The following is a 71,623-nucleotide window of genomic DNA, read 5'->3' as shown; positions in this document are numbered from 1 at the left end:
ACACAATATCCCAAATCCCATGCTGACACTGCCATTTCAGCAAAAAGCCTAATTATCTGTTCATTATCTCATTTGCTCCCAGGTGGTATCTAACAACACTGCTTCCCAAATCCCTGTTTGATTAAGCACTTGCAGTTTCCTTTAGACATACTAGCTGCATTTTTCTAACCTGAATCATGTTTGTTTTCTTCTTATTATAGCACCGATCTCTTGAGGCTTCTTTTGTACAAGTGGATGGAAAGATTTCTTTTTTCCCCTTATTATTGCACAAGAGGGTTTCGTGTCTTTGGATGTGTCATAATAAAATGGTTTTGGTAGCAGCAAACCTAATTCCTGTTGTTATTAAACCATAACACAGTTCAGGAGAACTTAGTCATTGTGGAACAGCAGTGAGCAGCACATCTACCTGCAGGAAGTGCTGAACTCAGAGGAAGTGGGCTGGAGGAGACGAGGAGGAAGGCTTTACAGGCTGAGTAAGACATTAAATTCAGCTTCTTTTAATGAATTAGTTGAGAAAATAAATAAACCACTAATCACTAACAGCTAAGTTTTTTTCTGTTACTCAAAACATTTTGCAGTGATTCCCTTTTCTGGGAAAGACGGCAAAAAGCATGGGATTCTTAGTTATATATCTAAATTTTTGCTGAAAAATATAATCTAAGCTCAGGATGGGGGCAGGATTGGCCCTGCAGAACCGCTGGGGCACTTGGCCCATAAAGATGTTGCTCTTTTCTTGGCTTAGTTGTGGTCAATGTGTTTTGTGTGTAAAGCTGTGCTTTGAAGGGTTCACAGCCAGTTAAGGACCATTTTGTATTTTCTCCACAACCAAAGCTCACCTTCCCTGCCAGGCTCTCGTTCCTCTGCTGTTTCAATTAGCTGCTGGTGTAATTGGGGCTCGCTGTGGTGGGAGTGGTGCCCTTGGCCAGGGCAGGGGGCAGCTCCAGGGCTGGGCAGGTCCCACACCTGCCTGGAATCAAAATGCTCTGTCTGAGGACAACCCCAGACCAAATGAGCCCCTCTGGTGCCCTCCAGAGCACACTGGCAGCTGCGAGCAGAAGGGAGAAGATGAAGATGAACCCACAGCTTTTCCAGAGAATGGAAGGTTGGGTTCATGGCAAATCCAGCCCCTCTGACAGAGCTGAAAGAGGAGAGAGGGCAGAATGCAAATTCCATGGGCAAGAGCCTTTTGGTGGGGGTTCAGCCCAGATCCTTTCCACCTCCCTGGTTCCAGAGCCTGGGTCAGATCCCACAGCTTCACTGGGGAAGCTGGCAATGCGTATTCCTCAGTTCCTGTGGATTCACAGGATCTCCTGGCAGCTGGATGTGCTCATGCACAGAACCCAGCGGGCATCCTCAGGTTCTCTGGGCACCCTGTGACAGCTCCTCACACTCCCACAGCCAAGGATTTCATCCCAATCCATGGTCCCACACCCTGAGCAGGGAGAGAGAGCAGGGAAGTGCCAGGAAAGGAGGAGCAGGGGGGAGGAGGAAGTGGGAGGAAGGGTGGGAGGAATTAACTGGGCCCAGGGAAGTGAAGTGGATCAGGAGCAAAGAAAGTCAATAAACTGAGGAAGGAATCAAAGGGGAGAGGGAGACAAAGATCCTCCCCTCACAGTTTATAGCAACAAGTCCTGGGAGGGCTGTCAGAGCCTGCACCCCTTGGAAATGAAGCCATGGACAGTGCAGACCTGGAAAAGCATCCCCACTGCTGGGCTTGGACAGTATGGGTCCAGGAAATATTAAATCCATCTGCTGTGGAGAGAACGTTTTATCAACAACAAAAAACCCATTTGATTTATTCTCTAGACACTGGGCCCAGCCCCAGGCACTGAGCTGTGCTATCTAATGTGGTCAGACAACTTCTAGGGAACCAGCCTTGTGTTGCCATTACTCACAGTGTTTGCTTTTCCCCTATTGCCTTACTCATCTGATTCCTCCCTTCTTATTATGGCTCTGGTTGGGTTGATAGCTCATAATTCATCCTCCAGGCTGAGGCTTTCATGCCTTTGTCAGTAACTTGAGCCAGGGAAGTGAGTTATTCTTGCCTTTCTGTGTTTCTCTGTCTCAGTCCTGCTCTGGCTGGGAGTTCACCTGGCCATGGAACACACGAACTCTGCAGCACTGCCCATCAGGAGGGATTTCCCTCCAGTTCCAGTCACCCTGGGTGCCTGGGCATGGCTCTGGGGGAGGATTTTGTTGGATGCCAGGTGATCAATAGGAGCCTGCAGTGATCCAGCACCATTAGTCCCCAGGTGCTTCCCAAGGCAGAAATTCCCCCACTCCAGCTGTGCTAATTCACCTGCAAACAGAGGCACTGCTGGGCAGAGCAGGCACACAGGAGCTCTTCCCTGCTCGGTGGCTTTGGTACTTCAGAAAGCACTTGCCCACCTCTGGTGCCAAAGAGCTGCTCCTGAAAGCCCAGAGCATGGGTTCCACTCATTTCACACAGAGGACACAGGCTGAGCACCCTCCTGCCAGGAACCCCAATTGTTTTCCCTCACACAGGTTCCCACAGCATGGCTCTTCTCCATCCTTGGGCAGGAATCCCAAGGAATCCACCTTTCCTGCTGCCAGGCACGGGGACAGGGCTCTGCTCCGCTGCAGCTGCACTCAGGCTCCCCCTCACAGTGGGGAACAGCTCTCAGGAAACTGCCAATAACTCCAACATCCCATCCCGTCCCATCCCATCATCCCATCCCATCCCATCCCATCCCATCCCATCCCATCATCCCATCCCATCCCATCATCCCATCCCATCCCATCCCATCCCATCCCATCCCATCCCATCCCATCATCCCATCGCATCATCCCATCCCATCCCATCCCATCCCATCCCATCCCATCCCATCCCATCCCATCCCATCCCATCCCATCCCATCCCATCATCCCATCCCATCATCCCATCCCATCATCCCATCCCATCCCATCCCATCCCATCCCATCCCATCCCATCCCATCCCATCCCATCCCATCCCATCCCATCCCATCATCCCATCCCATCATCCCATCCCATCCCATCCCATCATCCCATCCCATCCCATCCCATCCCATCCCATCCCATCCCATCCCATCCCATCCCATCCCATCCCATCATCCCATCCCATCCCATCCCATCCCATCCCATCCCATCCCATCCCATCCCATCCCATCCCATCCCATCCCATCCCATCCCATCCCATCCCATCCCATCCCATCATCCCATCCCATCCCATCATCCCATCCCATCCCATCCCATCCCATCATCCCATCCCATCCCATCATCCCATCCCATCCCATCCCATCCCATCATCCCATCCCATCCCATCCCATCCCATCCCATCCCATCCCATCCCATCCTTTTCCCCTTCAAGGAAGAGCTTCCCATGACAGATGTGGGTAAACATTTTCTTACTAGAATTTAGGGTATTCTCTTCACCTCCCTCTATCAGGAGTTCAGGATGTTCATTACCTGCCAGTTCTGTCCCAGGTGACATCAGGAGAAAAACCCAAGGATTTGTTTGGGGAAGGAACCCTCAGGTGGCCACTTGAGATACATTAAATTTCCTCTCAGTAACTGTTAAAAATTTGGGCTCACCTGCCAGCTTTTCAATGACCAAAGCTTTAAAATACAAACTCCAAGCCCCAGGCTGTGGACATGATTTTCTGAACCTGAGAGAATTTCAAGCTCTCAGGAGCTGATTGTTCCCAAAGGAAAGTCTTTTGGGAACTATTCTCTCTCAAGGAGTCGTGTGTAAAAACAAAGTTTGGTTTCCCAAAACAAGGCACAGATGTTCTGGGAGTGTTTTCTCTCTTGTCCCTCCAATGGGATGAGGGAAGTGTTGTTCCTTCAAACAATCAAGATAACCTGTATAGGAACAGCTTATAGAAAGGGTTGAAAACCCCTAAATAAAGGCTTTTTTTGCCCCATGAAAGAACCTCTGACCACCTGTGATATCAGAACCCTCACTGTATACTTGGTGTCCCCTAGCGACAGCAGGCAGCCTCCCCTTGGAGAAGGAGAAGGAGAAGGAGAAGGAGAAGGAGAAGGAGAAGGAGAAGGAGAAGGAGAAGGAGAAGGAGAAGGAGAAGGAGAAGGAGAAGGAGAAGGAGAAGGAGAAGGAGAAGGAGAAGGAGAAGGAGAAGGAGGAGAAGGAGAAGGAGAAGGAGAAGGAGAAGGAGGAGAAGGAGAAGGAGAGGGAGAAGGAGAAGGAGAAGGAGAAGGAGAAGGAGAAGGAGAAGGAGAAGGAGAAGGAGGAGAAGGAGAAGGAGAAGGAGAAGGAGAAGGAGAAGGAGAAGGAGAAGGAGAAGGAGAAGGAGAAGGAGAAGGAGAAGGAGAAGGAGAAGGAGAAGGAGAAGGAGAAGGAAGGAGAAGGAGAAGCCTGAGCCCCAGCACTGAGGGCAGACCAGGAGCTGGCCCATGGGCAGGTGCCTCCCCTGCTGCCCAAGAACCCTGCTGGAGATGGATGGGGATGGGGATGGGGATGGGGATGGGGATGGGGATGGGGATGGGGATGGGGATGGGGATGGGGATGGGGATGGGGATGGGGATGGGGATGGGGATGGGGATGGGGATGGGGATGGGGATGGGATGGGGATGGGGATGGGATGGGGATGGGGATGGGGATGGGATGGGGATGGGGATGGGGATGGGATGGGGATGGGACAGCCCTTCCCAGGGCAGCTCCAGTGGCTGCTGAGGGCAGGGATGGCCAGGAAAGACACATTAATACATTAATACAATATTATTGCTGCTATTCCTGTAACCCCACTGGCCCTTTGCCTCCCTCTCTGCTGAGGAACAGGAATAATCTTGACCATCTCCAGCCCTGCCTTTAGTCAAGCTTCATCTTTAGCGTTGCAGACCTTCAGATATAATTTTTTCCCATCGTCTCAGTTCACAGAGCCACAGACCACGTTTCTTTTCTTGGTATTAACTTCAAAGTATTCCTCCTTTTTAAAATACAAATCAATGTTATTTGTGAAATGAGTGTTTTGAACTTGGATCCAATATTTTTAGTGAAATAAAAAAGAAAAGGAAAAAAAGTTTTGTTTTGTTTTTTAACTGGAAGAAATCCAAACTATCCACAGCTTTTATAAACCAACTTCCTTATGAGTCAGGACATTTATTGCCAGAAAAATATTATTTTTACTTCATTAGTGCAATATAGCAGTGACATCTAGTGGCTTTCATCAGTGTCATGATGAGCGAGGGGAAGGTGAGGATGTGGGAATGGATCCAGCTCAGGGGTTGTTATTCCACTGTTGAGAGTCAGTGGAAGCTGGACAAGCTCTTCCACAGAGCTTAGCAGAATTAGAAAATTCCGATAATTGAATGAAAATAAACTCAAAGGTTGGAAAATCCAATCAGGTAACACCCATGGGTGATTTCTTCAGCTCACACTGAAAGGTGAAATTCCTGACTTTCTTTATCCTGTTGGAAATACTGTTCACACTGGGGAGCTCCTGCACCAGGAACCACAGGAACACTTATTCCCAACTTTCTATATCAAAATTCAATCTGAGGCTGTTTCCAGCCCACGTCACCCAAACATCCCTGGATCCCTGGAAGTGTCCCAGGCCAGGCTGGACAGGGCTTGGAGCAGCCTGAGACAGTGGGAGGTGTCCCTGCCATGGCAGGGGTGGGCTTTAAGGTCCCTTCCAACCCAAACCATTCCATGATTCCACTCTTAACTTTCCATGTAGAAGGCCTGTCTGAAAATAACTAAATAACTAAATAACTAAATAGATAATTTAAAAAAAAAAATAAAATTAATAATTATTTTGTTTAGCTTTGGACACTCCAGCTACACACAGAAAAGAAGATGAAATTTAGGGAAAACTCATTTTGTAGAAGCACATCAGCCCATGCTTAGCTAAAGCCCCGGGTTGCTGCACAGTGGACAGAAAGCGTGCAGGAGCCTGGTGGGGAAGGCTGTGCTGGGTTCTGGCTGTGCAGGTGTGTGCATGTGTTTTATTAGGGAAGGATTTACTTTTCCATCTGCAGCAGGGACAGCACCCAGAGGAAGGCAGGGCTGGGGAGTGGTGACAGGATATTTGTGCTGCATCTGCCCTGCGTGTCCCGTGCCAGCACTGCTCCCTCTGCTCAGGATGGCTGGGGCTTGTAACAATAAGTGCAACCCCTGGCTTAGAACTGAGCTGGATTTTCCACGTGGGCAGAGAAGCTGCAGCCTCCTTCCATGGGTGCCAGGCCAAAGAAACAAATGCTCAGCCCCACACCTGCCTGCAGCACCTCCAGGGAGCCACCCCCAACCCAGCCCAGGGCAGCTTCACCCAGCCCTGCAGGAGGGCAGAGCTGGGCTGTCCTGGGCACCATCCCCCTGTCCAGGCTGTCCTGGGCACTGTCCCCCTGTCCTGGGCACCATCCCCCTGTCCAGGCTGTCCTGGGCACTGTCCCCCTGTCCTGGGCTGTCCTGGGCACCATCCCCCTGTCCAGGGCTGTCCTGGGCACTGTCCCCCTGTCCAGGGCACTGTCCCTCTGTCCTGGGTACTGTCCCCCTGTCCTGGGCTGTCCTGGGCACTGTCCCTCTGTCCAGGGCTGTCCAGGGCACTGTCCCCCTGTCCAGGGCACTGTCCCCCTGTCCTGGGCTGTCCTGGGCACCATCCCCCTGTCCAGGGCTGTCCTGGGCACTGTCCCTCTGTCCAGGGCACTGTCCCCCTGTCCAGGGCACTGTCCCTCTGTCCAGGGCTGGCCAGGGCTGCCAGAGGTGCCAGCTCCAGGCTGGCAGAGCAGCTCTGCTCAGGGCAGCATTCCCTGGGAAGGGGTGAGTCAGAGCAGCGGCTTCAGGGAGACTTCAAACACTGCAGCAGGTCTGGCAGGAATATTTACACACCTGCATGTTCAAATGTGCTCCACTTTCTCACTTTATAAATACACAGGAGCCCGCTGAAGGCCGGCCCGGCAGAGCCCAGCGTGCCCCCGGGCTTTGATGAACCAGCTGCTTTTCTGGCCCCTTCTCATAAACATATTTGTGTCTGTTGGTTTTGCAGTTTACTGGGGAAAAGGAGCAGATGCCAGATCGTGTGTGCATTTTTGTTCTGTGTAGAGCTGCCACGAGAACAGTCCCAGCCCAGTTCCTGTTTGTTTTGCAGGAAGGGAAGCAGCAGAGAAGGCTCAGGAGGGGCACTGCCGATGGTTTTTAACCAAACAGGTGCAGAATCGGCTCACTTGGCTGAGATGTTGCAGATCCAAGTCTCCACCTGGGACCAGGGATGCAGCCTGGACTGCAGCATCCCCCACATCCATTCCTTTGTGTCTGGCCTCCACAGCCCCATTCCCATGTGCAACCTGGCTCTGCCATTCCAGGTGCAGCCCAGGCTGTTCACAGGAGCTGTGGCAGCCCTTTGTGGCAGCAAAATGCCGTTTTTGTGGCTGTGTGACCCACGGCCCCACTCTGTGCGTGAGCAGCAGACACAGCTCAGTTCCCTCCTGCCTGGGGCTGGGACAGGAGCTGGTGCCACTCCACACCTGCCCCAGCCCCGACAGCACCACGGGATGGCACAGAACTCACTGCCAGGCCTGGAAAAGGAACACATTTCCCTCTCCCTGTGAGGGCTTTAAGTGGCTGTGCTGGCCACTGCCTCACCTCTGACTGGGGCTTGGGGCCACGTTCTTCCATCCCAGTTCAAATCCACCCCAGAGGTGCCCGGCCCTTCCCTGGGCACGGCTGGGCCAGAGCAGCAGCAGCAGCAGCTCCCTGTGCCTGAGGGCTCAGCTGGGGAGGAACGGGGCTGGGTTCGTGCCCAGCTCCCCTCAGGGTGGAGAAGCAAAGCCCCGGTGTGGCACCGGTGACCATGAAGTGCCCCAGAATAAACTGAATTAAAGCTTGTCCTCGGCCTCTGGGCCTGTGGCTCCCAGGAATTCGGCCCTCCCCTCACACCTCAGCCCTGGCTGAGGAAAAGGACGCACGTCCAGTCCAGCAGGCTCCTGAAGATGTTGATTTTCCTTAAACAGGAAGATGCTGTGGATGCCTGCTGTGCCTGCAGGGGCTGGGAAGGAGCAGTGTGTTTGGGTTGTGCCACAGGGGACAGGTTAAACACTCAGCAATGGCCTGAGGAGCTGCCAGCAGGTCACAGAGCCTCGCCAGCTCTCACATCGGTGTGTGCTGGCTCTGGAATTCCTGCTGGAAGTCCAAGTGGCAACTTGGATTTCCTCATTTCACTGCTCCTGTTTCAGTGCTCTGGTCATGGAGAGAGAAAGCAAAACAAGAGAAGAGCACCCAAGGTACATCATTAATCACCCTCAGAAAATAGCCAAGGGCAAGTTGTGGCAAATAATTCAGCAGCACTCTGAGAGGGAGGCTGGCTGGGCTGGGGTGTGCAGCCAGCTCTGACCAGCAGGCTCCTAGAAATGAGTGTTTGCAGGAAATCATCCACAGAAAAACTCAGGATTTGTTGCTGCCGTCTTTTCCAGTTCTGTTATTTGCCTAACACAGCAAAAGGTGCTCAGGATGAAGCAGGAGGTGAGAACAAAGCATGCAGTGCTCACCAAAAACCCAGCTGGGTGTGAGGACTGGAAACAGGAAGGTTGTGTGGAGACCTCACAGCCCTGCCAGGGTCTGAAGGGGCTGCAGGGAACCTGGAGAGGGACAATTCATCAGGAACTGCAGGGACAGAACAAGGGGGAATGGGTTCAGACTGGAAAGGAGTAGGTTGAGATTGCTGAGGAAGAAATTCCACCATGAGGGAGGAAGCCCTGGCACAGGAGCCCGGAGCAGCTGTGGCTGCCCCTGGATCCCTGGGAGTTGTCCAGGCTGGACACTGGAGCTGGGAGCTGCGCTGGCACGGGCACTCCTGCCCTGGCAGTGAGGGTGATGCTGGAGAAAACACAGAGCTTTGTGCAGGGTGAGGGGCACAGGCACACCCAGACTGTGCCAGGGGGCCAGGGGCAGGGCAGGGAAGCAGGAACCCCCAGCAGGACACTCCAGCTGCTCTCCCTTTTGCTCACCAACAATCACAGAGACCCCTCAGCCCCAGGGTCCAGCATCCTGCTTAACCACAGGCTTGCCTGGAAAAAAAATTCTCCCATGGGAACACAACCACTTCCACAAGAACTTTTTCCAAATCCTGCTTGTAATTCATTTCCTGGATGTGACATCAGTGAGTTCTGGGGTCCCTTCCCAGCCTGGCAGGCCAGGAGCTGCTGCCAGGAGCTTGGCAGAGGCTGCAGCTGGCCCAGCTGGGAGAGCTCTGGGGCTGTGCCCGGCTCTGGCAGCTGCTCCCTGGCTCCCTGAGCCCTCCCAAGGCTTGGGAAGATGCACCAGGGCTGTGGCAGATCCCCGAGGATCTGAACCCTGATCCCAGATCTCCTGCTCCATCCTCTCCATTTATCTCCCCCCCAGATCCAGGCAGCTTTCCCTTCCTCAGCTGATTTAAAATATTCTGTTGGTAAAAGGTCAGGGACCAGGAGCTTTTCTCTCCACACACCTGCCCAGGCTTCCCCTACAGTTTTCATTTGCATTTCCTCGGTGAATTTGTAGAATGTTGCCAGGTTTTGACAGCAGCAGCACAAAGGGACCAACCCAGATGGAGGCAACGTGGGGGTACTTGCAGAAAGCATCAGATTTGCTTTAAATCTGCAGCTGAAAGCCCCAATAATTCCAGCCTGGGCTGGTTCCTCGGAAGGAAAACCTTGAGCAGTAACTCAGGGCATGGATGAGCTTTAATGTCCCTTCCAACCCAAACCATTCTGGATTCTGTGATGGTGCCTCCTCTCTGCTTTGGCCTTACCTGTTCAGGAAAATCCACTCATTCAGGTACAAACATTTATTTCTTTTAAGCTCTGTTTCTCCAGCAGATGCAGACTTAGCACTTGTTACACTTTCAAGACACCACATATCAAGTTTTTCTGAAACAAAAGATTTGGAATCCACAGCTTGACTGAGATAAACCAAAAAAATCAAGCTAACCCCAGGCTGGAATGACCTCACCACCTGAAGCCACGTAAACCAACATGGCAACACACCAGGAAGCCTTGGGAGGGTGGTAAAATTAAATTTTTCCCCAAGCAAAACATTTTTATTTGATAACCACCAGCATTTTATGTTGACATCAAGATCCCAGCATAGATAATGGGAAATGGCAGCTTTCTCTTAAAACCCCCTTTTTTATTTTTTTTTTTAGAGCACCATTCAAAGGGCTTAGAAGCATTTGCTCCATTTCTGTTGGAGAAGTTCACCTACAAGCAGCCCTATATGTTATGTGTTTTAAAAAATATTTCCATATGCTAAAGGAATGCAACTGGTTGCCAAGGAAAGTGGCTGTTACAGCAGCAGGCTGGGGCTCTTTTTCAAGGAAAAGCTGCTGCAGAAACGAGGTATCCACAGAGGTGCACTAAAGCAACACTAACTGCAGTGACCTTGAGATGACCTGGACCTCCTCATATTACAAAAATGAAAAGGGAGTTAGAAAATCTGAGGCCAATTAGGCCTTTTTTTTTTTTTTTTTTTTTTCCTGGAGACATGATGAAATTTCCTGAAACAAAAACTTTAGCAAATTCTATAAAATACTTCTAGCTTTGGTGGAAAAATAAATTATTGCCTTTTTATCTCCTCATTCCTGAGGCACAGAACTGGCCCACTTCTGTTTGTGCAGATGGATTGGAGGGAAAACACCCAGAGAAGGGCCAAGTGGTGAGATTCTTGGCACGAGCAATTAAGTGTGAAGTTATTCTCAGGGCTGCCTATTTGTTATTGCAGCAGGAATCATTAAGATTATATGGAAAGATATTGTCTGGGAAAAAGTGTGAAGTCAGGATTATGTGTCCCGAGATGTGATTTAGGGGCAGAGCATCGCCCGAGGGGCTCTGGGAGCAGCACCCGGGGCTGGGAGCTCGGGTGGCTCCGGGGCTTTGGGCTGAGCTTCCCCTCCGAGGGACATCCAGGAGGAGCCGGGGCAGGGAAGGGACTGTCCTCGCTCCGGGTCCCTGCGGTCACCTGGAGCCACCCTGGCAGGAACCAGCCAGGAGCTCCCGAGGGGCCGCGGAGCCTCGGGGAGGAGCTGGGCCAGGCAGGGCTGGAGCCCAGCACAGATCCCTGGGCAGGGTTTGGGATCAGCAGATCCCTGGGCAGGGTTTGAGATCAGCAGATCCCTGGGCAGGGTTTGGGATCAGCAGATCCCAGGACAGGGTTTGGGATCAGCAGATCCCTGGGCAGGGTTTGAGATCAGCAGATCCCAGGGCAGGGTTTGGGATCAGCAGATCCCTGGGCAGGGTTTGAGATCAGCAGATCCCTGGGCAGGGTTTGGGATCAGCAGATCCCTGGGCAGGGTTTGAGATCAGCAGATCCCTGGGCAGGGTTTGAGTTCAGCAGATCCCAGGACAGGGTTTGGGATCAGCAGATCCCTGGGCAGGGTTTGAGATCAGCAGATCCCTGGGCAGGGTTTGAGTTCAGCAGATCCCAGAACAGGGTTTGTGCCCAGCAGATCCCTGGGCAGGGTTTGAGATCAGCAGATCCCGGGGCAGGGTTTGGGATCAGCAGATCCCAGGACAGGGTTTGTGCCCAGCAGATCCCTGGGCAGGGTTTGAGATCAGCAGATCCCAGGGCAGGGTTTGGGATCAGCAGATCCCTGGGCAGGGTTTGAGTTCAGCAGATCCCAGGACAGGGTTTGGGATCAGCAGATCCCGGGGCAGGGTTTGAGTTCAGCAGATCCCAGGACAGGGTTTGTGCCCAGCAGATCCCTGGGCAGGGTTTGGGATCAGCAGATCCCAGGACAGGGTTTGAGTTCAGCAGATCCCAGGACAGGGTTTGGGATCAGCAGATCCCGGGGCAGGGTTTGAGTTCAGCAGATCCCTGGGCAGGGTTTGGGATCAGCAGATCCCGGGGCAGGGTTTGTGCCCTGGGTGTGGGGCTGGCTCAGCAGCCCAGGCCGGGCTGTCCCATCACTGTCCCATCACTGTCCCCTCCTCGGGAGGTGCTGAGCGAAAGCCACGAAATTGGTGCGATCAGGACAGAGGAGAGACCTTCCCTCCAGCCCAGGGGCTGCTGCTCCCATCCCTCCAGCCCTGCCCGGAGCCCCGGAGCCCCGGAGCGAGAGGGCACACAGGGATGAAGGGGTGCCCTGCAGAGCAGGGAGAGGGCACACAGGGATGAAGGGGTGCCCTGCAGAGCAGGGAGAGGGCACACAGGGATGAAGGGGTGCCCTGCAGAGCAGGGAGAGGGCACACAGGGATGAAGGGGTGCCCTGCAGAGCAGGGAGAGGGCACACAGGGATGAAGGGGTGCCCTGCAGAGCAGGGAGAGGGCACACAGGGATGAAGGGGTACCCTGGCGAGGAGCAGGGGATGGGGACTGGAGAGTGCGAAGGGCTGGACAGAGCAGGCGCTTGCCCATTTCTGCCTCCCCCTCTCTCTAAAACCAAGGCTCCACACGCGGTGCCCGAAGCGATTTCCTCTCCCACCCAAGGGAAAGGAAAAGTCTGGGACAACCCTGGCCACTCCCTGCGCCTCCCTCCTCTTCCTCACTCCGAGCAGCCCCGGTCTGGAGGGACAGCTTTGTGTCCAAAGCACATCCCGGTGCTTCGGACCTTCCCCTGCGCAGCTCCAGCCCCGCGGCAGCTGCTGGGACTGGGACGGGCTGGGAGCCGACCAGGTCCAGGGGGGCCCCGGGGCGCTGGGAACGAGCCTGAGGGATGTCCCTGAGGGATGTCCCTGAAGGATGGCACTGAGAGATGTCCCTGAGGGATGGCACTGAGAGATGTCCCTGAGGGATGGCACTGAGAGATGGCACTGCAGGATGTCACTGAGAGATGGCACTGAGGGATGTCACTGAGGGATGGCACTGTGGGAGGTCACTGTGGGATGTCACTGAGAGATGTCACTGTGGGATGTCACTGCGGGATGTCACTGAGGGATGTCTCTGAGGGATGGCACTGAGGGATGGCACTGAGGGATGGCACTGAGGGATGGCACTGAGGGATGGCACTGTGGGATGTCCCTGAGGGATGTCCCTGAGAGATGTCACTGAGGGATGTCACTGTGGGAGGTCACTGAGGGATGGCACTTTGGGATGTCCCTGAGAGATGTCACTGAGGGATGTCCCTGCCTGCTGCCAAAGCAGCCCTGGCACTGGGAGTCCCCGAGGTGTCTGCAGAGCACTCCCAGTGCCGTTTCCCCCTCCATGCAGCCCCGAGGAGCTGCAGGGTGGGGAGTGCAGGACCTGCAGAGCTCATGAGGGCGAGAGAGACCTGCGAGAGCGGGGGGTCCTGGAGCCAGCCCCTGGCGGTACCGAGGTCGGGCAGAGCATCCCTGAGCTCCTCTGCCCCGCCCGGGGGCCGCAGACGCTGGAAAGGCGAGACTGGAGGGAGGCTGGTCCCTGCAGACCTTCCACAGGCCAATTAGCGCTCCCAATTAGCGCTCCCAATTAGCGCTCCCGCAGCGCTGCTGGTGCTCGGGGAAAGCAGCGGGGCTGTTCCTAGGGGAACACGAAAGGTGAAGACGCATCTCTGGTGCTGGATACACCCAGCCCCTGTGCACAGCTGTACAAAGCACAAGGAAAATTCTGCGGGATCTCTTTTGGTTCAGTTGTGGTTTTGATTTGTTAAATTACTATTTACGATATTTTTTTTAAAAGTTATCTCAATACTAGAACAAAACAAAAATCTACTGAGGATAAAAGTGACCTGTTGCAGTCAGTGCTCACAGATTTTGGTGGGCACGTGCCACGGGTTCAGTGATGACAGAAACACCCGGGGACACTGAGCCAGCTCAGGCAGCTGAAACCACAGAGGCCCCGGCTCGCTGCAGTCCCTCATCCTGCTGGAGCCATCCCCAGAGGATGTTACCTACAGGCTTGGATAATCCCCGCTGATTTTTGCCATCTCCTGCCCTGAATTCTGCCCTAGGGCAGAACAAAAAGCCTTTCTGCTCTGCAGGGAGCCCCTGCTGCCCGTTTGGTTCTGGTGTGTGGGTGATGAACACCTGACTCGAGTCCTGTTTCTGCACAGAGCATTGCACAGAGGCGTTTCAAGTACCTGGGGAAAAGCTGGAGCTTGGAGAAGCCAGTGCTGGCTCCACACCCCTCCCTGGTGAGCAGCAGAAGCCGGGGCTGTGGGGCAGGGCAGCCCCAAATCCTGTCCCTGTCCCAGAGCAGGGCACGGTGGCACTGGGACAGCCCGTCAGACAGCCCAGGGAGGGCACAGTGCTCCTGGAGACTGTGCCTGGGACTCCCAAAATTGCTGGGATGAGGAGCAGAGAAGGGTCTTTTCCAAAGGTCTTTTTTCCCCTTCTTCCCCCCCAGCGTGGGCAGCAGGGGAGGGGGATTCTGCCCCTGTGCTCAGGTGAGACCCCACCTGCAGAGCTGCCCCAGCCCCAGGCCCAGCACAGGGAGCACCTGGAGCTGCTGGAGCCAGGCCAGAGGAGGCTCCAGGATGAGCAGAGGGATGGAGCAGCTCTGCTGGGGGGAAAGGCTGCCACAGCTGGGAATGTTCACCTGCAGAGGAGAAGCTTTGGGGTGAGCTCAGTGTGGCCTTGCAGGGCCTGCAGGAAACATGGAGAGATAATTCCCAAGGGATGGAGGGACAGGACCCAGGGAATGGCAGAGTTGTATGGGATATTGGGCAGGAATTGTTCCCTGGCAGGGTGGGCAGGCCCTGGCACAGGGTGCCCAGAGCAGCTGGGGCTGCCCCTGGATCCCTGGCAGTGCCCAAGGCCAGGCTGGAAGGAGTTTTCTGGAGCTGTGCTGCACTAACCCCACCCACAGGCAGCCCCAGGAGTCTGGGAAGGGCTTGGCAGGAGATGTTGGGTCTGAGTGACACTCCAGTCCTTGTGGAGGCCCCTGGAGCCCAGCCCTACCTGGGCACTGCCCAGCCCCATGGGCACTCAGGACAGCTGTGGCTCCCAGCCTCTGCTGCCAGGGGAGAGTCCAAAGGGGCCCCAAATCCCTCCAGGATGGGTGGGAGCACCCAGGGGAGCAGGGCCTCCACGACTTCTCTGGAGGGAATGAACAGCCAAGCTGCCAAGGCTGCAACTGCACGGGAAAACCCACAGAAAACCAAACCCAGAGGCCACCCAGGTGAGCTGGAACATTCGAGCCTGACCTCAAGGTTTACACTGCAGATCCATCCCAGAGCTCTCGTGGCTTATTTGGATAATGATACCCAGCAAGGCCTTCAGAAGCCATCCCAGCTCATCCAGGCTGCATTCACTCACAGTGCACTCACACTGCCCACACTGCACTCATGCTGTGCTCACCCTGCTGTGCTCACCCTGCTGTGCTCCCCCTGCTCACCCTGCTGTGTTCACCCTCCTGTGCTCACCCTGCTCTGTTCACCCTGCTGTGCTCACCATGCTCACCCTGCTGTGCTCCCCCTGCTCCCCCTGCACTCGTGGCAGCAGGCAGGGCACAGGACTCAGCTCCTGGCAGCCTCAGCCCGAGGGCAGCACCGCTGCTGCCAGCTCAGCTCCCCTGCCCAGAGCTGAGCGGGGTGAGGAGAAGGCCCTGCCCTGCGGTCGGTCCCGAGGCCTGGCCTTGCCAAAGCTGAGACAAAGCTGTATTTTCAGCAGAGTTTATGGCACCTCCAAAACAATTCCCGGTCAGTGCTTCCCATGGACACCCACCAAAGCCAACGCTGCACAAGTCACTGCAGAGCAGCTGAGGAAAGCCCAAGGCAAAGCTTTTCCTGGCTCAGAGCAAGCCCTGGAAGATTCTGCTCAGCTCAAGGCATGGAGGTTGCTTCAACAAGCCAAGAGATGGGTAGCAGTTTAAAAATTCTATCTGCATTCTTGGTAAAGTAAGAATCCTGGGGATGATCCTGCAGAGGCAGTGGGGTTCAGACCTCTGTGATGGGTGAATGGGCTCCAGTTCCCTCTGCTCCTCCCAGTTTGCCCCCAAGAAAGGAAAGGGTGGCCCAGCAGCTGCCACTCCCCGTGCCAGAGCAGGAGCTGGGCTGCAGCAGACGGGTTTGGGCTCCACGCACCCCGTGCCTCCCACTGGGGTTGGGCTGGAAGGGCATTCCTTGGGCAGGGACTCCCCAGCCAGGCTGCTCCAACCCATCCTTAACTCACACCCACACTGCTGAGGTGACCTCACTCACCCATTCATGTGACAAATTAAGTTCAAACGTTTTTTTATTAAGCACATTCCACAGTACAAAGCTTTAGATCATGAACGATATCTGTACAATTTAACAGTTTCAAGAAGCTGTTCATACACCAACTTTCCAAACAGATAATTGGCAAACATAATTACAAGTTAGAATTAGACTATCCCAGTGCTTTGAAACATTAATATCGCAGTAATGTACAGTTGCTCAATTATGGTTAGCAAAACAAAGTCCAGAGTGCAGCCAGGATCACTACCATGAATCCCAGGAGTCGAGTTCCTTGGGTGCCAATCACAAAAGTCCACTGCTATGTTACACGAAGCACAAAGAAGTTTTGACTGCATGTTCAAATACCATTATCTCCCAAGGAAAAACAGGAATTTAAATCTTACACATGCATTTTTAAAAAAGGACTCCGCTCCTCAGAAACAAAGAACCTTTTTCTTCAGGGCTGCGACAGATCTCTTTTAAACAGTTTAATATTAAAGCTATTAGATGAGAAGGGTAAAGTAAGACACTTGCACGAACTACTGTCAAGCTTACCAAAAAGTGACCTCATGGACGCTCAGGAGCGAGTTTGCTCTTCTGGACTTCACCACATTCGCTCATCTGGAGGAATAAATAGCTGGGGCAAGACGGGGAGGGGAGGGGAGCCCTGCAGGGCCCCCGGGAGGGGCCGGGCTGGTGACACCTCGCGCTGCCCCTCGGCACCGCACAGGGAAAGGCAGCGAGCCAGCAGAGCCACGAGCTGCTGGCAGCACAGAAAGACAGACAGACAGCCAGACAGCAGTGACAGCACAGCCGGGCCAGCCCTGCCCGCCCCACACACGGAGCCCACGCCCAGGGACAATTCACTTTGCAGCGCTCCAGGTGTGCTCCTGCCCCAGGACAGGGCTGTGTGAGCACAGTGCCAGGGACACGGGAACTGCAGCTGTGGAGGCTCCCGACACAAGCCTGGAGGAGCCAGGACACGGCAGCCCATCCTCCGGGATCACACAGGGATGCACAGGAAGCAGAGCGGGGGCTGGAACGGGCTCCTCTCACCATCAGCGACTGTCACAAACCAAACATAAATAATGGAACTTTGGCCCATGGTATCTTCTCCACTGAGCAGCCAAACTAATGCTACCGAGGACATCAGCGCGGGCTGCGAGGCCCCACTGGTGTTAGAGACACAGCTGCAAATCCCGCGGCACAAAAATATAAGATACAGAACATAAATTAAACAGTTTTTAATTTTTAAAAAGTTTAGAAATTACATTTTAAAATATGTAGTTCCCATTAAAAAAAAAAAAACCAAAAAACAAAAAAACCAAACAACCAAAAATGAAACGAAAACAAAAACCCAACTAATGAATACTGAAAACCTCCTTTTGCAGAGACAATGTCTAGGTAATCATGTCACCGCCAGTGCCAGGGGTCAGGACATCCTGCTGCCAAGTGCCACCACGCTGAGTGTTAGTGTGTAGTGTCAGGACAGCCCGAGGCTGGCACCAGAGGCTCTGCTGTATGTACAAGGTATCTACATGCTTACACAGTATCCGAGATGAGGGGAGCACACGGGGAAGGACGGGGACTACAGCAAACATCAGGAAGCGCAGGACGGCGAGTACAGAGCACAGGGCAAAGGAAAAGACAGTGCTATACAACTAGTTCAGATAACCTAGCCTGAATTACAGGGAATCTTTAATTTAAAAGAAATTATTGGTGCAGAAACAAGTAAACTGTAATCCAAAAATATTACTGAGAAACTCAGAAATATTTCTAAGAGTCCAACGTACACCTATGGAACAGAACGGGCTCTGAACCTGCCATGGGGAACGCCTAAAGGACAGTGGTGACTGGAAAGCAAAGCTCTGTACATTCTGGGCATGTGTTTGGCACCCAAATTTCACTGGAGAATGTTTGTTGTTTTTTTTTCTTTAAAGTCAGACAAAAGTGCAAAGCAATATAAATTAGGCCAAGTCCTTTCTTGACTTCTGATTTATATCTGAAAAACAAGCCATCAGAGTTCAGTTTCTACGGACAATTTACATGTGAAGCTTTGGATTTCTCACAGCAGGGAAGGATAGGCTTCTGAAATTCATCTACTCCGAGTCAGTGAATTTGTAGCAAATTCAAAGACGACCACTGAGAGCAGGAAAGATTAAGAAATTTAGATATAGAATTGTGCTGCTTTGCATCTACACAGCATCTAGAACCAATTCTGACTTTAGCTGTCAATCATCTTCAGGCATGTAGTAGCCAAAAATCCAGTAGTTCAAGACCGTGGAACCCTGCAAAAGACAAAAGACAAGTGAACTGAGATGAGGCTCTCAGCAAGCAGCATCCCCAGGTGCTCAGCAGCAGCCTTTTAGCCAGGCTGGGAGGGGCAGGGCAGGGCACGAGCAGGAGGGGACACTGGTGCAGGACAGCCAGGAGCTCCCCCCTGCAGCCCCTCCTGCAGGGGAGCTGCCCCAGGGACTCTGGGGTGGGCTCTGAGCCCCACTGCAGCAGGAGCCAGGCTCTGCTCCTCGGCAGAGAGCCACAGGCAGTTTCCTCACACAGAGCCACAGGCCCAGCCCTGGTGGGCACAGCCAGGGACCCTCCAGCTCAGCCCCCCAAACCCAGCCCAAAATGGCCAGGGCATTTCTTCCTCACACTGCACAGGAAGAGTTCTGCACAGAAGGCAAGGGCAGCTGCTTTAATACATGAGCAGCTTCTAGGAAAACAGATAAAAACCTCAAGTACTTTGATATTCCCATTTCCAGTCTGATGGCTCTGCTATCAGCTTGGAGGCAGTGTAAGGTCTGAGTGTAATTAAATCTGAGCTTTGATTTTACCTGCCACTTCCCAAAACCATCCTCAGTGGACATCCTTCTTCTGATATGACATTCCATTGAAAGGTTAAAACATCCTTAGGCACTTCCCCTTGACTTCCCTTCCCTCAGCCCAAGGCCTAATGCTTAATATCAGAATATTAGACTATCATATGGTAACAATTTCTATCATGTTACAATAAACAACAGGAATTCAAGAGAAAGCAATGAAACTCTCACAGCCAACTGCCAGGACTGTCAAAACTGATCCACTTTGAAGAGCCTCACATTGCAAAGCCTGTAAAAACGTGTGCAGGGCTGCTTCAAAACTCACAAGACTGTGATGTTTGAAAGCTTATAAAACTGTTTCATTAAATGTCATAATGAAATATTAGCTGTTTGACCATAATTTTATGTAGATTTAGGGGTCTTGGATTCTGAAGTCAGACAAACCTGTCAAAAAGTGACATCACAGCATCTCTGCAGCAGAGGAAATCACTGTTAAGGGACTGTTACCAACAGCAGGACCTGGGGGCTGTGTGGTCCCAGCTGTGCCTCTGGGCCAGGCAGAGCGAGCTGTGCACAAGAGCCAAGAGTGCAGGATGAGAGCAGCAGAAGCCCCTGGCAGAGGGAACCTTACCTTCTGAGGGCAGTAAAGTGCAGACTGTTATCTGGAGATGTAGGTGTATGTTCTAGATGGAGAGCGGGTCTCGTTCTGGGCACTCGGTGGCACATTTAAGAAATCCCAAATCAGAATTGTATCGTCATGGGAACTACTAATGATCTGAAATTCATCAAACTGGAGCCTAAAGACACGTCCTGAATGTTCCTGTGGGCAAGAGGCAAGCAGTCAGCAAGGCAAGAGGGAAACACTGCAGTGCACTGGTATCACACAGGGGTCTGGACACACAAGGTGTGCTCAAACCCTGCTGTGCTGAAAAACCTTCATAATTACACACAGATTGAAGAAAAGCTGCTTTTGTATGTAAATTAATTACAGAAAACACACGGCTCCCAAATCCAGTGCTCCACCCTGAGCCTCCCTCAGTGGGGCCAGCCCAGCCACAGGCTGAGATTATTCCAGACAGAAGCTGTCTGTCCACCAAGGAGCAGCAATTTTGGCCCCTGGCTGGCACTGATGCTCTGCCAGGGCTCCTTCTCCTGCAGAATTCTCTGCTAATTCCATTTTTGTGCAACTCCAAACCAGCCCATCACAGCTGCACCCTGCTGAGAGGATCCTCAGGGCTCACATACCAGCAGCCAGGAATTCAAACACTGCCATAGGAAGAGGAGCACATGCTCCAGCAGCTTGTCCAACAAATCCCCAAGTGGCACAAGAAGTCCAGAAAAGGCTCTTCCCTTAGTCCTGTTTATCCACTTCCATTAAACTTTAAGTGAGGACTCTGCCTTTATTGGAGAACTAGTCCAAGCTAGCAGAGTGATCCCAAACTTCAACCTGAGCTACAGGATACCCACAGAACACAGAAACAAACAACTCTTTCACTAAAACTGAATAAAAGAATAGTTAAATCTCATCTCTATATCAAGAGTACTGAAGAAAAAGACAAAGGAGAAGCATTTCCAGCCACATAAGCCCTTCTCTGGAAGGGCCAAGCACATGCATCACCTACAGACTGAGATGCTATGAGCTTGTCAAACTGACTCCTGAAGTAAAGCTCCACATGCATTTGGGTGAAAAGAACAAGGAATTCATTCCCCCATCTATTTTTAATTAAGTCTGCTGTCACAAGCCAAACCCCTCATTACAAAGAAAAATGTAACTTGGGCAACTTAAGCTTAAATATGACAGTCCTCTGAAGGGCTGAGAGTTCCTGTGGCAATCTGTTGGACTCAGCCTCCCTTCTCCCTTCCCAGCTCTTCCTTCCAAAGTGAAGGGTTGGGAGAAAAGTTTGGGAAAGGCTCACAAGATTCTTGCCCCTTTTTTAATAAGAGGAAATTTAAAACCAGTCCTACAGCGATATTAGGGAAATATACCAATAACCAGAGTGATGTGACACAGTATCATGATGATTTCTTTTTCTTTTAAGAGTATCTGAGAATCTCAAATCAAAAAAACGTGATCTTTCATTTAAGCCCCGATACAAATCATTCAAGATAGGATAATAAATTTTTCTTCATTCTTAAGCCCTTTAGACTTCATAAACCATCCTGGCATTCCCACCTATCCCACAATAATGCACTAAAACACCCCAGACAACCCCAAATTAATTAAATTTTTACTTACCACTAACGTACGCAAGCATAACGTACTTGCTGGGGCACGAGGGTCAAGAGCAGCTTGCAAGTCCCAAACTTTAATTTTCCTAAAAGTAAGAGAAGAAAATCATTATGAAAACACAGAAAACAACATCCAAAGCCCCGGAAAGCTTGCCAGGTTTTCCCTACAGCTACTCCCTCAGGACCAAGCACATTGTGAGGAATACTTGTAAAGCCAGGTGGCTTTGTGTTTCTTTGCAGCAGCAGTGATGGCTCTGTGATGGCTGTGACAGACAAGCTGACCATGCTGACAATGACAGCCCCTTCTGCCACATGGGAATGAAGCTGGGCCCACCAACCCTAGGCAGACACTGAGCCCAAACAAAAGGCTGCAGCCAAATTCAGCTCCAGAATTGTTTTCAGTAACTCTCCAGGCATAGAAAGAAATGGAGAACTTGGGTATGGATGCAAGTGCCATGAATCCATGATGCACTGCAGACACTGAGCAAGCCAGGGGTGCTCTGGAGAGGAGTCCTGCCCTCAGCCCCACAGGAATGGTCTGCAGACTCCTGAGAGCCCCACAAGAGCAAGGCAAAATTCTGGGAACTGCTTTCAGACCTACCCATCATAGGCTCCACTAACAATCCTCTTGTTGTCGAACCTGATGCACCGAACCAGCTCTTCATGGCCTTCTAATACTCTTAAACAGGCACCACATTCAATGTCCCAGAGCCTGGGGAGAACACAGGAGAAAGGCTGATTCCCACACCCAGGGTTAAGCAGCTACTGCCTGGTTTGCTGTGGGAGGTATGTAATTTGTTTAAAAAGGTGTCACTCAGAGCAGCTGCAGTACACATATCAAAATTCATGTAATCACTCAAAATCACATCCAAGTAAAGCTCAGATGTGTGCTCTTCTGAGAAATCCTAACAGAGTTTTTTCTATTTTCTGTAAATCATTGATGAGAAGTTCAGAAAATAAGAAAACCAGGCAGCAATGTCTTCCCCATCTCTCCCAGCAGATGACAAGGTGACAGGGCAGTAGATAAGAGGTTTTGTTCACTCTGAAACCTCAGTGTCCCACTCTTTCACAGGGTTGTGAAATGTTTACTCCTACACTGAGGTAAGCCCCATTCATAAACCATCTGCTCCAATGGCAAGCCATGCCAAGGAGGTTTTGCAGCATGAGTTGAGGGAAATCCTGTTTCCAGGACAGCAGGCCCGTCACACAGGGCCAGCAGCTGCTGGCACCCACCTGATGGTGTTGTCCGAGGAGCCACTGACCACCAGGCGGTCCCGGTACTGCAGGCAGGCGATGCCGCGCTTGTGCCCGTTCAGGGTCCGCACGAATTCACATGTGCTGGTGCTCCACACCTGGACACAGACAAACTCCTGAGAGCTGCACCAAACAGGCCTTCTGCACTGCATGACAGGCCACTAGAAATTCACACACACTGACAGGCTTGAGGCTGACAGAGGAGTGAAAACCTGCAGAGCATCCTCAGGGGCAAAGAGCAGGGCCCAGGCACCAGCGGGGACGCAGCAGGGACAGAGCCACGGGCACTGCCATGGCACTGACAGAACTGGGGGTTGTATATAAAATATTTTCAGGTGGCAGAGATTGCCCCAAATGATTTCAAAACCTCAATTACATTCCTGAAGTTAAGAACACTTTTTAAAACTGGAGTTATCAAACACAAAACCCTCACATTTTTTTAACCAAAGAAATTACTAGGAAGCTCTTAGAAGACCCTAATGGCCTTTAAGCTTGGTCTTAACATTAAAGGACTCAATCAACTTTGCCCATTTTTAATGAACTGTAATTGAAATTGTAATGCAGAGTATCAAGTGGCTCATTTTCCAACACAGAGTGCAGCAGGATCTCTTGGCAGGGATTTGGACATGGAACTGCCAAGAACTTCTTGGCCCAGGCTAAGGCAGTTCTGGTTCAGAGAGGGCAGGGTGGAAATGCCTTTGTTATATTAGTGCACTCTGGGTAACTCAAATCTTCTGGTATGTAACAGCCTTCAAATCCAGCCTCTGAATCTTCCAGACATGGCACAGCCTGGCTGAGCCGCTGGGAAGGCGTGGTAAGGAAAGGCACTGCTGAGGAATTTCATGTCTGGACAGAACTGCCAAGTGAAATTAAAAATACCACTGGAAAAAGGCACAGGGCGTGCCACATTTAACAAAGCAACCATCTCGAGACAAAGAGCTCAAACAGCAAATGAGCTTTGCTTTCCTGCACTTGTACAGCAGAAGCCATGAAAATATTCCAGTGCAGTTGTGTGCCCAAAGTCACCGAGAGCCAGCAAGAGGACGCTGCTCACCGAGAGCCAGCAGGAAGGCCCTGGGGCAGAGCTGTGCCACTCACTCACCTTGATGGTCCTGTCCCCCGAGGCAGACACGATGTACTTGTCGTCGAAGTCCACCACGTTGACGGCGGCGCGGTGTCCCACCAGGACGCGGCGCAGGGTGATGTCCGTGGGGGAGGCCATGTCCCACACGGCGATGGACCTGTCCTTGGAGCACGTCACCATCAGCCCATTGCTGAACCTCAGATGCAGCACGGCCTCGTTGTGGTGGATGAGCGTGTTCAGAACCTCGCCGGTATTTACATCCCAGACTCTGCGGGACACAACGGGGTTATCCCAGGCACCAGCCTGGCCCAGGCCCCACGGGACAGGGCTTGGGCAAGGCAGGAGATGGGTGCTGGAGGTGTCCTCACTGCCAGCAGAACTGCAGTCAGGCAGTGAACACCCTCTCAGTAACAAGCACAACTACAACGCATCAGAGGGCACTACAAGAAACCCTAACTGAAGAAATTATTGTATAGCTGGCCATCAACCACTCCAAAACTTCAGGATATGCCTTGAATCCCTCAGGTCATATTCCTTCAAAATTCCTAATGCTAAAAGAACAAAACAGATTTGGAAAAAAATTTATTTAATATGATCTTTTGCCAAGTATGAGTATCTTGCTTCTGGAATACAAATATCACATTCATTTTAGGGATGTTTTCTGATATTTAGAGATTATTGAAAATATTCCCAGCTCTGATACTCAAATTATTTTTGTGCAAGAACTTAACACTCACCTCACTGTAGAATCTGAAGATCCAGTTACAATAACTCTTTCATCATATTGCAGACAAAGAACTGAGCCAGTATGTCCCGTTAATACTTTCAAACATTCCAAGCTTGTTTTGTCCCAAATCTGTTAGAAACAAGAAGGGTAAACAGTTTATCAACATCAAGAACACAGATCCAAGACATGGATATTTTAACAGCTTCAAAGAAAGGAGGAAAAGCAGAGACTCCATGAGGGGTGAGTCTGTCCCATCTGTGGGCCTGGTCCTTCCCTTCAGCTTAAGGAAGTCTTGGTGTAAGTTTTTGAGAGAACAGTGAAATAACCAAGCACCATGAGGAGATCAAATCCTGACTGGCTGAAAAAAGTGCCTGGGAAGATGAGCAAGGAAGTAAAGTCCTGGCAGTGAAACAGCCACAAGGCCAGTGGCAGACAGAGATCTCCCCTCCTGGGGGAACAGATTTCACATCTTTGGAGTCAATGAAGTGATCCCTGGCAGTGCCCCAAGCTTCCAGAGTGCAGCTGGGGGCTTTGCCCTGGCCAACCACACACAGACACTGGCCCACCAAGAGCCACCAAGGAAGCACAGGCAGCTTGCAGGGCAGAGCCCCAGCCACGGCCAGGGAAGGACAAAGGGAAGTGCTCACCTTAATGGAGTTATCTCGTAGGCCACTGATGATCTTCTCATCATCATACTGTAAACAGTAGACCCCCTTGCTGTTCTCAGAGCGGCACTGGATCCTTTGCAAGTTGTGCCTCCCACACCTCCAGTTGGATTCTATAGTCTGAGCAGAGGGCAAAAACAGGAGATGGGCCTCAGGCTGCAGCAGGACTGTCCCACACCCCCCCAGCTTCCCACTTTTACACACACCATCCTTGAATCTGAAGGACAAAAAACAAACCTCTTCTCCTGCTTCCAGTAAATACACACAAACCACAATGAAATTACCATTAGCACTTCTGTAATTTGTCATGACAAAGGCTGTGTTTATGAAGGAAATCGTGGTCAACCAGCCTTAATGCCAATTTCCCAAGGAGCCATGACAGAGATAAGATTCTGGAATGTTTCTCCTCATATTTATGTAACTAACAACAACAAAAGCTGCAAAGATGAGACCAGGAGCTCATGTGGTGCCTTGTCCAGCCTCACCTGGGTGACCAACATCACAGAACTGCTGAGTCCAACACGTGGGTGAAGGGATTTCCTGAGCCTTCCCTTGCCCTACCCTGAATATCAACCATTAATTGTACTTATACACCTTGGAAAGAAGTTTTCAGATATGAAACCCTCCTGAAAGTACCTAAAACCCTGATTAAAAATAAAGCTCAACAGGAACTGTAAGGTTTTGAATAACCCAAACTTGCTTTCCTCCCCCCACCTGAAATCTGTGGAAGAGTAATTCTCAACATTTTCATTCTGAGAGGTATTTTTAAGGAGAGAGACCTGACATGCCTTAAAAAGTTGCAAACTATTTCACATCAGAACCAGCATGATTTTCAGGTCTTAATCAGCTTTATTCCTTGTTGAAAAATCGATGGTGGATTCAAAGAAATGTGGGGGTTTGGACAGGAAGATCCTAACACAACTGTGAGAGAACATGTGCCCAGAACTCCAGGCCAACACCTGCAGCACCTGGGCAGGCTGGGATGCTTTCACCAGAACTGGCCATCTGTTTAGCTATTTCCCCTGGATTCTCCTCAAATGGAGAAAGCATGGAAAGCTGGGGAGAAGCTGGCAGACTGGCAGTTTGTTTGGAAAAGCCTATTCCATACTAGGATTATGTAATCCTAATTTCCAAAGCAGTAGCAGGCACCTCTGCAGCTCCTCCAAGATTAAAACTGACTGAACCCTCAGTAAAGAGAGAAGTGGAGTGTGACTGTGACATCCCAATTCTAGGAAAACGTGTCTGCTTCAAGGGAAAACTGACTTTCCATTTTGTTTTCCACGTATTTGCTCCTTCAATTGTCTCCCATTATGCAATTTGGAGAGAATTATACCTAGCCCTAATACAAACCTGATGTGCCCCAGGAATTTGTCTAAATCACAAATATGAGAAATGCTTCTAGAGGAGCAGCTGACAGATCACTCATCCCCCCCTCATTCCCTTAAAATTTGGTGGGGAAGCCAATGAGATGAGGATAGTGAGGGTGTCAGTGTGGGAGCAGCGCTCCTGGCCAGCAGTGCCCTGCTGAGTGCCACACTGGGAACTGGCCCCAGAGCTGGCACTGCCCTGGGGAGATCAGCCCAGCTCATCTCCTTGCTCAGCATGGAATGCAGGCTTGGAGGGGGAAGGACAGGCAGTTCCCAGGCTTCATCTCATCTGGGCCAGGAGGGCATGACTGCAGCTCATCAGCTCCTCTGACCCCCAGAACCAGGAGAGGATTGCAGGCATTAACAGCAGAAACCAATATAATTATAGATCTGAAGGCAGCAGATTTAAACATGCAACAGTAACGCTGGAAGCACGGGAGATAAGGCATCAGAAATCCCAGTCAGCCAATTCAAATAGTTTTAGAAACTATTTATGTTCAGATACTCAGTTCTGAGCAAGCCTTAAGGGAGAACTTCCCCAAAGCCCTGTTCTTGGAAAGGTCTGCACTAAGCTTGCACCAAGCATGTGCCAGAGGAGCTGTGGATGCTCTGTGAGCACTTCCATGCTTCAGCTTCATGTGGCAGCCACTCCCAAGAGCTCCAGAACACACTGGGAACCCCCAAAGCAGAAATGCTGCTGGTCACTGCTCCCCAAACAGAGCAGCAGTGCAAGTTTGCTCAGCAGGCACTGGGGACACGAGCTGGCTCCATTCTCACAGGCTCACTACAGGAAGCCACTTCAGCTGCTCCACATAAGAAAATGCTGGCTTCAGATAAAGGAAACTAAAATCCTGTGTATCTCAGAGGGCAGTAAGGCACTACAGGTGCACATTTCAGTTCTGTGAGGAGATGTCATTCCACGTAGCCCTTATGTGCTGTGGCTACTGTGGGAAAACAGAGCCTGTTTTTGGAGAACTTGTAAAATCCCCTCAAGCTGCCTTAATTCTTGGGATGCTGGGAAAGCAGCCACGACACACAGAATGTACAGCAGCACTTCCCTGGGCAGCAGAGTGAAACCAGATGTGCACATCCAGAGAAATAACATTTGGGATGACTGAACAGACTGAGTGGGTGGGCAAGTGGAGGACCCTCCGAGAGGAACCTGGTTCATGAAGAACTGGCAACCACATGAAAGCTTCTGCTGCAGGGAATTTCTGGTCATTGCTCCATGGTGCTGGGAGGGAAAGTCTTCATCTGCACCCCCCTGCCAGGAGACATCCTAACTGGATACACGGTGCAGGGAGGAGAGCAGCTATGAGGGGTGAGGAGAACAGTCTGTGGATTCTCGGGAGTCAGGGCTGAAGAATCCCACAGTAGATTTGTGTATTTATGGTTCCAAACCAACACCAAGATATCCAAAACCCACTACTGTATTTTCCACAGATGCCCTCGGAAGTCTCCTCTACCTTTCCCAGTAAAAGGCAGAATGGTTTCCTGAGCTCACACCCCGCATTTCTCACCCTCTCCTAAAAGCTCACCAGAGCAACAGCAGCGAGGAGCTCACAAATGCTGCACAACCAACAAAATCTGGACATACAAGGGATAAAGACCAAGCATTTGCCAAAGCATTTGCCACAGCAGGAGAGCCATTTGGCAGCTGAAGTGGTGCACAAATGGATTGAAAGAAAAAAAGGCATTTAGTGAGAAAAGTACAAACAGAAAATAGTGCAAGATGTAGGGGTATAGCCAAGCCTTGACCATGCCAGAATATATCCACTGGTGCAAAGAGGCACAGTGAAAAAAATGCAATTCATCTGCATTTACAGCTGGAACATTAACTATACATTGGAAAAGTTAAGGATAATCTACCAGGAACAGAGGGGTTTTTTTACCATTGGATAATGTACACTGTGTTCAGCTCCTGGCTAACAACTGCATTTTTATCCTTGTGAATGTTATTGCAGAGTAAGTGGGTTTATCTTAATCCCATAAACCAAGGAGGTTCTGTTCCCTCTGAATACACAATTCTCCTGCAGGACAAGCAGGACAGGAAAAAGCAAAAGGAACATCCACATTTGTTACGTATGTAGGGATTTCTCCTGACGCATTAGGCCATGAAAATCCAACCCTTTGTTCTTCCCATGCTTTCTTCAAAGGGAAAAAGGAAAATCCCTCCTGACCATGGCAGAGGGAAGGCACAAGTAAATGAAGTTGTGTCACCAGGGTAGAGAGGGCTTAATAATTCATTCATGGTGAAGTTCAGTGGGTCTGACAAGCAAAGACTGCCAGGTGCCCTTCCAGGGCTGCTCCCCAGCACCCTTGAGTTAAAAAGCAGGAGTGAGGAGGGGCAAAAGGAACCAGCAGCTGAAGGGGGAGTTCTGCCCTGCTCGGAGGGGAGAGCTGCAATCTGTGCCCTGCACCACAAGAACTTGTGGTCCCTCCTTCTCCAAAGCCTGCCCTTTCCTTGGCCAGCTTCATTTATAAGAAATGCTTTTTGGAAAGTGCCTGTGGAACAGAGATTTCAAAGGCTGTCTGAAAAAATTTCTGAAAAATTTCATATAATGCTGACCAGATTCTCCCCACACATGAACATAAAATTTCTCCAGCATTATAATTAGAGCAGTACTAAACAAACCAGTTTCCCTCAGAAATTATACCCTGCAACCTTCATAAATAACCATCTCCCAATGCTGGCATGGAACTTAGGGCAAGAACTGACTTTTTCCCCTTTTCAAACTGTCCCAAGGCTTTAAAATTTCAGTTCCAGTCCTAAAACCTGAACTTTTTCAGAAATCAGAAGAACACAGAGTTTATCTGATGGCCTGGCACCATATTTTCCTAAAGTCTTTGGAAAAAACCACATTTTTATTCTCATCTTAATTAGGTGGACCCAAGTCTCCATGGAGATGAACTGAGGGCACTCATCGTGTGCCTCAAGATAAGGAGAACATTTATGAAATAAAGTCTTCTCAACTCATCACCAGAAATAGATACTTGTGCTAATCCTGAGGGGACAACACAATAGTTGGCCAAGCTTCACAAATAATATGGAAAAATTCCAGGGACTTGGGGTTCTGGAAGCAGCAGGATTAAAGCTCCTAGGCTGGCACTGTGCCCAAAGCCAGGGCCCATCAGAACGGCTGACAGGACACCCCGCTCCAGCCAGGGGCTCTCCCAAACAAGGGCTCACACAAAATCCAGTTTTCTAGGATAAACCCCCAAATCCAAATCGGCTTTCCCTTTAAAAAAAGCTCCTAAAGAACCCTGGCAGTTCAACATGTGACTTGGAGACGTTTGGAGGGACTGGACCACCTCTTGTGAAATGAAACCTAATTAAATATTTGGCTTCACAGTGGAGGTGGGGAGTAACCATCTCTTTCCAAGAATTTGGTTTCTAATCTCTAAATGTCCTCTTATTTTCAAATCAAATGACTTTCAGAAGTGACATTATGTTCCTAAAATGTGTTTGGCATGAAGTAAACAGACACTGGCAGCACCACACTTCTGGAGAGACAAGGGAAGCTGGCTCTGCCAAAGCCCTGCCTGCGTTACCTCCAGCTCCCACCCCTTCGTGGCTGCATGAACTCCTGACCCACAATGCAACTAGAGCCCAAGGGAAAGAATTCAAATTTGCTGTTTATCATCTCTCCTTTCTCCTTCCAATTGTTAATTCAGGTTTGGGATTATTCTTCAAGTTCTGACAGTCAGAGAGCACATTCTGCTTTGAGCTTATCTCTGCCCACAACCCAATTTAGCACCAGCTGCAGTGAAGTCCTAACTCTCACCCTTGGAAACAATCTAGGAGGATTTGGTCAATCTTTGTGGTAAAACAGCAAATGACAGGATTTTTGCACTGCATCAAGTATATTTTACTGTATTAAAAAATCACATCCTTTGGATTTGTTTTTAAAAACAATAACAATTATAAATATATAATTCTAGAAATGCTAATATGACTCCCTAAACTCTGACCCTCTGACAGAAACAAGATGATCTTATTAAAGATCCAGGAAAATATTTGAAGAAAAAACATTTTGGTATTCAGAGACAAAAATACTTCATCACATCTAAGATGGAAGTCTTAAATTTAAGAGCTTCTCCACATTGCTGTGAAACATGGAAGAATGGGGAAAGTACAAAACTGTGGAAGAACAACAAAAACAAGAAGAGGAGGAGAAAGTTAACCTTAAAGCTAAATCTGATTTTTATTGGTTCTCAGTCTCTACATTTTAAACACTATTAAAAGCTTCTTTTGACAGCCCTTTAGGGAAATCATTTGTGGAAAGTACTTTAAAGGGTGATTTATTTGAAAAATTCTAATAGACATTTGGAAGTCAAAGAATTATTGGGTCTTTGACTATCAGCACAAATATCAACCCCAGTCCAGGTCAGAGACCTGGCAAAAATTAGAAGGAATATTTCAGAGGGCTTGAGGGAATAGGTAAGCAGGGGAAAATCTGCTGTGGCAGAAACACACTCATTGGTACAATACATTTTTAAATCCTACTCTTTTCCCACTCTCAGCTATTCAAAGACTGGCAATTCTTTTATAATTGATATTAGGGATGAGAGAAGCATGAGGGGCTTGGGTTTTTCCTACTTGTTCATCCTAGCAGGAAGAATTCAATTCAGGAGCTTTGTTTCTGTGCACTGGAAAGCAAATCTACAGCAACTAAAGAAGCAAAGCATTAAAGTGCAGATTGGAATAATCCAAAAGCCCTCAGAACACCTTCAAGGAGTCCTACACAAATGTTCCACTTATACAAATGAGTTTCAGAAGAATAACATTAAAAGTGTGAGTTACAGTAATGCCAAACTGTTTTAGTGTTCTATGCAAACGTTTTCATGATGTTTTTTGCCCATTTCCTTTACAGAACGCAGCCAGAATTGTGCAGAAAGCAAGAAAATATCACACTAAAAGCTCTTAATCCCACAGGCTTCTTATCATTGCAGTATCACCCTCAAGCCTACAGGGAAAATACACCTCCCCTCCAATAACAAAGAGGATCATTCAGCTCACAGGTAAATATCAAGTTTGGTTATATTTTGCCTAGGGCATATTTCATGCTCAGTTCTTTATCTTTAAATGTCTATAAATGATGTAGCAAGGTTTATAAAAAGGTATTTGGAAAATACATTATAGCTTCCAGCAGAACCATTTTACAGCTGGATTCAGAGTTGAGGATAATTTTGTTTTCTGAGTGCTAAGCAGCACAAATTGCCATTTGCCATTCTGCAGAGTGGTTCCATTAGCTCACATCTGTCTTCAACATCAAAACACATTTCCCCACTAATGAATTTCAGACCAATAATTTCCCATCCTGAAATAAATCCATGACAGTCTGTGGTGAAACTTCAGAGCTTTGTGGTGAGAACAGCAAACAGAGCAAGACACATTTTCTCCTGCTGGCAGAACACTGGGATGATCCTGATTTATCAGAAATATTTATATATTTAAATTGATTTATATTTATATTTAAATATAAATATGTATATATAATATTTATATTTATATATATTTATATTTAAATATGATTTATCAGAAATATGTATATAATATACCAAGTGAGCCCAGCTCTGTAAATCTCAAAACAAGATAAGCAAAATTTTATATCTGAAGCCTCTTTACCACTGATGCCCCTGTGGGTTCATCATCACAGGACTGATGATTGTCCCCATCAAACCACTGCAGAGAGGAAAAATCCTCCATGGGAACCAAACCTGTATTTGCAACAGTCAGTCACTGCTTTAGAAGTGATAAGTTACATTTTAAATATTTGGTGTTTAAGGCATCAACCTCAGATCACCTTCTGAGTGAGTGTGGCCAATATGCTGAACATTCAGCAATACAGGGAATTATCTTCGAATAGTGTGTCCTAAACCTGCTATTTTATTAAAATCCTTGCTCTCAGAAGAGTTCCAAAACTCTTTAAATGCAAAAAGGATGGTGTAAACACCTAACCCAAAGCACCTGTCAAGGCAGGGAGTTGCTGAGGGTGCTTTTCACATCATCCCAAGAGCAGCAGTGGCACAGATTCATTGCTGCAACATTCACCAGCTTTGGAACCCCAAAATCAGCACCATGACCTGCCTGCAGACAGGATAGATCAGAACACCCACCTCTATATCCTGGATTATCTTTGGGTATAAGGACCTGTAAAACGAATTGGGGGGCCCATCTGTTGGTCTGTTTTTAAACAGGTACTGATCCCTAGAAGGAAGAAGAAACAGTTCTCAATGTACCACAGAGGATCCAAACTTCACAGGAATGCAAAGCCTGCCCAGAACAAACCCTCAGCACATATGCTCAGAAATACTTGGAAGAATTTTTAGTATCACTATTACAACCCTTGTGACTTTGTGATGTGACAAATATTTAAAATGTCCAAGGTTAAAAAGATAACAAGTGTTTTCCAGTTCTGATTCCCTGCTCCACAAGGCTTCCAGGCAGCAGGGAGCCATCCCCTCGCTCTGTCCATGCCTTTGCTCAGGCACACCACTAGAGAGCATAGGGAAACAGGTTTCTGAGGCAGAACTGCTCTCCAGAATCTTGGGAAGGACAGGAAAACTCCACTGCCACAAACAGCAAGGGCTCCTCTTTAAGAGGCTTCTGCAGCCCAAGCTGCTATTTTACGCTTTAAGAAAAAGACCCAAAAAACCAACCAAAAAACCAACCAAACCAAAGAAAGTCAAATTGCAAATACTTCAGTCGAGAAAAAGACCTGCAAATGTGCTGCCATTGTTTTTTGTGAGCTGATGGAATTGATGGTTCTCTCTGCAATACAGAAATTCCAAATTTGCAGAGACTCAAGCAAGAAAAAATGGTGACAGACATGGGAGCACAAAAGGACAGGGACAAAGCCAGAGCAGAAAGGGGAGCTGACAGCTTTGGCCTCCAGTCCCAGCAGAGATCAGGAGCTCAGCAACAGGCATTTCCTCTAAACTTCCTTGTGGGCAGAGCTGAGTGTGAGGGATCTGGGCAGGAGGGCAGTGCAGCAGTGAGCTCGGGTACTTACCAACCCCTCCTCTCCGAGAGCCCCTTCCAGAGTGGGTCTGTGCGTACCATCCTCTCAATGAGCTTCTTCCACAGCATCCCCTCCGAGATGACTCTCTGCCACTCCTTACACACCAGCTCTGCTGCACATAGGGATCTGGCATCGAGATAGGAAAGGATGTTTTCTGCTATGTGATCTAAGCCTTGCTCTACAAAGAAATGAAGAGCAGTCAGTGAGTGCACGGAAACAACCAAAGCAGCTTTGCAAGACACTGAGAAGAATCCAGAGCTTTGGGGCCCGGCAGCAGGGTGAGAACGGTGCCATTGGCAGAGGCACTGCAGTTACAGCTGAGGGCACGGAGAGACACCAAAATATCTCCAAGGTTTTATGTCTTTTGTCTGTCGGACTCTCCTTCCTCTCTTCTCGTTCTGGAGGGAGAATCAGCACAACAGTGCAGTAAAAGCAGTGTGGACAGGCCTGGGGGGGGATTGTCCCCTGCACCCTGGTGTCTGGAAATGCCACCTGGAGCAGGGAGCACAGCTCTGGTGTCCCCAGCACAAGGACATGGAGCTCTTGCAGCAAGTCCAGAGGAGGCCACAGAGCTGCTGCAGGGACAGGAGCAGCTCCCCTAGGGAGCCAGGCTGGGACAGCTGGGAATGTTCAGCCTGGAGAAGGGAAGGTTGTGTGGAGACCTCAGAGCCCTGAAGGGGCTGCAGGAAAATTCTCTGCAGCAGGAACTGGAGTGCCAGCACAGGGGGGAATGGCTTCGTTAGACAGATATTGGAGAGAAATCCTGCCCCGTGAAAAAGCCACTGCTAGGTCTGTTCCTTATTTCAGAGGACCTACAATTTTGCTTTCCACAAAACTCCCCTGAACCTGAGATGGTGAATAACTTCATTTTCATGAGTAACATACACCCCTTGGCCAAGCATGAAAACAACCTTTCAAACCAGGAGATGACGACCTTTTCAATTTTCCACTTTATCTCATGACAGCCCACTTTAGCCTTCACATAGTCCTGACAAATCAAAGGAACTACTGTTATGTTTTTATAGCATGAAGAAAGTGTGTTCATACAGTTCCCCACTGCACACTGAATTTCACATGGCCTTCATAAAAATGAACAGCAGCAGAAAGCAGAAACTAATACATGTAAGTCTTACTCATTTATTGATTTATTCTACATAATTATTCTACATAATAATTCTAGTAGGTCTGTCCTTTGTGTCTGTGCTTTGGACCTGTTCCTATTATGTTAATAACGGTAAATATTTCAGTTGACATCTCTTTGGAACGTAGCAATTTAAATCTGTGCACTTCTGCTAGCAGTAAAAATCTCAGGAATAGATTTGCTGTCAGACAACATGCAGGACTAAGTTCAAGATACATTAAGGCCTGAAATAGCTGCATATCCCTATTTTATATTAAAAGACAGGGATTTGCTTTAGAAAATTTCTGAAATAGGTACTAAAACCTATACATTTTCTGAAGTAAAATGAATTTGACATCTATTGGTAGACTTTTCAAAGGAAAACATGACACCCATCCCTTATGCCTCTATGGAGCCTTTGCAGTTTTACAGAAAACGGTGAAAAAGAGCTCTTGTTGATTAGAGGGAGCAGCTGAAGGTTTGGTTGAATTTTAATAATAAATTCAAACAATTAAAATTCACAGGGATTTCAAAGGTCTGTGTATAAATATCATTTTGTATGACAATGAAACACAAATGTGGGATGCTGACTTTCTAACATTAGATACAAAACAGTCTCTTGGATCAGGCAACACACCACAGTTACCACTCTGTCCCTGAAAACAAGGGAAGATTCCATCAGCTCTTCTTTCATTTTTCCTACATTCTCACAGGTGTAAAATTGGTCAGGACAGCAGTGAGCAAAAACCACTCGTGTTTAAAACGAAAGCATTTGACTTCTTCAAGACAAGTGGAGCCATCTTTTAAAAAGGCATCATGGAATATCCTGAGTTAGGAGGGAGCCACAAGGATCATCAACTCCAGCTCCTGGCCCTGCACAAGATGACCCCAAAAATCCCTCCATGTGCCTGAGAGTGGTACTCCAGTTATCCTTTAATGGGACTGCAGCCCAACACAGGACTGACTTCAGTCAGCTGGGATTAAGTTCCTGGGTAAATTTAGACAGATGTTCTTTGCACACCACAGCACCTGAATATGGGAACAATTCCCAGTATTTACATTGTGGAAAAGCAACAGAAGTTGTAAAGATGTATTTTGATATATACAAATGTGGTGTAAACAAGTGTCATCTTATAAAGATCCCCAAAATTTTCTTAGGCAGGAATATTTAACATGAAAGATCTGTAGAACTCTGTATCAGTGCTGAGGTATAAAAGCAAACAAAATAAAATTTCAGTTGAAGATCAGACTTGCACACGAAGGGTCTGGAGAGTGAGTCCTAGGAGGAGCAGGTGATTTGGATTTTTAGGATTTAGCTTTTAGGCTCTGCATGGTATCCTGGCATTCCTGGGATAACCCCACAGGACACACTGATCACCCACCCAGGCTGATATCCCACTCTGCAAACAATGTCCACACATTTCCCTTTCCAAGAATCAAACACATCACTGTCCCCAGCAGCAAGAATCCAGAGATACAACTTCTTCCAAGGATTAATGGAAAAACAAATACAATCTTACCAGCAGATTACAACCTAGAGATTCTATATATCCACTATTGCTACTCTGCATTTTTGAGAAAAAATTCACAGAGCAAGTGTAAAGACAGATTTCATATCTGAACTTATCACACAGGCTGACACTTGTGGGTGCCAGAAGAGGTTGTGAGTAACTGAAAGGAGGAACCAGGGCTGGACAACAAAATAAAAATCCACAAGAGTTTTTGCTCTCAGGTCAGCAACAAGAGTAGACAAACTAGATGCACCCATCTAAACAGAAACTCAGCACAACATTAAAATGTTGCTCCTAAACTAAAATACCTCTGCATTAGTATTTTCTGTGTGAAAAAGGAATTCAGACCAAAGCTTGCAGATACACAACTTTTGTGACAACTCGGTTCCAATTTCAGCACAAACTCTTTGGACCACACCAGTCCAACTACTTCAACGTGGAACAACACTGGCATCCAGTGGCCAATTCAATTAATCACAGAAGGGACTCAGCCACCCTGCTGCCCTTCTCTGCACCAGGAAGCAGCACTGCAGCTCTAAGGGGCACTGGAAATGTGGAGGAGGCTCCCAAGAGGCTGCAGACCCCAGAGCAATCCCTTGCTCCGTGCCTGGGATTTACCTGGCAGCGCAGTGATGAAGTCCCGTTGTAACATGGGCTTCAGGTAAGAGTTAATATGTCCATGCTGATAGTGACACATTCGGGAAATGAGGTGTTCCACAAATTCCACTTGATCTGATTCAGACCACTGGTCAAAATATTTTATACACAAGTCTTTTTCCTTTTCGTAGTTTCCTTCCGATGGTCTTTTTCTTGAGACAATCACAGATGAAGTTCCATTACTTATCTGGGGGTGGAAAAAGGACATTATTTATGTATTAGTATATATTTAAATATAGATATTTATATATAAACTATAGGAACAGCTTACTAAAAACTCTCTTAAGGAAGAACATGTAAGAAGACGCAAAGAAATAATCAAAACTAAATTTTAAAACACATTCTTTAAGAAATGAGTTACATCAGATGAATTCCAAAGACTTTGCTCCTAAATGACTTCTTACACTGGAAGTCCTGAATTCTTCCCTTACACCTCTTACCACTTAAACACTTTGCAAGGGATGTAATTGTTTTTAGAACTATCTTTCCCAGCTCTAAGCAGCGGTGTCTGGGCACACTGCAGCTTGTCTCCACAAATGTTATGCTTGGTTTCTGGCAGTTAAAATAAGAATTCAAGACCCTCATGTGAGGTTGTCCATAAATAAAAGCTGAGAATCAAGGGCTTGGTTTGTTTTTGCAAAACAGCTCCTGTCAATGTTTGGGACATCCAAATGAACAGCTCATTAAAATCCTGGGAGCTTCAGCTCCACATGAGGATGCCCCAGAACACACTGGCCGGAGTCACTGCTAATTAATGAGCACAGCCCCAAAGTGATGCCAGCTCCTCTGAGCCCCTCAGCAGCCAAGGGGCTGCTGGGGAGCAATTGGCAGCTCCAAAATATTCCCAAACTTCTTCAAAGCAAATGGGTTGCAAGTCCTTGCCATGTTGAACTTCTCTTTTTAAACAACACGTTCAGAAATAAAAATGAACTTTATTCCCAAGGATACTTTGACACAGCAATGTCCTTCTGAGGTCAGCACCAACTACAAAATCTGAGCAAAACTGGTAATTTCTCCAGGATACCCACTGGCATCCTTCACTCAAAGGCTGAGCTAATTTTAGGAGGATACAGCCAACGACATCCCAGGATAATTATGCAGCCCTGAGATATGGACATTTCTCAAAAGCAGGAGCGTACAAAATCCTGGCACCTCTCCTTCTACATCCATGTGAGTCCTACCTGCCACAGGGTATTTTTCTTTGGAGACTCATCTTCATTCTGATCCTCCATTACTGACGTGTTCTGGAAAAAAAGAACAAATATTACTTCAGCTCTTTACTCTGTGACAATTTCTTGCTCTACAAGCATTACGAAAAAGCAAATCAATTGAACAGATAAAATTCATTTTCCCAGTGAACGGAATTCTCAAAGACTTCTGGCCACAAAACCTGGGTATTATAAATAAATTCCCCTTTTAACTGACATGTTTATCAATTCCATTTACTGTAAAGATAACTCCCCAACCCCGCTTCAATTTCCTTTGACAGGTTTTCATGCAGCCTTTCAACGCTTTTCTCACTGGGAAATAAATTCACTTTCATCCTACTCAAGCCAAAGCAATTAAACCTGTCAATGTATTCAACCAGCACTTTCTGCCAAAGTTAAATTGCATACAGCTAGGAAAAAAAAATAATAAAAAATATCACTATACACTACTTACATGCAACAGAATACGCTTTTTTCCCAGCTCTAGGAATAGGGATCATTCTCTGCAGAACATCTCTGCAATTCACTGCCCAGGCTGTGTCTACAACCCTTGGCAGGCACCCCTGCCTTTACTGCAGTGCTCTTCCCACAACACAAGTGCTCCTTACTACTGCTTCCCTCCCTTCCCTTCCTCAACAAAAGATGGAAAGATTTCTATAAACCTTCAGTTGCAAATGCTTCTCTGAGCTCACCTCTGTCTCCCAAAATCTCTCCCTCATTTCTGTCCCTGTTGTTGATGAGCTGCTCCCATGGCACACCCTCCATCTCCTCCCAAGTCCCTCATTCCCAGGCAGTTCCAGCTTCCCATGCCCATGCCCAGGAGACTGGCAGAGGGTTAGCAGGACAAACTGAGTGTCCTCAAGCACTGTCCGTATTTATTTCATCCTTCTTCCCTTCTGTCTCAACAGACACAGGAACAAGGGGCTCAGGTAAAACACACAATGGAATAAGTCACACCATTCCCTTACTCCTGCCATCCTGGATTATGGATAACTCCTTAAAAACTACATCGACCCCACTCAAAACACAATTCCTCTCAAAAGCATTCATCCCCTCCTGTTTATTCCATAAGGAGGTGCTGCACAAACCCAGAGAACCTGGAGAATGAGCACTATATAGCAACCCTTCCTCCCCTGCCAGCTGCCTCGGCTCCAGCTTACCCAGAGTCCTCCCTGAAGGTGTGGAAAACATGTGGCACGTGGACTTTGGATGACAGGATAACTGTGGCCACAGAGATGGACAGACTCAACTACCTGGTTATGACACACATGACAATGACATGCACAAGCTCAGGGAGGTGGCTGGAGGGGAATCCAGAAAGGGATAAAGGCAGGAGGTGTTTGGGGTGACTCCACAAAAACATCGATTTTAGTGTTTCTGGACATAGAACAGACAGCCACACCTTCCATGGTTTATGTAGCCACAGCCTCTGCAGGGCCATCCCAGTTATCCACAAGTCCCAGCCAGCCCCTCTCACTGGGGTGCAAAGCAGAGCAAGGGAACACACAGCAGCCCCTCACTGGCTGGGGCCTGGCCAGCCCACAGCACTTACACCATTCTGGAGAGCAAACATGCCACCAGGGAACTATGCAGGGTATCTTTGATTTCATTTTATTTCAATATGAATATGTAAAAATACTCATTAGAGTGATTATATGTTGTTAACAGTGCATCCAATTAGCGTGTCCTTAAACGAGTAAGGAACATCTCATCTCCTCTGGCAGCTGAAGGCTAAATAAACCCATGGATCCTGGGAACTCTGAGCAAGGAACACTGAGAACATCAAACAGGTGGCTTGGGTCAGCAAATTCAGCATAAATCCCACATTTTATCCATTCATCCCCCCAACCTTCCTTCAGCAGGCTATGATGGGTCTCTGCCATTGCATTTCTCCCTTTATCAGAAAATATCTCAGAGATCTTTGCCAGCTTTCCCAGGGATGGAGACTAAAAACTGCCTCCTGAAAATGATGTATTTCTGGGAACAGCCAAAAAAACTACACCACACCAGCACTGTGACACAAGAGTGCAGGGACACAAATGCCACCAAAATCACCAGAATTCCACACCAGCAGATTGAAGAGTTTCCCACTGTGCTGTGCCCCTCTCAATTCCATTGTGCCTCCACTGATGCCGAGGGAAGAATTGGGCAGCAGGCTTTGGGGAGAGGATAGAGCCCTGGAGTGTCACAGGGTCACAGGATCAGTAAGGCTGGAAAAGACCTCAAGGACCATCAAGTCCCAGCTGTGCTCGATGCCCACCTTGTCCCCAGCCCAGAGCACTCAGTGCCAGCTCCAGGGATGGGCACTCCAAACTGCACTGCTGCCCACAGGCACTCCCATGTCCTGTCACCATCTGAGCCATGGCTGTGGGGGCACATAACACAGCTTCATTTTTAGGCTGGACATGAACACTCTATCCAGATACTTCACCAAGAAGTTGGCAGCTGCACAAATTTAATGGCATCTACTACTACAGCTTGTGTTCTCTTTTCCCATCCTGACTCATTCCACACTTTCTTACTGTATTTTAGAGCTTTTAAATCCTTCATCCTTTCCATTTCTGCTCCCAAATACATTTTTTCCCCCTATTATATTTTCTTAATAAGCTTGCTCTGCTTCTCTCTTGAAACGCTCAAAACATTTTGGGGTCATTTCCCCCATCACACACATCCCAATTTGGACTCCAATCTCTCTCTCCAGCACTTAAGCCTATAATGGAGACCAGGAGATGATGGGTGGATCCTGCCCTGTTTTCTGGAAGAAGCAATTAGACAGCTCTGATGTGTCCTGTCCATTCCCAGCACTGGCAGAAGGAAGGTTTCAGAATTCCTGCATGACAGCTCATTCCAGAATGACAGCTCATGTCACCAGTCCTGGCTCCTGGGCTCCAGCCCTTGTGCAAGAACACCGATAGGCATCTCAGAGTGCAGCTCTTCCCTCTCGTTCACCCCCACCCACCTCCACACACAGCCGGTTTCCCAAGTGCCTTTGAAGTGGCATCAGCACGGAATTCAGCCCAATTCCCCGCAGCTCTGCTGCTGAACAGCTCCAAGGCCTGATGGAAGCACTGACATCTCATCCCAGTGACCCCAGCAAGGCCGAGCCGCCCTTGCGCACATTCCCCAGGCGTGACTCCGACCCCACAGGAGCCTTGCAGCCTCTCACACTGCAAGCAGAGCTTCTAAATATTGTCAAATCATCTTGTTTATAGGTTCGTTTTTTCCAGAGATTCCTGTGAAGTTGCTCACGGCTCTTGCAAAAGTAGAATGATTATTTCCAACCAGCTGTCATTCCTTAATTAGTCAGCCTGGAGTAAGCGCTCTCTCCATCCCTACTGGGAGCAGCAGCGACAGCCAAGAGATAACAATGGGTCCAAGCTGGGATGTTTTGTTGCTGCCTCAGAGTTGTTAAAACCCAACTGAATCGAGTTACACTGAGCAAAGCCCCAGCCCCTATTTCCACTGACTGTAACCAGAAATGGCAGTAAAATTCACACATTGCTCCACAAGCTGGGCAAGTTTAAACGCTCATTTCCTGGAGATTTGCATCCCGCATTCCTTGCTTAGTCCCGAAGAAACTTCAGGCTTTCTTTAGTCTTTCTGCTCCACAATACCTCAAGTTTCTGGGATTTCTGTGGGGTGCAGAAAACCATGGCAAAAACAGGTTCACAAGTTACTTGGAGAGAAAGAGGTTCTGACAAGCCTAATTACATCGAACTAATTCCCTTTGGAGATTATGAACAGCTTCTGAAATAGAAACAACTACGAATGATCTCCAAAGGCAAAGAAATCGTAGATATTCTAAAACTCCATAAATCAGAGTGTCATTTAAGATCCTTGGATCCCAGGTAGCCAGTGATGTCTCAAGCACAGCAGCTCCATGGCTGTGAGGGGCAAAAGCATCCCGCATTTCCCTGCAGGTGAGTGGCGCTTCAATGCTCCCCTTGCTCAGCAGGTGCAAGAAAAGCTGCACTTTTCCAGCAGAAATGCACCAAACCTGGACAGGCTGCTCCAGATTTCCAGCAGGCTGCTCTGGGCCTGCAGCAGGCTCCAGGAGCTGGGAGTGCCTTGAGTCACTTTAATTGCCTGGGCAGGGGAACAGCCCAGGGCAGCTTTGTTCTTAACCCACTTGGAGCTCCAGTATCGGGAGAGCAATTATGGAAGTGATAGCAGGAAATCCTGGGAACTGGGGCAGTACACACGAGTTTCAGCACTGAGCCAGGCTCACAACACTGTCAAGTTTCTCTGATGATCAAGTTTGCCCTGACAAAAAAAGGATTCACAGGATACAGAGGATGGATGGGCAAAACAAGACAAGAGCTATGTTACCTTGGAAAAAAGAAAAGTCTTACGTTTGAGCTTCAATGAAAGGAAAATGAAAGGAAGTAAGAACCCCTATGTCCCACTGCCCTTGAAACTACACCAGTAATTCTCATATCAAAGACCCAGCTAAATCTTCAACAGTCCCCAAGATTCCCACTCTCTGGAAAAAAACACCAGGAAATTTCAGTTAAAGTTACAAAGTAAGCAACACCAATTAAAGCAATTCAGCTGAACAGGCTCTGATGCCCCTTAACAAACCACATCTGACTTCCAAGGAGCTGAAGAACCAACACAAAATATCTAATACATACATGGATACCTCGGAGTCAAAACTGCAGGTGGAGCACACCGAGCTGGAGCTTCAGTCCCCTCCTGAAGCCAGCTCTGCCACACAGGGACTGCTGGAGGTCCCAGCACACATTTCCCAGGGAAAGTGAGGAATCTGCCATCCTCTGGGACAGCTGGAGCCAGCAGAAGGGAGGGAGCTGGGCAGCCATCTGCCCCAGCTCAAAGTGATGGGCACGTGCCCCTCGTGCCTTCCTGCTTTTAACAGAGCCATGAACTGCCAAGTGCTGCAGAACATTTCCACAGGGATGTGAGCCTCTCCTTGGGAGAAATGGGCAGCATTTGCTAACCCAGGAACCTGCTAAAGAATGTTTATTAACAACATCTTGATACTTGATCAGAGATAAGAGGAGGTTTTCCTCTTTTAACTGTGGAGAGGCTCTTAGTAAAAATGTCCTGTGGCACAAATATGAAATTAATTTGGAGAACCTCTCACCTAGACTGCACAAGATGGGAACCAGCCCCTCTCACAGCAAGGACCAAATCCCTTCCTTCTCACCCCCTCAAGATCTGTCTGTGAAGAAATGCAAAAATGCTGATGTCCCCAGGTTCCATTGGCCTCCCTGGCCCCCAGGGACAGCTGGCTGCCCACCAAACATAAAGGTTCCCTCTGCTGACCATGGCCATGTCTATATTTGATGTCTGTATTAGTAACTGCTTGTTTCAGCTTAAACTAAACTATTTATGTAAGCACTGGGGATCTGCACGAATCAGGCTCAACATGCTTCAATTCTTACCTAGCTCGCTGCTCTCCCAGTTGCCAGGTTTTATTTTAGTGCAGCTATTGCTGGAAGTTCAAACAAAAATATACTTAAAATACTTAAAGAGTCTACCAAGAGCCAACAGCTGAAGGCAAAATTAGAAAAAAACCCTCATAACTGAAAATAGGGCATCAATTTTTATTTGGCTTCTGACTAACCACCAAAAAGTTTAAAGGAAGACATGCTGAATTCACCACCACAGTTCCCCAGTTTGTGTTCCAAGCTGCTACAAACTCTAAAGTTTGACCACTAGTTATAGATGGTAAGTTTATAAAAGATACCTAATGCTCCTCCATACCCCAGTTTGACACCTCACAAGGGTTTGTTTTGCAGGTTTTGGCCAGAGCAATAAATTCCCCAAAACTAGAATTGCTTGCTCTTGCCTCTGCTCAGAGAAGGAAAATCTCAAGCCATTCCTCACCTAAATGTTCCAGAACTGTTTTTTCTGCAGGTTCCAAAGACTACAAGCACTCACTGAGCAGCTCACTCTGCTGAATCACCAATACTTTGATGATTGGCACTTAGTACCACTATTTTAACTTTGTTTCAAGAGTATCAGTCCTCACCTTAAACTCATTACAGATTAACTTGCTGATACTGTGTGTGTATATGTGTATATATATATGTATATATATATATGTATATATATATATATATATATGCATAAAACTATGTATCTCTGAGTATTCAGTATGTCTCACTTCACACAGAACTAATAAAATCATGTGAATAATCTCTCTCTACGTTTCTTGTCAGCTCTCCCTTCAGCTCCTGGAAGGCCAAAATTCCATCTCCTCTGAGTGTTCTCTTCCCCAGGCTGAACAATCCCAATTTCCTCAGCCTCTCCTCATGGGAGAAGTGCCCAATCCCTCTGATCACCCTGGTGGCCCTCAGAAGTCAGGTCAGTGTGGCTGTGCCCAGAGTCACACCACATAACTTGTTTTAAAACTGAAATTACACATGAAGATGCTCAGCAGCTCAGGATTACCTTTCTGATCCAATTCCATGAAACACTAAGCAAGAACTCCAGCTGCACCAGTGAGCCTTTGGTGATGGCACATCCTTTTACCAGGCAGCTCTGTGCCCAAACCGCAGCCTGAGCCTGCCTGGCAGGGCAGGAATTCAATCCCTACCCCGCACAGGACCACAGCTGATGGAGAATCCTAACAGCAACATCATTCTGGGCCTTTTAGAGCTCCTCAAATAATGTATTACATGTTCTCAGAAAGATTTACCTCAAAAATATTCACTGACTGACTGCTAGTTCAATTTAGGTTGTCATAAGAAACAGAACAATTGCACTTGTGTCCAAGTTCAGAGCTGTTTTCCAGCAGGCCTCCTTTTCCACACAGCAAGCTGATGTCACCAGAAAAACAACGTAATTACTGCAATCCCAGGAGACATCCAGTGGGGGTTTGGTTTGGTTTTGTTGGGTTTTCAATATGCAGTAACTGGACAGTTCTTAAGGGCAGCCTTACCTCAACAGGTACTGCAGAATGACATTAACAACACCCTCCTTGCTGAACTCTTTCCAAGACACCCTAAACTCTCATTTAATGCTCGGAGTAAAGAGTCAGTAACCCAAACCTGCCCTTACCCATGCTATAAAAACACCTCGTATTTACAAGGACAATGAGCAGGGAATTGTGTAATTGTGGCAATTTGATGACTCATCCCTGCACCACTCCAGCACCAAAGCAAGGCCTGCAAAACTCAAATCCTGCAAACCCTTGAGCTGGATGGAAAAGCAAACACACAGAGAAACCACTCTGTCCACTGCCCCTCAGACACACAGCACCACTGATGGAGGACCAGGAGAAATGGCAAAAGCAGCTGGCACTTCAGGCCAGGGCTGGGGGCTAAGTTAAGGTGCCCACATGCTCAGCTTGTGCTGCCAGGGGGAAACTTTCTATCAAGTATAATAATAATAATAATAATAATAATAATAACAACAACAACAACAACAACAATAACTGTAATACTCTCCCAGCTTGTGCAAGAGCAGCCAGCAATAAGAGCAGCCAGCAAAGCCTCACCTGAGGCTCACCCCTATGAAAACTGGATTAATTTTCCCACCCCTGCCCAGCCCAACAGGAGCTTTAATTCCACCTTCTGCCTGCAAGTGGTGTTTGTTTTCCAGGTGTCTCAGTTTGTGCCTTTCACTGTCCAGTCACTCAGCCTTCCTTGGCAGACACTGCTGTGTGCAATAATCCCAATCCACACTCCTGTCAGAGCAGCAGGATCTCAATACTCAAATTGTGTATCAAAGCATCAGGCTTATCACTGATATCACTGATAACACTTGCCTAGAACATCTCTCAATTAACTTTCACTACTCTAGAGGCCAAATACCTGAAAAGAAAAATCCTTACTGCCTGTGAATAACCTTTTTTAACAGCAAAATGTTTAAACCCGAAACATGGCCCTGACAAACTGGCTGTAGGAAGGTACACAGATGTCAGGAGCAAGGTACTGGTTTGCTTTTTCAACTGATTTTTTTTAAATTATGAGAAGTTACCACAAGCTCTCAGCTACAATTAGTAGTAGTAGTTTTGCACTAACAGTTCATCTATTTTCCACATAAACTCATTTAGGTAGAATCTGCACTTTTAATCTTAATTCATCCCAAAGTAGAGTTTTTCCTCTGTACTTTTAAGATTCAGGGCAAACTTCACACCATGTTACTTACACACAGTGAACTCACTGAAAGTTCTGAAGGAAAAGCAGAGCCTAAGTTTTCAAAGCTTTGACTACACCACGTTACACACTTGTTCAGAACATCTGCACCTACAACTGTATTGAAAGCTACTCTAAATAACTGGATTTTGTTAGGCACTCAGGAAGATTAGGTATGTCAGGCTTTCGAGATGGTTTTATTTTTTGTTATACTGAAAACATTAAGTCATATTTACTACCTTAGAAGCTGTCTCAATGTCTAGTAAAGAGCCCCTTTAGCTTTTATTTCCTGTATTAAAAAAGCATCCAAAAATGAAAACTTGAAGGGAAAATACTGGGTCGAGATGATCATCCCTTTTCTTCCTTTTAGAACAGATGCAAAGAGACCTCTTCAGATCCACTCATCTCATCATTTACAGGACTTGTAAAAGGAAAACAAACTATTTAAAGTTGCATTTCAGTGCTGACTGCTCAGATTAGCACATCTGACCGAGGGTTGAGCACAGAGCAGCAGCTGAATTCCACTCCAGAGGCAGCTGAGGCATCCCTGCAACACCCAACTGCTCCATCAGCACTGCTGCTGCACAGCCCAGAACCTGCCCCATCCTCTCCTACAAGCTCTGCCATTCCCAAGGAGCATCCTTTCCAAAATCCATGGGGCTGGGGGACACTCCCACTGCCAGGTCAAGGCAAAATCAAATTCCAAAAGCTCCAAAAGGTTTTTCTCTGTGCCACGTTCACGGGTAAACAAGGCAGAAGACAGCACTCTGCCCCACAATTAATAAGTGTTAACAGTATTCCAGATTAAAGGTAGGATAAGTAACATCTGGGAAGCAAATTTCAGGCTAAGCTAGTAATTAGATCAGTTCAAATTCATCAAAAATAAATTAGCCTCTGTTAAGATTAACTACACATTTGCAATTTGGCTGCCTGGTGCAAAGTTAAAATACTTCAAAGGTTATTCCTGGTTTCCCAGAGGGAATTTAGGTTCAGATCTCTCCTGCTGTTTCCACATTAAACCAAAGGGAGTTATCTCAAATTGCCAGCCCAAAGCACAACCCTCAGCATGAGAGGCTGGAAGAGCTGTGAGAGGGACGGGACACTCAAGGGCCTCAGACACTGCAAAACTTTAAGCAGGTTTTGAACAGGCTTCTATACAAACTTTCACAGTAAAAGCTACACAAAGGCTACTCAAAGCCACTGAACAGTCTGAAATACTAAACCTGCAGTAACCCTCGATTATTCATCTTTTGCAAAACAGAAGGTATTTGCACACAAAAGAAATACAGAAAAAGCAGCCACCACAATCAAAATTCAGTAAAACTGCAGCCTAGAACCAGTGAGCCACTCCAAGGAAGAATCCTGTCCTGTTTGAAGTTCACTTGTTTCCTCTGGAGATGTATGGCACTGTATTCCAGACTTGGCAGCTCATGAAAGTGTATCAATCTTCACAACTCCTCAGGAAATTCTAATCACTCACTAATTGTCTGAAACACAAGCTTTTGTTTATGCACAAGTTCAGAATGGGTTTGGAACTGCTGACATCCAAGCAGCCCAGAACCTGGAGAAAATCTTATCTCCAAGAGGGCTGCAGCCTAACTGCAGCTAAAGGAAAATACCTTCAGTAATACAAGATGTAAAAAAATACTCAAATAATTTTTTTGGAATATCCACCCAGCCTTGCCTGGGGTTAGGCAGACACTCTGCACCAGAGTGCTGATTTTATCTGGCTATTCAAAGGCATGTGCAATTGCATAATTTAGATTTCACATGATTTATATAATGGATGGAAAATGTTCCTAACCTGGAAGGTCAGCACCACTTCCCTCTACAACTTCAAGATCCAGCTGATGAATACAAAAGCTCCTCACTGTAAGACTCTACAGAACAGGATTTGAGAACAGCAGGAACACTTGCCCCACATCTCAGGTTATTTTCCATCCTGATGTCACAGCACAGCTCCTTTTGTGAGAGGAAGGTGGCAGAGCTGTGGCACAGGGCAAAGCAAAGCAGGACCAGCTGAGACCCCTGTGCACTGCAGCCCCAGCGCTGTGCCCATGGCAGTGCCAGCAGTGTCCCCTCCCCATGGGGATGGCACTGAGGAAGAAAAGCTTCTGAACCCAGGGCCAGCCCCAGAGAGTCCCAGCTCTGCTGCCTGGGGCCTGACCCACCATCTGAAGAGGCTTTGGGAAGGGTAACTCTGGAGTCAGCAAGGCTGAAATAGAACTTCACAGATACTTCAGGACCACACAAAACAGTTACAGCATTGGTCCTCGAGGGCAACAACACCATCTCAAACTTCTCAGGAATCCCAAATCCACTTGGGAGCAGTGGGAGACCATCCTGCACCACAAAGCCATGCCTTTCCACAGTGGGGCTTTGCAAACAGGACTATTTTGCTACAGAAATACTACACAGAGGAGTAAAAAGCTCAATTTATAGTTCCTTCTTTCTCTGCTGTAGCACTTCCTCCAGCCCTGCCAGAGGGGGATTGGTACAATTTGCTCAATCCCCTGCTGTGTCTGGAGTGCTCCTGACTCTGATGCCTCCCTTGATGTATTTGGATTCTCCCACCATTCCAAAGGATCACCATAAACCAACCACCAATGTGCAGACTCTTATATGTCAATCTTGAAGGCCCACAGAACAACTCATCAGATGCAGATCTCGAAGGCTCAGGGAAAGCTGGGAAGGGGCAGCCTGCTAAGCACCCAGGAGTCTGTCCTGGCAAGGATAAAGTGTCCCTTTGATGCTGACTCAGAGTGGCACCATCAGTATCAGCAAAACCATCACCCCTGGTACCCACACAGCTGCTCAACTCCCCTGAGCAAGGGACCCACCCTCCTGCCAGGGGGGTCTGAGGAGGAGTCTGCAGTGCAAAGACACTGCACAAATATAGTTTCAACCTTGGTGGGAAATATTTGGTTATGTATTTCTGTTTCCTAAAAAATTCCTCTGTGGGAAAGAGACAACACCTGCAAGGAAGAGGACTGACACACACCCAGAACAGACTGCCTTGTATCTCCTGCTTTCCTCAGGCAGATTTCCCTCCTCCATCCCTCCCAGCACGAGCATGGCACTGCCAGAAGGCAGGCAGGGAGCAAGACACGTTTCCTAACACATTTCTTTCCACCGTAACAGGATCAGAGAGAGAAAAAATCCTCTCTTCCACAGGAGGCTGAGAAAGCATCAACACAAGGCCATGGCTAACAGCATCCCTTCTGCAGAGGCTTCCAAAAAGCCCTCAGCAATGACAGCTCCTGCCCACCACTTGTGAAACCTCTCAGGCTTCGTGGGACTGTGCTGTGCTTTCTGAGGGACACGATTAATGTCTGACACTGCGCTCGCTGCTGCAGCTCTCAGCAACAGGCACCAGATTTGCCAATTTGTCCAGTGCCCTGTGGTGATCCATGAATTCAGCATGGAGAACCTGCCTCCACAGGGACATCTCCTGCCCAGTGTGGACAGATTGGGATCTCTGAACGGAACAGGAGAGGAACACTAACAAAAGGCAGGCCAGCAAGGAGGTAAGGCCCAAAGGAGAAAGGACTGGGTATCTAAGATCCCATGACTTTTGCTGTATTCAGAGCCCTTCCTGCAGCAGCAGCTTAGTGATGTATCCCAGAGGGACTCACATCACCATTCTGCCTCATCTGGCTCACAAAGACCAATGATTAAGTCAATTACTGGCTCCTAAATACCAACAACTTCTGGAGAGAAGACCTCGATGAGAGAACTGCCCACCAAGAGGAGCAGGCTCCTGAAAGGGGTCACTCTTCTGTTCAAGCCCACTTGGCAGCCTGGGCACGAAGTGTATGACCTTTAGTGCTCTCCAAAAACCACTGAAAACAACAAAGTCCAAAAAATGCACTCGTGTGTATCAGGTTGGTTGTAGCAGCAAAACTCCTTCCCCACGAGCAGAAAGGTCAGTGCTTGGCAACACCCAAATGGTGCCAGCCAAGGGAGGCCACCACAGGTGACCCCAACCTGCCACATGGTTTCACAGGCTGCTCCCTGCCTCTGCTGAGCACAGGGAATACAGCTGGAATCCTCAGCAGGAGCCATAGCCAGCTCCAAGTGATGGATGCACATCATGTCCCAGGCAAATCAGGAACCAAAACCCACAGATATTTACTCCATATTGCTGCTTCTCACACATCAGGGACACATTTCTGCTCCTTAGCTGAGGAAAGCAAAGAGCAGAGCTCTGGCTCAGAGTTCAGTCCTGGAATCTACTCACAATCACTTCCACTTCCAAACAAACACTGGGAACTGACTCAAGACAGAGAAAGTCCCTTCCTGCCCCTAGGAATGAACAGGCTCAGTTGAAAACTAAAGTCATAAAGCCCAAAGCACTCAGATACACAAAGGACACCAGAGAAGTGCTTACCAGAATCCTTTCCTTTGGATGAAAAATCATGCTTGGAAAAAGTAATCCCTACATTCCACATTTCCCCATCCTCCTGGTGTCTGGATCCAGCACCAAGCCATGGCTGGCCACACCACAAGAAGCTGCTGTGACTGTAAGAGGTGCCCAGACTGCATCCAGAGTGCTCATCCCAATTCAGGCACTCCAAAGGAAACAGGCTGGGATACGGTGGAGACAACCAGGGTGGCCAAGCACCGAAGCACCAGGGGGAATATATTTGCAAATCCATTGCATTGTAACATTTGCAAAATACCTGCAGTATGTGCAACTGCCACCAAACTGAGCTGTCGGATCAGGCCTCAAAATCTCTAACACCCACACTGAGAACTAAAAAAAAAAGTTATTACAAGAAACTGCTGAAAACAAACCCCAAGCTGGTGTTGCTTTTCACTGAGAGGAGACTCCAGCCAGAAGGAACAATGCTGGAAAGCACCGCTGCTGATTACCAGAGGGAAAAGTGGCCATTTTTACCTCGGATTTAGGGACTGGGGAATCCAGGCCATCCCCCTGCCCACACTGCCCCCAGACCCACCATGGGTAGCTTTAATTGCTTCTACACTGCTGGCCTTGGTTTGAAAGCTCTGTGTCTCTGTGTTTGAACACAGAGAACAAGCACAAATATTTCAGATACTGGAGAGAACATTCTGTTCCTTTAAAGAAAATGAATCAAATATGTATTTCTTTTTAATGGATCTGTTGGACTGTTTCCAAAACGAAATGGTAACAGTTCCACTGTTTTGAGGCAAAATACCAGAAAACATGTCAGAGGTATTTGTAAATTACTTCAGACCTAGCAGAAGCAGCAAAGCAGTTGTCTGGTTATGACAACTCATTTCAACAGCTGCAGAGAATAACATTTCCAAAGGGATGCAGGCTCCAGAGCAACAGGCCACTCATCATTTCCCATTTGGGATTTCATGCTCTGGAGGAGAAAGTTTGAGCAGAGCCCATCTCCGGCACTCACTGTGGTTTTATGAAAACTGCATCGTGTCTGTGCCTGAATTTGTACCGGGAAAAGAGGATGAAAAAGTTTTTGTGTTCAATTCTTAGCTTTCAACCAGAAGTTTTTCCAACCACACTTTCTGTTGTTGTGTTTCCCTCTAGTATCAGAATAGAAACATCAACAGAAGCTCAAAATTAGTAAAGAAAAACAAACATAAGCATAAGCAAGTTAATGCTAAATTGTAACATCAGTAAACATAAACTTCCTTCTGGAAACTTCTGTGTTTAAACTGTAAGAAGGGAAATTTTTGTTAGATACCCAGCCCAGAGCACTGAGTGCCACCTCCAGGGACAGGGACTCCATGAAAAGGAAAATGCAGACCCAGGAGCACCTGTGGAGCTGAGCATCCCTCTGGGCAGAAGCCCAGGCCAGGAAAGCCAGGGGTGCTATCCCTGCACTCCGGAGAACTGGGAGGAGTCAGGGAAGACTCAAGTCTGCAAAAGCCACTGCAGGAAGGTTAAGATCTGGCCTGTGGAGGAACAAGCTGACATCTCCCACTGGCAGCTCAGGAAGGGAGACGTTTCTTGTTCCTGCAGTGAATGAACTCTGCTAAAGCTTCCAGGCCACAGAGCCCATGTGGGAACACACAGGGAAAGAGGAGCAGGGCACTATGTGCCATTAAGCTGAAAACTTCAAGAACAGATGGAAAAGTGTAGGAAAGAACCTTTTCTAAGAACCCCAAAGACTTTGGGAGGGTGTAAATAAGCATGACAAAACCTAAGTGGAGTTTTAGAAGAGAGATAAAATTATTTTTTTTAAAAAATAGAAGCGGAAGAGTGGAAGAAAAGTTTAACTGAAGACAGGGAAGAAGCTTGGTGGGGCAGTATTTGGTTACTGGGTTAATTTCATTATATCTCTCTAATAATTCATTTCCCAAGACTTATTTCATCACCTCCTACATTATGCAATAATTCAAAGTGATGCCTGAGCTCTGATCTTCTGCTGCTTAATGAGCAGTGCTCACTTCACACTGGAGATGTTTACTCACAGAGCCCAGAACCCTGCCTGTCTCTGTCTGGCAGCCCTGCTGGAGCCATTTCCCAAACCAGCACCACAAAACCCACTCCAAACCCTGCCGTGCTCCAAGGATGAAGCCATGGAAGGTGCTGTCTCCACAGGGTTGCATCACACACCTGCCAACACAACCAGTTTCTCTAAAGACCTAAACAAGAGTTTTGGTTTTAATCTTGCAGAGAAATCTGTATCAAAGCAATTGAAAACAGGAGCTATTGGATACCTGCGTGTTCATGTACAAAAACATCATTAAAGGTAACTAAGCAGTTAAAGCTAAGGCCTTGTAGCAGTTTCAAGTATTATGAACTGGCATTTAATAGGTACTTCTCCATGCAACAGAAACAAGTGTTACGTGTCAGGGACTTTATTTCCTAATAATATCAATTAAACCAAAAGCCAGATTAGATGAGAGCAAACCTCAAGTACCACAAATAGGACTAAATATTTTTTAATAAATTACCTGCTTCTCTTTGGCATTCGCTAACAGCTCACAGAATGCAGAAAGCAAATATTTCTCCAGTAAACTGCAGGCACTATGGAAGTATTTTACTGCATGAGGAGAAGCACAGAATACACATCCAGACTGAGAGGAACACCTCCCCCAATCCACGGGCAGAGGGGATTTGCTGAAATGCTACAGCTTGATTTTAAACAGCCTTGTTAGGGTTTGATGATTGCTAACATCATCATCATTGTTAACAATCCCTGCTTTCCTCCTTTAGGTGGATGGCAGGTGACTGCTGAAGCCCAGAGGTTTGAAAAAGCCCCAGGACTGAGTAAGAGCTTCCTGGAGAGGTTCTCCAAGGCTCCAGAGTGAAGGCTGCTCTTCCCCCTTTCTGGGCTGTCCACTGGTTCCTCTCCACACACCACACACAACAGACACAGCCCCAGATCACTCCTGTCAAACACCCAGGAGCTTCTGGACTTCCCTTCCAGCACTTTCTATCAATCATTTCACCCTAACTGAATGTGTGCTCCTGAACCAAGAGCTCCTGCTATCTCTGCCCCACCTGATTTCTATGTGGGCTTAGAGCTCAGCAAACAATGAAGGGCAAGTCACAGTGCCAAAAATAATAAATGGGGAAAGCAGCTGGTGCCACTTTTGCTTCCAAGTTCCCCTTCAGGCATCACTGAGTCACACACCCAAAAAGAGAACTTTTTTTAAAAATAATCCTTCACAGACACTTCCAAAAGTCTCAAAGCTTCTTCTGTTGCAGCTCTACAAAAACAATCAAACCTTAATAAAAAGAAAAGAGCCTTTATTTTGGCACAATATTTCACTGAACCATGGAATATCCTCAGCTAGAAGGGACTCACAAGGATCACCAAAATCCAACCCCTGGCCCTGCAGATACCCCAAAAATCAGAAGTAGCTGCCAAGTATTGCCAAGACAGACACCAAACCTCTGGGATTCCACCCTGGCATGACTTAGGCATTCTTCTATAAGCATTATTTGGCCATGAAACTGTTCATTTCTATAAAACTGAATTATCCATCTATGAGTTTGTCTTGGACATGAGTTTTTGTCCTTTCTTTGAATGCTATTTCAATGTTGGAAACAAAGTGTTCAAGTGCAAAAACAGATTTGTATTTTAACAAAAATTTCAAAGGAATTTCTGGTTCTGAAATTCAGATTTGCTGAATTTCAAGTGGCCACATTTTGCAGGTGAGAGGAGAGGTTTTGAAATAACTGATTACTCTCTAAGGTAAGACACTGATGTTCTCCAGTGGCTGACCTCAAATGGAGTGACACACAAAACTCAATTGTTCATTTTCATTCACAAAAAAGCAATTTCTTTTAAGTACCCATTTTATACACATGAAAGAGCCAACCACTGAATGTTACCAAACCGACCAATGTTAAATAATCCTTGTGTTCTGCTAAAAAATGTTACATTGAGAAACACTTTGGGAAGTGCCACACAGTTGCTACACATATTCAGCATTTTCTTTCCAAGGTAAATACCCTGGGAATTCAAAATTGTTAACTGGTCCCAAAAACTCCCTTTTTATCATTTTCAATCCGTCCCAAACCAATGAAGCAGCAATTCCCCATCTATAAATTATGCAGGCTCAGCTCCAACAGCTTACTAGAAGAAAAACAACAGAGAACTTGGGATTTAGTAGTTTTCTATGCAGACCAACAGCCCCCTCCACCCCCCCATCCCTTGTTCTTCACTTCTTAAAAGTTAAAAAACTGAGTAAACAGGGCAACCCAAAGACCCCAGGGCTCCATGCTCACTATTCTGCATTCAAACACGTGCAAAGACTAAGGTAAGGCTAAACCCAGAACCACGCTTAGGAGCAAATAAAAGTTTATCCTTTCTAAATTAAATCACACAAATATCACAGGCTGGTCAGTTCATTGCAATTTAAGAGAAATGGCAAAGCTCAATATGTTATTTTTAAGTTAAACAAGAAAGCAAAACGTAGCAGGCAACATGCAGAACTATGCTACTGATATCACAACTTCAGTAAACAGGCAATAAAACACAACAGCTCATCCCCCCAGCCCTACTGCACAGAAAGCCCTTAAAGAGTCACTCCTACAATGCAGTTAAGTAGAAGATTTCAGAAAAGGATGCACAAAAAACATTTAGCAGACTTAACAATTTGATTAAACAGAGTCCTGAGAGTTTAACACAAGTTCAACAGCATAACATTTACAACAAGAAAGAAGAAAGGCACCTGGAGACATCTGACACTGGGCATGCTCTGCAGGCATCTCAGTGCGCACATGCTCTCTACCAGGTTGGAGCAGCCTAGCCACAAAGACCTTGGCACAGAACACTGCAGGGTGACAAAAAGGAAGGAAGAGAAGAAGCAGTTAGATGCCACAACAAATCACTCAAGGCAGGCAACTCATTAGAATGTTAACGTGGGTACTTATCGATGTTATTTCTACATTCATCACAGTTAGCGCCAAGGGTAAAATAACCACTGAAGATCCTGTGCAGCCATCAAGGACAAGCCACCCCTCTGGCCTGAGCTCCTTTTCCCCTCTGTACCCTCATGGCTTTAGTGCCCAGCTGAAGGTTTTCACTGACTCCCAAGCAGCAGGAGAGTTTCAGTTCCCCCACGCCCAGCAGAGCTGCTGGGGCAAAGCCTCAGCCACAAACCCAGCCTGGCCAAAATCCCTGCCCAGCCGTGCCCTGCACAGTCCCCCGGGGGACAGGAGGTGCCACTGGGGCAGCAAGGCTTGAGAGCCCACCTGGAGGAGCTTCGGGAATTAAGGCTTGGCATTCCCCAGTGCCTCAGGTTTTTCAAAATGTGGTTCTTTACTCTGCACTGGGACAGACAACCTGACAGTGGGAGCATGTTTTAGACAGGAACCACACTTCATTAAGCTCAAACTGCATGACCAAGTTCTGCTTAGTCAAGGAATCCTATTGAACTGGGGAGAAATGCTGGAATTATAGTTGAAGATAGCCTAAAGCTGAATTATCCCTTGGTTACATTTACTACTCATCTTGCCACACGAGCTTAACTACCGAACTTCCCACTGCTGACACGAGAAGTTAGGAAGTCTGGAGATCCCTTTTATTTCTTTTCTGAAGCTGAAGAAATTTCATCCAGACAGACTCCCCAAAACTTTTGTAGCTCCCCAATATTATATCCCAGTTCATTTTAAGGACAGAGTAGTACATGCACTGGATGAAGTTAGGGAAAAGGATTCAATTCTTCAAGCAGTGCACAAACCCAGCTCCAATATTTGGCACAGACTGAGCTTTCACTGTTTTCCACACAGGTTTCCAATTTAGTTACACCAAAACTTTAAAAGAAAAGCCCCATGCAGGTCAAAGCTGAGAGTGGAATAACTGGAGGTGAAGCCTCATGGGAAGCAGTTTGTGCTAGGATCAAGGAGGGGGACAGAGCTCACAGCACCTGAAGGGGTTAAAAACTCTTTTTTTTGTTTCATATCTTATGAATAAAACAAAAGACTCATCTTTTCATCTCCATGCTAAGGAGAGAAATTACAGCAAAAACAGCACAAGAATGCCCCTAGCAGTACCAAAACACATTGAAATTCCCCCTCTTTCCCAGCAGGAAGGTGCTGATTCCACAGGGATATGCTGTGCTATGCACTTGGCATGGCAAGAGTGGGAGTATGTATCTTATGGATAGGGGCAAAAATAGTCATGTTTATGTTTTATTGTATTATTCTTTCATTAACAGCAAAACAAACCCACAATTTCAATTACTGGAAGTTTTTAAAACTTTATTTAATGTTTAGAGAAATGGAATTTAGCTATAAATTACTCCAGTATATCTGCAATTACTTTGTAGTACTTAACTTTAACATATCCTCATACTAATATTGGAAATTTAGATCCCAGGACCCTTCTAAGACAGTCAACCACCACTGACAACAGGGAAACTACCTTAACTTCAACAAATCACCAAAAAACCAAAGAGGTTTTCATATTTTCAAAAAAGATGGGATGTACTGTTAAAGCCCACTGACTGAAGATACACTTTTTAAGGTCTGCTTTCCAAAACAAGACTGTATAATTCAAAGAACTCCCTTTCCAATCTGTTCCATTCTTTGTTCCTATTTATAATTTATTTATTTAAGACAATATCTTCATGGTGGTTCTGCAACACTGAACCAGCAAAATTCAGGGTACTGCTGGTGTTGATTAAAGCCCAAAAACATTTTTAAACATACAGGCCTGCTAGAAAAAAGTCACTTTGGTCACGTGACTTAATAAAAGTCATTGATAAAAAACACAGCAAAGTCCTCTCCTGAGATGTTCAGACCAGGTGTACAAAGCTGAGTGTAATGTTCATAATGAACTTACACCTGTAGGTGTTCACAAATCATAAGCTAAAAATCAGTGGTTTAGAGGTTATTATGTGGCGGGGTTTACGAACTACTCTGCCTAAATGAATTGAATTTTAACTGCTTAAGAGAAAAATGGGTAACTTGAGAACATTTTTTAAAATTTAATTCAAAATGCATTAGACACCGAGGCCATTTCCATGCCAAGGTCAAGCCACACAAAAACCTTTCACAGCATTATGAAACCCTGCATGAAAGGGTTTAGAAAACTCCCTGGACACTCAGCTGTGGCACTGCTATTGCACAATGCTACAAATTCAATGTTGTGTCCCACTTCACACCGAAACAGGAATGTGCAAATATTTGTGTGCTTCCCTGACATGTTACTGCTTGACCCCATCATGAATAAAAACAATGTTCCAAAGGCTTCACTTTGCACTGGCCCTTCTTCCCAGGAGGTGCAGCTCTATTTAATAAAGTCTGGGAAGGGGAAAGTGCCCGTGGCTGAGGGGCACAGAATTAAAGAACACAGAGAACAGAACTGCACAGGTTAAGGTAAGGCCAAGTGAAATTCAGATTTTAAGGAATAAGGTAATTAGCAATACAGAGCTCTAACTGCCTCCCATTCTGAGGGCTGTGGATCACCTGCAGGTTCTGCTTGCAGAGCTGAGAGGAGCTCTGAGCTCCAGGGCAAGGAGGGAACAGACACAGAAATCCTCATTCTGATCTCTTCAATGCTTTGTGCTTGTGAAGATTCGTACTGTAATTTTATTATTAGATGATTGATGTTAATTCCATACACAAAGAACTGCTTTGGTGGTCTAGCCCCGGGAATTACATTTCAAGCTTTACGTTTCAATCTTAAATCTCAAATCTCAAATTTAAGCAGCCTATACAAAATGCTGCATTCCCAGTAAAACCTGTAAATCCTCAGTAAAAAGGGAAGATGCTTCAATGTCTTCAGGACTCAAATGTTAAGAACTTCTTTTATTAACAGCAAAGCACACAGCAGTGTGCATCCAATAAACCAAATTTGTAGCTGGGAACTTTTAGGATGGAGGTATAAAAAACACCCTTTTGGGCCCTGACCTATCCAAAGTTTTCCTTCACTCTGGACTTTTCCCAGGTTACAGCACAGCCTGGTTAAAGCAGTGTAAAATGCCCAGAACTTGTTTCTTTCAGTGCATCTGATACTGTCATGCAGAAATCTGCACACTTTGGTATCCCTTAAAAAAACCTGGCCCATTAAATTGCTCAAGCAATGCCTATAGCCTGTGCCCCTGATGGAATCAGAACACCTTTGCAAGCCAGGCATGGCAATATTGCAGTGTCATAATCAAGAATGACAGCATTTACATAACCCAGACTTATACTGCAAGTCTTATAAAATACTCAAATTATGACCTCGGATTTTTGCACTGCATTCATTTTATTTATACAAGATAATTTAGGGAATCCAAATTTATTGGTGTGTTTATAGTTTGGGAAATCCTGGTCTTAAGGCAAAAATATGCAAAAAAGGTACAACCAAATAACCTCAACCTTCACCGTGAATTTTTTTCAGGTTTTTAGCTATAAGAAACTCACACGCTACTCACCACTGGTGACTTCCTGGTTAGTTTTTCTTTGATTTAGGCATGGATCAACACCATTGGTATTTCTTTTTTTCCATCAACACTCAATATTGATAATTTTAAGGGTAAGTGGTGCTACTGAAACCCCTCTCCATGGCCGTGGGCTCAGTTTAATGCAGCCCAAGGAGTGCTCTGAAAGGCAGCTTGGATTTGAGGGCAGTTTGACAGTCTGGGAAAGCTTTATGCTCCCACCTCCAACTTAACGGCAAGCTCAGCTCTCCTCAAAAATCAGCATAAACCACACTAAGACATGAAAAATACGAGCAGTACCACTGTTTCAAGGCCTTCAGTATTATTTTACACTGGGCAGGAACAGCAGCCAACACCAACTCCCTCCCGGTTTGCAGGCTGGGATTTCCTCCAGATCTTACCTGGTGCTTTTCCCGTTAGGGCTTCACTCAGACAGTGCCAAGCAGAGCAGTGGTGCAGCCCTGGCCTGGGAAAGTGTCCCGAGTGTGCACAGGTGGGAAAGCAGAACATCCAAGGGTCTGTGTGAACACTGTGTGGACATGCAGGGAGCAGCGCCACGAGCTCCCGCGGGGACGGCGCGGCTGCCAGGGGACGGTCCCCGCACGTCTCTGGGGGCACAGACACGAGTGCCCGGCCAAAGGAGCGCTGGGAGCGCTGCCCTGCGCAGCCAGGCTGTGCCCGGGGAGCTCCCCGTGCCCACGGGATCCGCACGAGCCTGCTGGAACCGGTGCCATGGCGTCACTGCCCTTCCCACGGCCAAACGCAGCCTCGCCGGCCGCGGGGAGTCGGAGGGCTGCTGGAGTACCATCCACACAACACACCCCTCTGCAGGGAGCTGCACGTGTGCGTGCCACAACTGCACTCTCAGGTCAACAAAGATGTTTTAGATGTAATTTACTCTTGCATTTGTTTCTGCCCTTCCGTGAGCTACAAATGCAAAAGTGAATTTGTCAAAAATAAATACCCACAGAGTGGAAAACTCATTTTAAGTTGTGCAAATTTTTTGATTCTTCTTTTACTGCTATCGGATCATTCTAAAAAAATAGGTAACCGACAGCTGAGTCACAGTGCCATTGGGAAAATCAATTTAGCCAAATCATTGCCATTCACAATAAAAACTGCTCAATGGGACAACCTTCCAACAGCCATTCGAGATCGGCACATAAGCTCTTGCATTTGGGGAAAAACACTAAGTGAGGAATCGGGAAATTTAAAGCAAGACAAGGGAAAAGAATTGGTCAGAGAAATTCTCCTCATTACCACAGCGATGCTCTAGATAGGACACTGAATTCACAGGAAGCTGATGGATAACGCTGTCCCACTCTGCTCCTGAAGATCAAAGTGTGTGTTTGCTACACACAGTCAATGCTACAAAAGGAATATGGGTTCAGTGGAGAGAAGATTAAATTATTTCTTTGAATAGAATAACCATCTTACTCCATTATAATTTATTCATCAGGATAAGACTCAGATGCAGCTGCTCGATTTCAAGAAGATACAAAGGACTGGGAAGAAAATCCTAAGATGTTTGCATAAGTCACTCTGAGCATTAACTGAAATAATCTCAATTTTCCAAAATACACAGTATTTAGATTCGCCCTTGCTTCCCTCATGTACACACACCCAACTCCCGCAGCTGTGTGATACACCTTTCTGCACTAACACCCCGTGTTTCACTAAAAAGGCCATTTCTAAAGCAAAACACTTTCTCCTGCAGCAGAACTGGGGCTTACACACATCTCCAGCCAGCAGCTCAGGGCAAATCCTGACTGAGGAACACAGATCCAGCACTGCCAATCCCACAGGAGAAACTTGCAGGGGGTGAAACACAGCAAAAAGTGTGGCTACCACGTTAAAAGCTGTCTCAGTCCTTTCTGCATTAGGTTTTCGAGGCTGAGGCCTAACAGAGCTAACAATAAATCCCACAACAGCCAAGGCAGGGTAGAAGCACTTGACAAGTTCTGATACCTGTGGAGCCTGAACTGCCAGGAACAAGCCCAGGATTGCCAGGCAGGGGCTGCACAGGAACACTGACACAGCTCTGAGAGCTGCCCTACACCACACTCTCTGGAATATAACATTCAAACACAGGAAAGAGCAAAGCCTCCAACCTGCTCAGCTCTACTGCTGCCTTCATAGGGCTGGCTGATGTTTCCAGAGTTAAGCAATATTAAATAACATTGAGGATCTCGATCAGCAGGAGCACTCATTTATGCTTCCTCTTTTTTTCCCTGCTCAGGGTATTTTAAATTATTTCCTCTTTTCAGTTTCATCACTAAAGATGCCAAGTTCACTTCTGCCTCCCTGGTCTCTCATTTTAGAAAAAGGCACACCCTGAACAGCAAATATTCCACAGGAAGATGTTATTTTACAGTTTTAACTCCAAAGTGAGTCTGATGGGTGTGTGGAACAAATTCAATTTGATACTAGATGAGAATGCAAGAAGTGTGTCAGTCTAAGGTTAGTATTTCCCTTAGATTCTCCCTCTGGTTTAAAGAGTCACACTAAAACAGACTTCTCCACCCTAATCAAATAAAATTCAACTACTTGAAAAATCAAACCAGGAAACAACAGCACCGTTTGCACAAGTAATTCATTACAAATGTACTTATCAATTAAATTCAAATATAACTTTGGCACAAAATACCACACCAGCAAAACAAACGCAGAACTAAAACCATGCATGAGATCAACAGCACCTACAGGAGTTTCTGCTACAGGAGGTTAAATACTGGTTAAATACTGAGGCCTCGGCATTCACTGCAGTAACTGCCTACAAAAGAGAACACATAAGGCCGAGCCTTACTGCTGTTACTGTCCACAGGAATCCAGGCACATTGTTTCATATGACTTTGGAAATAAGCTGCCACGTCCATCAGAGCACCAATTTACAGTAAAGCTGGGCACTGGGAGGTGCAGCTCTCCCATTCACACCAGATATGATACTGGACTCACAAAACTTTATTTTCCTGACAGCCAGGGACCCAGCTTGCCTTCCTGAGGCACACAGACACCTTCCAAACCCATCTCCAAGAGAACCTGCTGTAGCCTTTTGTAGGCATCCCAAATCTCAGAGCAATGTGGCTGCAGGTACAATTGCTCTCCCTCACTGAAATAAACCCACTGTGAGGTTCCTCCTGCCCCAAAACAGCTGGGGCCAGCACTTCACACTGCCAGCTCAGGAAGGGTTCAGGACACTGACTCGTAGTGCTGCCCACAACAGAATTTCACATGGCATTTCAGCAGGAAAAGCTACAGGAAACTGTCCTAGGAAGAACCAGAGAAGTTCTCTCCAGTTCTGATGGACAGAAGACAGGGTTCTGAGGACAGGGACAGAACACAGAGCTGGGACTCCCTGAACTCCACGGGGAGCCCAAGGCAGTCACTGGCGAGGCTGCTCTCCCATTCCAGGAGCAGGACGCGGCAGCCAACGCCTCTGTGCCCGTTCCCGCACACACAGAAGTTCACCTCGTGCTCCCAGGCCTGTGCTCCACAGCAGACTGGCAATTCCCTGCAGTACTGCTCCTGTATCTCCTGGCCATGCCCTGTCTGGCTGTAAGCTCAGCAGCTGATTCCCTGTGCCCTAACACTCAGGGGACACGAAGCAGTTAAAGCGAGGGACTGAATGTGCGGACAAACTCATCTAAGCAGAAGCAGCAAGATATAGTACAGGGTGACTTCTTACCTGAAACTTTGTTTCTGGGCTTCAGATCCACCAATCCAGAATGAAAGGGGATTCGAATGGGTTTTCCTTCTCAGACTTGTCTGTTAAAAGAGAGCAGCCAATCATCTTCAGCTTGGTGTATCTACTTCTTGCTTGAATGAAATCCCAATTACTGCTAATGCTGTTAGAGACAAGGCAGCCCAGGCACCTGCCCAGCCCGGGACCGACTACGTTAGTGGGGTCGTCGGATTGGTGGATCTAAGACAGAGAAACGCATTTACAGACAAGAAATTGCTCCTTCCCTTACCCTGGCTCACCCAAACAAGTGTTTTGGGGTACAGCTCACTTTGCTAAGATTAAGGAAGATGAGAAGAAGCTACAAAGCAAATAACAAAGCAAGTCCTAAAGCTTCAACCACCAGCTCACACCTCACAGGCCTGCTCCAGGAGCACAGGTTCGCACAACAGCTCGATGCAGTTCTCCTGGTCTGCCACAAACATCCTCTAAAGCACTTTACTGCAATGATTATTTCCCTGTTTCCAGGCTCAAAATGACCTCGTTTGCCTTACATGTCTGCAGCACAAAGATGGAGTTGTCAGGACACTTCTGATCTGAATGGCAGCACTGAATTCAGTACACTGCTGTGTCTCTGGAAAACAATCTAGAACCAGAAGAGAGCAAGGCACTGTACACCATTCCTGAGACAAGAAACGACTGCTTCTTGCACCTTTTGCTAAACAGAGAGACAGAAGGCCTCCAGCCAGTCATGCCAGCAGCACAGTGCGTGTGACTACTTTAAAGCAGCTGGAACAGTGATACCTCAGAGAAGATGGGGTCTGCAGACAACTCACACTCCACATGCAACAGAAAGGTCTCTTCAACAGAGATCAAACTGTGCAACCTCCACCAAGAGCTTCAAAAACTTTGGGCTGTGGCCTGCAGAGCTTGCCCTACCAGCAGTGAGAACAAAATGCTGCAAGATTCCCAGAGGGACAGCATCACCACCACCTCCTCTCACCTCTGCTCTGCAGCCCCTCCAGAGAGCTGAACCTCAGCCTCCACTGCTGTGCCCCACGTCTCAAGCTCCAGCAACTCACAGAAGGGTAGAGAAACTGTCCCCAGCTGTGCCAAGACTGTCTCCATGAGGACAGGACTGTCCCTGGCTGCCCACTGCTCCCCAAAGACAGGAGCATCTCCATGCTGGGGTGATTCCTGCCTTGCCAGCCTCTGGCAAAGGCGGTCACTCCCAGGGCAGCGTCTCAAGGACAAAGCGGTGCTGCAGGCCCAGTACCATGTCCAATGCATGATTTCTAAGGCTGCCAAGGAAAGTGCTAGGATGTCAAGGCATATGACTCAGAATTTTCAGAGTACAATATAGCTCAGCAAGAAGCCAGCTATCAAATTATATAAATGTACCGATTTGCTAAGTCACTGCAGAGCCAGCAGGGTGCTGGAAGGAGAGGCACTTCTCCAGGAAGCCAAACCTTAACATTATTTGCAAGTGTAACAACACAGGTCTGATTTTTGTCTCTAGAAGGACTGGTGTGCTGGAGACAGCCTGAATAACAAGTTTCCCTGGCTAGTCCTCCCCTGCCCTAAGAGAACTGCCAACAGAGATTCACTATCAAGGCCAAGCTGGAACTTACTAAGTTTTGCAAATTCTGAGTATAGATTTTCAAAGACCTCTAGGCATTTTTGTCTGAAAACCAAAAATTTGCTTCACTGCAAAGGTTAGAAGACTTGAAAACAGCCCCATTGTGCAAACCATGCTGAAATAAAACCTCACACCTCTCAAAAAGGCAAACAGTGCACACTGGCACAACTTTTGTACCAAACTCCACATTCAAGAACTCCTCAACAGGAGTTGAAACTCAGAGCAAACTTGCAACATTGAATATATATATATACATATATATATATATAGTGGTTCTTCTCCTCTAAGTCAATGAGTAAAACAAAATTCTGTAGTGTTGCCAACAGCTTGAAGTTGACCCAAAAAGCTTTTTTTGCCATTTTACCCAGAAAACACATCACTCCCTATTCCTAGCAAGTAGGTCCCTACCTACATCTTACAAATTTCCATCTGTATTCATCCTACAAACGAGCCCAGGAAGCTCAACTACTCTTTGATCCCAAACAAAACTGTTAATTTCCTGGGGTGGAAGTACAAGGATGCAAGTCCTGCGGGGATGTGGATTAACAAAGCACCAAAGAAACAACATGCCTTCAAACGTTCCCGCTGTTAATTTAGCCTGCATGAAAAGCAAATTAAGTTTTCAGAAAGAGTCAGTGCTTTTGGTTGTTAAAACACCAATGGCATTGCCTTATTTTTGCATTATCTGCTCTCGGTCATGCATTGTTCATATTGGGAAATGTGTGGAAGTTGCACAGGAAAACAGAGTAGGCTGTCAGATGTCACACCACTGAGCTCATAAATACATCAATAAACTGGGGAAGGAAGGGATTTTCCAGAAAAAGTGGATTTTCTGTGAATAATGATGCCATAAAAATCAAACCACGAAATCAGATTATGTAACAACATAAACAGTGGCATTCGTATAAAGAAGATGTTACCCAAGGAAAAAGCTGGAAGGAAAAGATTGTTACCCATCAGCATTAATTTAAACAACTCAGTCAATATTCTCATTTCCCTTCAATTCATTTTCTGCCCCGCAACAAAAAAATTCCTTGTCACGGAACAGCCCTCTCATAAGCACAGTCTCTTGTTCTCTCCCACACATCATTCCTCTCACATTGGCACATTTGCTGCAACATCCACTCCATCTGAAAGCCATCAGCAATCTCCCTGAGCACGCTGCTGCACGAGCACGCTGAGCTGCCCAGGGATGGGCAACTGGAAATGCCAAAGCACCAGCGACCTCGAAACCACGCAGCAATAAACCCAGCGCACCCAGAGACACATGGCAAGCTGATTTAACAAGCAGCAGAGGTGGTTGAGAAAACATGAAATGAAATGGAAAGGTACATCCATCCTTGAAAGAACGTTCCCAGGTCTCGCTGAAGGTACAGCTTGTAACAAAGCAGGTTGTTTTGCTGCGATGCTGTTCACAACACTCCTCAGTGACCCAAATCTTAGCAGCACTCAAAGCTCTGTATCCTGAGGGACACAGTCTGACATGCAGCAAAGGCAGACTTTTCAAAGCAGCAGCCCCAGAGCACTTCAGAGAGGGCAGCTGCACCCACAGCAGCTGCCTGCAGAGACAGGATCTGGTAGCACACCTGGGCAGGGATTTACTCGGAGCTCCCGGCCCGAGGTCGAGCTCTGGGGCAGCCCGTGGAGCCCAAGGCTCTCAGTCACACTCACAACAGAGGAGCCCTGCACATGCTCCAGGCTGCAGGGAACTCCCTCTGCTGCACCCCACTAGCTCAGCAGCGGGCAGAGCTCAGGGAATTTTGTCATGTTAGAAAATGTAAGTGCATCGTGAGGTGAGAAATCTCTGAGTCTGGAATGAAAAAAAGCCTCGGGTGAAATACCAGGGCTTAGTCTCCCCAAGAATTGGTAACTTCCTTTTATTAAGAACCAAAAGCAATGTAGCTTCAGAAGTTCCCCCACAACTGGCACATCTGCAGCTTTCCTTCACCTGAGTAATCTGATGGCTACTGCCACCATCACCACAAACCTCAGATATCTTTTCTTTACACACTTCTGCATCTTTATAGCCTACTTCCCTCTGCCATCTCATTTCCCCAGCCAGGCCATTGCTCCAGCTAAACCCTCCCAAAAGATAAAGCTTTCCACACACCTTCCACCACTCCGCTGGCTCTGAGTGCAGTTGCCTTGCTCTAATTCATGTTCTTAAGCTCTTCCTTCCCACTTTCTGCACCGCAGCCAAAGTCACAAATCTCTTCAGATCTGCATCCTCCCTCTGCGAGGCACTCTCTGAAACAGGACTGTCACTCTGAGAGCCTGGCAGCAGCACAGACCTCACATCCCCTGCCCCAAGGCTCATCCCAAGGCTGTGCCCTCCTCACACCCATCCCACCACCACCTCTTCAGCCATTGGCTCCAACCGCTGCCTTCCCCATGTGTGAAACCCTGCATGTCCAATATGCAGCTCTCAACTCTGCTCATTTAGCTACTGAACATTAAAAAAAGACACCAGCAAGGCAAACAGATCGTTATCCTGCTGAAGAAAGCACATCTAGGTTACACAAAGGTTTACAACTGCCTTACTAACACTCCATCTACTCCCAGGCTTCAGTTAAGAACCAGTGACATTTCAGCTAGAACAGTACCTCCTTTGTTTCAGCTGCAAAGATGATCATTGCCTGTATCTGTGTTGCTACAAAAGTCAACTCTTTGAAGGATTCCTCTAAGAATATGTGGGAAAAAAAAATCCCACAAATCCAACTGCCTGCTTGGCTTGCAATGACTGAGAGAAGAAAAAAAACCAGAGCACTACAGCCCTACTGAGATATATATACAGCAGAATATTGGGATTTATTTTGCACTTTAAGTTTTAAATAGTTTGGGGGCACAACCATCTCCAGCTGCAGTAACCCAAGGAAGTTCAGGAACCCCTGGAGTGATTTACAGCAGGAGCTGCTGCTGCTGCTCAGGCAGGCCTGTGTGAAACGCTTCCTTCTCAGACTGGTACCTCTGAATTGAACACCTCCACCTCACATCAAAGTCCTGCCAGGAGAAACAGAAAGATTTTTGCCAAGATATTCAATTATAATTCTTCATTTATTATTTACCAAGGTACTTAAACACTAGATGCTTTTATAAGAGCCAGAGAGAGGCATTCTAGACACTGAGAGCTGTGTGTTAGGAAGATTATTTCCATGTATATAACTTCAAGATACAAATGATGGCAGAGTGAACACTTGCTTGACCATTTTATTCCCAGGCATGGCCTGTCCCAAACCTTTTCATACTCCTACCACAGAGCAGAGAATGCTGAATTTAACCTGCCAGCACAGGGATCTGTGTTTGGAGAGCAGCTTGGGCAGCAAGGCCACAGTGAAACATAAGGGTCAGAAGCTCAGTGAGGGGCAGAATTCCCACACACCTGGATTCCTGCTCGGGAGCCTTCTCCTGTAGGTGGCTGGTGGGTACAGGAATCTGGGAGCAGCAGGTTTATTTTGTTAAGCCATCCACATCTCAAGCTGCACAAAGTCCACCCCATAATGTATAAAAAGCCACCCAAACTACTCGCCACCCTGATGCATTCTGTTACAACCACCTCAGCACAACCTACACAGCTAACCCCCCACACTGTGAAAGCTGCTGGTAACACTAAATAACAACTATGGGAAGCCTCCTGGGAAAATGAAGAACACAAGGCTTTTAGCAGGTATTGAAGATAAACGCAAACCACAGGGTTGATGCAACCAAACACAGATTTTATACACAACTTGGATCTGCAGGTAATAAAACTTACTTCACAAAGCATTGCTGTTGGTTCTTTAAAAGAGCGAAAAGGTCACAGTTATCTAATTTCACAGAGAAAACCAAAACCAGGGGCAGAAAGAGCCCTTTCAGTGACTGTGGCTGACCCTCCATCTGTTCTGGATTACTTCCTCACTCCTCAGCTGCCTGCACACCCAGCATTTCCCTGAGCCCACGACTGGACCAGCCTCAACCCTGTCAGACACTGTGAGCCTCAGCCTGGGCATCCCAGTCAGTCCCAGTGAACCTGGGGGAATCTCACCCCTACAGGTGGGCACGACCCACTCGTGGAAGCAATGGAATGGCATCACTCAATGCTCATGCCCTTGGGAATGACAGGATCCACAGCACAGGAAGCCTTCAGCTGTCCTGAGGGACACAGCGGCTTGGGAACACTCGCTACAACTTCACACAGCAAATCAAAGTTGTCAGTCTGAAACCTTAAAATATTTCTCTGAGATTCCAGCTTTAAAAATAGAACAGTATTATTTCCATGACTGATTTTCCTTTAAAGAAATACAAATGATCTATCCAGGGAAGGCACAGTTGAGGGCTAGAGCAGCGTGTTCTGAAACGTACATGCAATTAACATGTTGACACATTACCTCACAGTGATCAGCCCCTCAGAATTAAGGTGTATTTGCTCCTCAGAACTTTCATATCACACATTTGCTCCTGTATTTACTACAGATTCATCCCTGGCACTGGAGGGAAGTGATTGAGCAAAAGTGCACCAAACCCCATCTCCCTGATCAAACAGAGGCATAAAACTGATGCTTTTAGGAATGTGGAACACTGAGAGAGAGCAGCATCCCCCTGAGTCTGCCAGGCAGGGATGATCCCAGGTTTGGGATGTCTCCCACAGCACTCACTCCCATGTTTCCAGGTCACACAGAAATCCCCAACAGGGAACTCAGCCCAAACAGCTTCTGCCCTGTGGATTCAAACAAATCTCCTGGAGAATCTCCCCTTCTGCACCACACAAGAAGGCAAAACCTCCACGTCTGCATTTAGGAGTGATTTTCAATGATTTTAGGGAAACATCTCCACTCAAGCACAAGTGATCCTGTGCAAGCCTCCCTTAAGGTTAAAGTTAAATTCAACTACCAACTACATTGTACAGAGCACCATTTTCTCCTGGAAACTATCGAATTAATTGTAGTTCTTATTCAATTATATTTATCCATTTCTTATGAAAGAGACAGAAGTGTATTTCTAAAACCTCCTACTATGTACTAAAACTCCTACTAACCCCACTGATATTTGCATGGATTAGCACATTTCCCAGCTCCAGCCAGTGGAGGATACAACACTCACCAGCAAAAATCCCATTTGCTTCCTCCTGATACAACCCGGCTGCAAAGAGGAGAGACTAAAACGGGAGAGCAAAACCACAACGAAGTGGGGGCTTTTGAAAGACCAGGGAGCCAAACCTCCCAGCTCCAAATGCTATTTGAGCACCTCACAGAACCCAAAGCTGAGGAGTGTTGGTGCCTTGTTCCAGTGAGGAAAAACCCACCAGAGCACGCTTCCCACTCGAGAACTGAGGCGACATCTCTTGGGATCAACCTGTGGGAGGCTGCTCCCGAGCCGGATGGCCACAGAGCTGCCCCAGCCTTGCCCTCCCTGCTGAGGGCACTGAAGCTCTGATGTCCCCCAGGGCAAGTGCGAGATCACAGCCCCAGGGCAAGAGGCTCCCTAAGCCCCTGTCCTCAGTGATCAGTAAAAATAATGAAAGATACACAAAGGCTTTGTAGGTTTCCCCTTTCATTTTATTTCTGCTTTTCGAGACCAGATGGCACAATTAAAGAAAGTTCATATTTTCTGGACCAGGTAGTTTAGCAACAACTCCACAGCCTAAAAAACCCATTTATGTCTCCACTGAACCCAGCTCACCTTCAGAATGCCTTAAAGGGAAATTATTTGAATTTTGCCCCTCAGTTCTGGAGAACCGCATGAAATTCAGTATGCGAGAGCAAATTACGCTTAAGAGAAAAAGCAATTATGCTTATAACAAATAAATTAGAAGATATTTACCGATTACTATTCTCTCTCAGCTCCTAACTTAATTTTACTCATGCCTAAAGGCAGTAAAACGAGGGGTCTCTGATATTTGCCTACGGAGATCTAATTTGCTTATATTAAAAAAAACCCAACACCTCTTTTTGCTGCTCCCACCTGGCTGCCTCTCCCCTAACGCGAATTTAACGGCGTAAGCGTTAATTAGGGGCATAACCAATACACCAATTAGGTCTCGTTAGGTAATTCCGCGGGTGCCGGAGCGGAGCTGCAGCAGCGGCGCTGCCCCGGCCCGGAGCCCCGAGCCCGCCCGGCGGGGTTTGATCGGCCCCGGGGGCTCGGGCCGGGGCTGGAGCCGGACCCCCCGCCCGGAGCATTTCGCTTTCGGTTCGTGCAGCGCGGCCGCGCCGCTGAGCGCCGCCGGCCCGGGCCCGCCTCCCGGGGGGGTTAATTGGTTAATTGTTGTTATTTATTTCTTTTCAATGAGACGGAGGCGCTCGTGGCGCGCCGGGCGGGCCGCGGCGGAGGCGGGAGCGAGCGGATCCCCCCGCGGAGGCAGCGCGGCCGGGCCGGGGCCGAGCCCGGGCTCGGCACGGCCCCCGCAGCGGCGGCGCCGGACCCCGCGGGCCGGGCTCGCCGGCGGGGCCTGAGCCGGGGGGGGGGCGAGAGAGGGCGGCAGGGAGTGCGCGGGGGCCGGGGGGGACTCACCATGAGCTCGATGGTCTTGTCCTCGATGACCGAGTCGGGCTCCATCGCGGCGGCCGCTCCGCTCCGCCCGCCCGGCCCGGCCCGGCCCCGCCGCCGCCGCCCCGCGCCCGCCAGGCCCCGCCGCGGCCCGCCCGCCCCCGCCACGCGCACGCGCACACGCACGCGCGCTGCGCCCGCCGCGACGTCACGGCGCGCGCGGAACGGGCGGGGCCTCGGCGAGTCAGGCCCCGCCCCCGGGGAGACCCGCGCTGCCCATTGGGCGGGGGGGGCGCGCGGGGGATGCCGGGAGTGAGGGGGGCGGCCTGAGGGGAACGGGCAATGGGAACGGGGAATGGGGAACGGGGAACGGGAATGGGGAACGGGGAATAGGGACTGGAGAACGGGAATGGGGAACGGGGAATGGGGAACGGGGAATGGGAACGGGAGCGGTGCGGCAGCGAGCGCCTCGTGGGACGGCGGAAGCGCCCGGGGCCGCGGGCGGAGCAGAACCGTGCGGGAAAGGCCGAGGCGGGTTTGGAACTGGACACGGGGGATGGAAAGCTTGGAAAGCTCATTCGAGACCCCCCCAGCCGCTCCCTCCGTGCCCTGGCACAGGGTGCCCAGAGCAGTTGGGGCTGCCCCTGGATCCCTGGCAGTGCCCAAGGCCAGGCTGGGACAGTGGGAGGTGTCCCTGCCATGGCAGGGCTGGCGCTGGATGGGCGGTGAGGTCTCTTCCAGCCCAAAGCTGTCTGGGATTCTGGGATATATGGACCCATGAGATGGCTGTGCATGTTGCACTGCTCACCTGATAAACAGTTCTATTTAGTAAATCCTAATCTGTGCCTTGACCCTGGTCTTGCTGCCACCACTGGGCATTTCCACGTAGCTGACCTCAGCCCTTGGCAATGAGCAGCTTTTCCAGCCTTTAGGGTCGGGATCCTGCTGGCAAACTGCCACTGGCACAGGAGCCACGGAGCCTCCAGGAGCCATCCAGAGCTCAGGTGCTTTGGGGACCAAGGACCCTCAGGCTGCCCTCTGGCCATGCAGCAGGGACCAGCTGCAGCCACAGGCAGTGGAAATTGGAAGCAAAACTGTCCTAGGCAGCAGCGTGGTGTGACAGCACAGCACTGGGCTTGCCATGAAAATGGACCTGGAGCTTCCTGCTAAGCATTTTTTCCTGTTACCTGTTCAAATCTTTGCCAAATGGTGAAGA

At 47.8% G+C, this 71,623-nt stretch overlaps 1 protein-coding gene across 4 annotated transcripts; it reads right to left on the bottom strand.

The window, feature by feature from the left end:
* Nucleotides 1–16,041: 16,041 nt before the first annotated feature.
* On the bottom strand, nt 16,042–70,570 carry FBXW11 (F-box and WD repeat domain containing 11). Of its 4 annotated transcripts, XM_058848529.1 has the most exons (15): nt 70,432–70,570; nt 62,313–62,392; nt 59,888–59,995; nt 37,662–37,724; nt 36,442–36,667; nt 33,184–33,370; nt 32,288–32,378; nt 24,783–24,920; nt 24,146–24,264; nt 23,427–23,676; nt 22,304–22,422; nt 21,672–21,782; nt 21,078–21,156; nt 19,473–19,661; nt 16,042–18,310 (listed from the first exon to the last, which is right to left on the bottom strand). In XM_058848529.1, the coding sequence occupies exons 4-14, from the start codon at nt 37,710–37,712 to the stop codon at nt 19,500–19,502; spliced, it is 1,533 nt and encodes a 510-aa protein (XP_058704512.1). In that variant the 5' UTR covers nt 37,713–37,724; nt 59,888–59,995; nt 62,313–62,392; nt 70,432–70,570; the 3' UTR covers nt 16,042–18,310; nt 19,473–19,499. The 4 variants fall into 4 exon arrangements, with proteins under 4 accessions (XP_058704512.1, XP_058704511.1, XP_058704510.1 ...); XM_058848528.1 differs by lacking the exon at nt 59,888–59,995; XM_058848527.1 differs by lacking the exons at nt 59,888–59,995; nt 62,313–62,392 and having other exon boundaries at nt 70,432–70,555.
* Between the last annotated feature and the right edge of the window lie 1,053 nt (nt 70,571–71,623).

The sequence above is a fragment of the Poecile atricapillus genome, chromosome 13 (assembly GCF_030490865.1).
Source record: "Poecile atricapillus isolate bPoeAtr1 chromosome 13, bPoeAtr1.hap1, whole genome shotgun sequence".
NCBI classification, from domain to species: Eukaryota; Metazoa; Chordata; class Aves; order Passeriformes; family Paridae; genus Poecile; species Poecile atricapillus.
Note: the sequence above shows the minus strand (reverse complement) of the source record. Positions and strands in the feature narration are given on the sequence as shown.

Excerpts from the sequence above, each read along its gene's own strand:
- FBXW11 (XM_058848526.1), bottom strand. The coding sequence starts at position 54,979 with ATGTGCGCACTGAGATGCCTGCAGAGCATGCCCAGTGTCAGATGTCTC. Across the intron at positions 32,379-33,183 it reads CTCTCGGAGAGGAGGGGTTG|GGATCAGTACCTGTTTAAAA; the intron begins GTAAGTACCCGA and ends TCTTCCTTCTAG. Across the intron at positions 22,423-23,426 it reads CGGGGGACAGGACCATCAAG|GTGTGGAGCACCAGCACATG; the intron begins GTGAGTGAGTGG and ends GTCTGTGTCCAG.